The sequence below is a fragment of the Setaria viridis genome, chromosome 4 (genome assembly GCF_005286985.2).
Source record: "Setaria viridis chromosome 4, Setaria_viridis_v4.0, whole genome shotgun sequence".
Taxonomy (NCBI): domain Eukaryota; kingdom Viridiplantae; phylum Streptophyta; class Magnoliopsida; order Poales; family Poaceae; genus Setaria; species Setaria viridis.
In genome coordinates, this window is record NC_048266.2 from 35,572,723 (window position 1) to 35,643,346 (window position 70,624).

General features: G+C 43.2%; 6 protein-coding genes across 6 annotated transcripts in view; all 6 read left to right on the top strand.

The window, feature by feature from the left end:
• The first annotated feature begins 3,137 nt into the window (after positions 1–3,137).
• Positions 3,138–8,333, top strand: LOC117853039 (ent-kaurene oxidase 2). The gene is made up of 8 exons (XM_034735390.2): positions 3,138–3,420; positions 5,650–5,810; positions 6,347–6,508; positions 6,617–6,757; positions 6,911–7,165; positions 7,255–7,413; positions 7,512–7,706; positions 7,808–8,333. The coding sequence occupies exons 1-8, from the start codon at positions 3,279–3,281 to the stop codon at positions 8,123–8,125; spliced, it is 1,533 nt and encodes a 510-aa protein (XP_034591281.1). The 5' UTR covers positions 3,138–3,278; the 3' UTR covers positions 8,126–8,333.
• A 9,880-nt stretch (positions 8,334–18,213) lies between these two features.
• Positions 18,214–21,125, top strand: LOC117853040 (ent-kaurene oxidase 2). Its single transcript, XM_034735391.2, has 8 exons — positions 18,214–18,407; positions 18,740–18,900; positions 19,001–19,162; positions 19,281–19,421; positions 19,627–19,881; positions 19,970–20,128; positions 20,207–20,401; positions 20,544–21,125. Exons 1-8 carry the CDS (start codon positions 18,293–18,295, stop codon positions 20,859–20,861), a joined length of 1,506 nt encoding a protein of 501 aa, XP_034591282.1. The 5' UTR covers positions 18,214–18,292; the 3' UTR covers positions 20,862–21,125.
• A 2,798-nt stretch (positions 21,126–23,923) lies between these two features.
• Positions 23,924–28,401, top strand: LOC117851887 (ent-kaurene oxidase 2). Its single transcript, XM_034733797.2, has 8 exons — positions 23,924–24,133; positions 26,090–26,250; positions 26,333–26,494; positions 26,606–26,746; positions 26,934–27,188; positions 27,266–27,424; positions 27,503–27,697; positions 27,795–28,401. Exons 1-8 carry the CDS (start codon positions 23,983–23,985, stop codon positions 28,110–28,112), a joined length of 1,542 nt encoding a protein of 513 aa, XP_034589688.1. The 5' UTR covers positions 23,924–23,982; the 3' UTR covers positions 28,113–28,401.
• A 24,372-nt stretch (positions 28,402–52,773) lies between these two features.
• Positions 52,774–58,611, top strand: LOC117852933 (V-type proton ATPase subunit B 1). Its single transcript, XM_034735241.2, has 15 exons — positions 52,774–52,932; positions 53,320–53,387; positions 54,127–54,182; positions 54,292–54,390; positions 54,540–54,599; positions 54,917–55,028; positions 55,210–55,415; positions 55,776–55,904; positions 56,103–56,240; positions 56,717–56,867; positions 57,387–57,469; positions 57,668–57,715; positions 57,800–57,853; positions 57,934–58,017; positions 58,102–58,611. Exons 2-15 carry the CDS (start codon positions 53,330–53,332, stop codon positions 58,285–58,287), a joined length of 1,464 nt encoding a protein of 487 aa, XP_034591132.1. The 5' UTR covers positions 52,774–52,932; positions 53,320–53,329; the 3' UTR covers positions 58,288–58,611.
• Positions 58,612–62,484: 3,873 nt separating this feature from the next.
• LOC117853678 (uncharacterized) lies at positions 62,485–64,221 on the top strand. The gene is given in 4 exon segments (XM_034735975.2): positions 62,485–62,493; positions 62,608–62,901; positions 62,904–62,948; positions 63,639–64,221. Coding segments are annotated over 4 exon segments (798 nt in total). The 3' UTR covers positions 64,089–64,221.
• A 3,304-nt stretch (positions 64,222–67,525) lies between these two features.
• LOC117852811 (transmembrane 9 superfamily member 7) overlaps positions 67,526–70,624 on the top strand; it is a 4,065-nt gene continuing 966 nt past the window's right edge. The window contains exons 1-7 of the mRNA XM_034735088.2: positions 67,526–67,705; positions 68,770–68,934; positions 69,062–69,171; positions 69,446–69,539; positions 69,632–69,744; positions 69,928–70,075; positions 70,156–70,624. The exon at positions 70,156–70,624 is cut by the window's right edge and continues 966 nt beyond it. Coding sequence (XP_034590979.1) covers positions 67,574–67,705; positions 68,770–68,934; positions 69,062–69,171; positions 69,446–69,539; positions 69,632–69,744; positions 69,928–70,075; positions 70,156–70,624 — 1,231 coding nt within the window. The 5' untranslated portion in view covers positions 67,526–67,573. The remainder of the gene's footprint in view (positions 67,706–68,769; positions 68,935–69,061; positions 69,172–69,445; positions 69,540–69,631; positions 69,745–69,927; positions 70,076–70,155) is intronic.

Genomic DNA, 70,624 nt, shown 5'->3' on the forward strand with positions numbered 1-70,624 from the left:
TTTCTTTTTTGCTATAGAATCTTCATGACAGGGCTGAATGGTCTGAGGAAAACACACATTCTTATTGTGAACTTGCTGTTGAGGAAATTCGGGCAGGGAATTGTTTTAAAGGGGCAATGACACGTAGAGGTTATTGTAACATGAAAAAAGGAATGCTATTAAAGACTGGACTTAACCTTACTATCAAGCAACTCAAAAACAGGTGGCCACAGTGTAGGACTTTGTACACATTTTGGAACATGATGCAAACTGATACAGGTCTAGGGAGAAGATCTGATGGCAGTATAGTAGCATCAGCTGATTGGTGGGATAAGGCATTAAAGGTAACCTGTTTGTAATGTTGTCTAGCATGTACTGTCTTTGCATATGTAGCACTAGGTCTGTTTTTATTGTACTAATAAGATGCTTAACTGTTATACAGGGAAAAAGTGAATGTAGAAAGTTCATGTTTGGTGTGCCAACATATATTGGATATCTTGAGGAGATGTTTAAAGGACATTTAGTGGATGGAGCAGCTTCTGTCATAGCAGGTTCATCAACTCAAGAGAAGGGAGATGAGGAGGTAGACTTGGGTGATGATGAAGGTGAAGAACAAGAGGAAGAGGACTTCCTGGCAAGTCCTTTGAGCAGTGGCAGCCGCAAGAGAACAAATAGCTTATCTAGCACAGCCACAAGCCCAAACAAGAAGAGTAAGAGCCCAATGGTCAAGATGTTCCAGGGGCTTCTTGTTGAGTTACAAGTTTCTAGGAGCAAGGAAGAAGCAACAATACAAGAAATGGTTAAACAGAGACAAGATGAGTTGGAAAAAAAGCACCAGTACAGGCAGCTTGAGTTGGAAAAGAGGCACTATCTGAGGGAGATGGAGAAACAGAAGGAGTTGGAAAACAAGCAGAAGGAAAAGGATGACATAAAGAGGTGTCTTTTGTTGGTAAAGCAGGCTGGAGCTGGTCCCACATCAACTGAATTTGGCATAGCAACAAGATTGTTTCAGCAGGAGTACTACAGAGATGTGTTTGACATGATCGACGACGATGAGGAGAAATTGATTTGGTTGAGGAAGACATGGAATGACATGGAATGACTGCTATGTCTATCTGAATTGTGTTGTTTCTTTTGTTAGGAACTAGAATTATCTTTTAATGGCAGAACCTTTTGTTATGTCTCAACTGTGTTGTTTAATTTCTAATGGACATGTATTGAGGTGTTGAATGAATGTGTGCATTCAATGCTGTGAATTGTGTTATTTCATTGGTGTTTATTGCTTTGTATATTGCTGTTTATATGCTTTGTATATTGCTGTGTATATATCTTAATTATATCATTGGTGGCTGCATAATATGGTTGTTTATATGCCTGATATTCTAACAAATAGTATTGATTTGCTTATTTTTGTTGTTGCAGTAAGAAGAAGAATGGGATGACCAATGGGATGAAGAGGATGATGACAGAGAGGACTTTGATCAAAGAATACAGTCCTATATCTTGCATTGTAGGAAGAAGAGGAGAAAAATCTTGACTATTGCTGCTGCCATGTTGGGTATGTATCACTTCAACACTTATATGAACAAAGCAGCTCACAGAATAGTAACCGAAAGTGGATTTGAATGGGTCATGAGGACACTAGGAAATAGCACATCTTGTTATAATATGTTTAGAATGAGTCAAGATTTATTTCTGAGGCTGCATAGTTTGCTAGTTGAATCTTATGGATTGAAATCAACTAAGAGGATGTCATCAATTGAAGCTTTAGGGCTATTTCTATGGATATGTGGTGCACCTCAATCTCTTAGACAAGCTGAAGACCGTTTCACAAGGTCACTAGAAACAATTTGTAGAAAGTTTGATAAAGTGCTAGAGAGTGTGAACAAGCTAGCAGTTGACATCATTAAGCCAAAGGACCCTGAGTTTAATTTTGTGCATCCTAGGTTGCAAAGCCCTAGGTTCACACCATTCTTTGACAATTGCATTGGAGCAATAGACGGTACTCATATTCCTGTAACAGTGCCAAGTACCCAAGTAGTACAACATATGGGAAGACATGGGTATACGAGTCAGAATGTCATGGCCACATGTGATTTCGACATGAGGTTTACCTTTGTGGTGGCTGGTTGGCCTGGGTCAGTTCATGACATGCGGGTTTTCAAAGATGCAATTGACAAGTTTGGAGAAAAGTTTCCGCACCCACCTGAAGGTAATGACCTAGATTGCATGCATTTTATTATTATTACAACACTAGGTCTGTGACTTACATAATTCATGTATTATGAATGCGCAGGCAAGTTCTACCTTGTTGACTCAGGTTACCCAAATCGACCGGGATATTTTGCACCCTACAAAGGAACCAAGTACCATTTGCCGGAGTTTAGACAAGGGCCAATGCCAAGAGGTAAAAAAGAACTCTTTAACTACTCACATTCTTCACTTCGTAATGTCATTGAACGGTCGTTTGGAGTTCTAAAGATGAAGTGGAGGATATTGCTTGACCTTCCTAGCTATCCAATGCAAAAGCAAAGCCGTATAATTATTGCGTGCATGGCACTACACAATTTTATTAGAGAGAGTTTTTCGAGAGATGTGGACTTTGATTTGGTTGATCGTGATGAGAGCTATGTTCCATTCGAAGGATCCTCTTCTCAGGGTAATGTGTCAAATGTACGTCATAGAGACGAAGATCGAAACATGAACGAGTTCCGTGATTGGATAGCCGATTGTTTGTTTAGTAGAGCATAGATGTCAACATGTAATGATGATTTTATTGATGTGTCGAATTTTTGTATGGACGAGTGTATACATTTGTATGCATTTTTTTTACATAATGGAATAAATATGTGGCTTAAAAAAATCCCGTATGCAGCTACCTCACTGTCTTGTGACATGAACAAGAAATGGCGCCAGCTGAAGAAGAAAAATGACGCCAGCAGCAACCAATGTTCGCGTCAGAAAAGTCACAGGGGCATAGTTGGTTTGGCGCCAGAAAAATCACAGGGGCATGGTGGGAGGTAGTGGGAGGGTACTTTATTAATTGACTTTCGTCACTTTAGGAGGTGGAACAAATAGACTTTTAGGAGAAGTGTGGAAACAAACAGATCCTTATAACAAAACCTGAAGAACCAAACGGCGCCTTGCTTGCTTTATTAATAGGCGTCTATAAAGCGCGCCCGTCCGTCGCACCGCGCTGTCGTCTCATCTTCAGTCTTCTTCCCCGCTCCGCCGCGCTCCCATACCACCCCCAACGCCAACAATCCCACAGCAGCAGGGTAGTCGGGTCCGGGTCCCGCATGGAGTCCCTGGTGGCGGCGCTCCCCTTGGGCGGCGCAGCGGCGGCGGCGGCGGCCGTCGGGGGCCTGCTGGCGGCCGCCGCGCTCGCCGGGAGGGCCGGCCTCGTCGGCCCCAAGAACAACGGCTCCAACGCGCCCCCAGGTCAGTCGGCCGACGGTGATCCCCCGCTCCCTAGTCTGATTAATGCCGGGCCCCCGATCATCGCATCCTGCCTCCCTGATCCGCCCGGTCGGTGCCGTCTCCTTCTGTTCATCGCTCCTTGGGGTGACGGAGGATTGGGGAAGAAATTCCTTCAGCATAATCACGTCCACTTTCTTTGTGCGTATGAATAAATTCCTGCCTGCATTTATTATCGTGGACTTTAAGCTAGAAAAAAAAGATGTCGTGCAACAGTGTACTGGGCCACGACCGAATCACATTTTGAGCGTGCCTACTAAACTATGCCTAATTCTTGTCCATTAGTGCACATGTATATCTGGACCAAGTACTTGCCGTCCGTCCCGACCTCGTGTTCCAGCAGATTCTTTGTCCGGCAATTAGAGATAATCTAAGCCATGTGCAGACGGTGTCGAATTTAAAAGGAAAACTTCACGACTCATGGCTCACTTGAGCATGAAGACGAGAGTTGGTAACAAAACAGAAGCCACCAGACGTTTGTGACAAGAGATGTTATATACTCCCTCCGTCCCAAATTACTATTCGTTTTAGCTTTTCTATGTACATAGCTTTTGATTTGCAGCTAGATATATATACATAGCAAAAGTTATATATAAAATGAATAGTAATTTGGGACGGAGAGAGTATATGTACGTGGGATATGGAATACGGATAGCTCCAACTCCACGGCCCACCAAGTGGTCCCGATGCATGGGCACTGAACAGTCGGGTGTGTACTTTCACAAGGAAAGTGCTTTTTGAGCTCTCGCAAAGAAAGCTGCACGAATGAAACTTATGGCAGAACAGATAAACACAATTTGTGACCTTTTTTGGCTGTTCATTTCAACAACACAAAAAGAAACTTGTTTGGCTATTGCTACTTTATGTCAGAACAGATCATCAGTTATGATCTTGTTTGGCTGTTCATAGCTCTGACTTCCACCAACTGACAGCAACAAGTCAAGTGATATAATTTTCTTCCAGACAGTTATGCAAGCAGTTGGCAGCCTTGAGATTTCCATATGAATCTTTCAAGAACAAAAAAGATTTCCATTTGTGGTGTCACATGGACTCTTTTTATATTTGCTCCTTCAAATATGTTGCTTAAACAAATGATTTTTAAATAATCTGCAAAAAAAGTAAAAAAAAATTGAATGGTTCCTGACCATTACTTTTGATCGAAAGGGTGGTTGTTCTGTTTCAGCAACTGCTGAAAATGACCAGACCCATCGTCCTTCTTACACTGACTTACAGGACCTTCTTAACCCTTGTTTCTTTGTGTTTCAATTGATGCACTGTCGCTCTCACAAAGCAAGTTGCATGTACAATAAAGAGCAAACATTATTGTTATTAGCAGAGAGAACATATTCACTGAATGTGCTACATTATCACAGAACAGATAAAGAACAATTATGATCTTGTTGAGCTGTTCATAGCTCAGACCATCCACCAACTGAAGCAGCAAGTCCAGTGATATAGTTCTCTCGCTGACAGTTACGCAAGCAATCAGCAGTCTTGAGGTTTCCATGTGCAGTGTCACAGGGACTTCATTCCTATATATTTATATTGCTTGAACAAATATTTTTTATCTCACAAGAAAATATAAAATGGGATCATGCACTTACTGTATCCTTGTTTTTGCTTTTGCTTTTGGTTAAAAGGGTGATTGTTCTGAACTTCTGATTGAGCAACTGCTGAAAAGGAGCACCCTGAAACTTCAGTACCATTTTGAAAGGCTTGCTCATGAAACAACTTTAGACAAGTTTATTTGATAAGTTATAATCCCTTGTTTTGCAGGTTTTTATTTTCAATTTATCAACTGTCCAGGAACTGAAATTAAGCATTTTGAAAATGGGAAAAATCTTAATGTGGAGTTTTTTAATAGAACTAAGTAAATATTTTTACGCCTTACCATAGTATTTCCTTGCAGTATAAGATAACTGCACAGCATTACCAAGGTCCAGGAACCTTCATGAACACTTTGTTCTTGTGATTTGATATTTATAGGAAAATTAGTTTTGGGCAAGCATGTGCTTATTGCCATGTAGCAACTCAATAATGACCAGCTCTTAGTTTACCAGGTTTAGCATTTACTGAACGTATGCTCTTATCAGCTACTGCAGCTTCATAACCAAACAGGGGTATTTCAATTATTCAGTCTATGTCAGAGTAAAAGGACTAAACCCTCAAGTTATTTTATTTATTTTCATGCAGCTGTTCCTGGTTTACCACTTATTGGTAATCTTCTTCAGTTGAAAGAAAAGAAACCCCACCAAACCTTTACAAAATGGGCTGAAACTTATGGGCCAATTTACACTATAAAGACCGGTGCTTCTTCTGTAGTTGTGCTCAATTCAACTCAAGTAGCCAAAGAGGTTAGTTGGAAGTTGTGTGTTTTTACCTTTTAAGTTCTGTTACACATATGGTTATGAGTTGTTGCTGTACATTAGTTTCCAGAAATCCAGGGCAATTGTGGCAGTTGGACCTTTTTTAGTGTTACCATGATTGTTGCACCAGAAACTCTACATTTTCGATGCTTTCTCTTTAGTGTTTTTCTTTACAATTTGACTTTCGAATGGCGATCTCAAAGTCAAATACTGATATAGGAGTTCTGCTCACATCCTAAAATTATATTTTAAAAGCTAATATGATGTTATTGTTGCTACAATATCCCTCTTGATGGATATAAATCAGTCTTTAATGGCCCCTTTTGCTTACAAGAACTATCAGGATAAAAGTTAAAGCATTATTTAATTTTAAACTGTGGATTAACAATATTAAACAGAAACACATCTTAGTTTTTTAGGTATTCTATTAACATTGTTTCTTCTCAATGATTAGGGGTTGTAGAGATCTCTCGCATTTCGTCAAAACTAATAAGAACAATTATTATTGATTCTGTATTTTATAGGCAATGATTGCAAAATTCTCATCCATATCTACTCGAAAGCTGTCTAAAGCATTGTCAGTGCTCACATGTGACAAAACTATGGTTGCTACAAGTGACTATGGTGACTTCCACAAAATGGTCAAGCGTTATATCATGACAAGCATGCTAGGTACTTCTGGCCAGGTATAGGTAACAATTTAACATCATACAATTGTAATAAGTGTTCTTGAGCGCCAACCACAAATTTTAATCGACTGGGGTCTAATAATGCCATGATTGCACAAACTTCAGAAACAATTTCGGGACACAAGAAACATGATGGTTGATAACATGCTGAGCACTTTCCACACATTGTTGAATGATGATCCAAATGCTCCTCTGAATTTCCGGGAAGTTTTCAAGAATGAGTTATTCCGTTTATCCCTGATTCAGGTAAGCCTACATTTAGTGTGATTAGTCATGCTGCTTCATAATTTTTACTGTCGTTCAACATACCTTGGTTAGAACTTCACATTGGCCTTCTGTGTACATAATAGTTTGTTTATTATTATATTTCTAAAATTGAGATTGCCTCTACAATTTTAGGCTTTAGGTGAGGATGTGAGTTCAGTCTATGTGGAAGAGTTTGGAAAGGTCATATCAAAGGAGGAAATCTACCAGGCCACGGTGGTTGACATGATGATGTGCGCAATTGAGGTCGACTGGAGGGATTTCTTCCCATACCTCAGCTGGGTTCCAAATAGGAGCTTTGAAACAAGAGTACTAACTACAGAAGGTAGGCGAACAGCAGTGATGCGAGCCTTGATTGATCAGCAAAGGAAAAGAATTGCTCGTGGAGAGGTAACAGAACAGCATACGTCAACAGTTTTGCTCAGAGAGAAAATAGAAAGGTTATTCTTCAATTCTTAAATCCATAAACTTCAATGCAGGCTAGGATATCCTATCTGGACTTCCTGCTAGCAGAGAATACACTGACTGATGAACAATTGCTAATGCTGGTGTGGGAGGCAGTCATAGAAGCTGCTGATACTACTCTGGTCACCACCGAGTGGGCTATGTTTGAGATTGCAAAGCACCCAGAAAAACAGGCAAGTACCGAAACTTGTTTTTTCACCTTCCAGAAAGACATGCAAGTTCTCATACTCCTTTGGTCACAATTGTTAACCACACATCTTTTGCACATCAGGATCGCCTTTACCAGGAAATCCAAGAGGTCTGCAGTAATGAGATAGTTACTGAGGATCACCTCCCACGGTTGCCTTACTTGAATGCAGTATTCCATGAAACCCTGAGGAGACATTCTCCAGTTCCACTAGTGCCTCCAAGATTTGTCCATGAGAACACAAACTTAGCCAGCTATGACATTCCAGCCGGCACAGAGGTGAGCACGAGGACAGCAATCTAGGTGTTGCATATTGTCTCGTAGCGTTTGTAATGTTGGCTGCTGACAGTTGAGTTCTAACATATTCACAAATATGCTAGATGATCATCAACCTGTTCGGATGCAACATGAATAAGAGAGACTGGGATGAACCTGAGGAATGGAAGCCAGAGAGATTTCTGGATGGGAGGTTTGAGTCTGCAGACATGTACAAGACCATGGCCTTTGGCGCAGGAAGGAGGGCCTGTGCTGGCAGCATGCAGGCGATGAACATCTCGTGCACAGCCATCGCGAGGTTTGTGCAAGAGTTCACCTGGAGGCTCAAGGAAGGTGACGAGGAGAAGGCTGACACCATCCAGCTTACAACCAACAGGCTTTACCCGTTGTATGTGTACCTTACACCTAGAGGAAGGAAATGAGCATCATTTCTGGGCAGGTTTTCGCACTTCTTCAGTAATCTGCTGTTGCAGTGTTGCCTGTGTATGAAACTTTGGGATGAGAACTCTGTATGCTGTTGTAATTTTTCGTCTGTGGTAGTTAATAATAAGAAGTGTACATCACGCAAGTTAGATACAAACTTGCAGCATATACTAATGAATCTTGATTACTATGTAGGTCATGTTACTACCCTGATGTTTGCTTGGTTCCATGAAAGATTATGCTACGTAGTTACGAACTTACAGTTTTTTTTCCTATGAACCTTCAATGCAGAGTGATACTTGCTCTAGTTTAAGGTCTATCTGTTTTTGGCGGCTAATATGAATATGGTTAGTGGAACTAACTATGTTTGCTGGTATCCAAGGTTCCAATTGGACCGCCTTTCATGGGTGATTCGTTAAATAAATCATCTCTGGAAATCGTTCTATTTCCTCATGCAGCCATAGTCTATGACGCCGCCACCATATCCAATGGATGTCCATAATTTGAACTGCCTGTGGAAAGGAAGGAGACATGTCTGAAAAAATCATTTCGTAGTAGTGTTAGTAGCTTGGCATAGTGTCGTTAGGCGCCTTGTTTGATGATACGCACTAGGCCTAGCTAGTTGTTAATATTACAAGAGATAAAGGACCCAAGCAAGACAGCAAAGAACGAATTAAAGCGGAGAAGGAATTAAATTGGATGAAGTACCGTCTGAAAATGGCCCACCGGGATAACAATGAGCACCAACAGTTATCACTTGTAGCAGCAGGGAGGCACCGACAGTAGACGGTACTCAAGCCTCTAGAGTCACCACCGGTCACTGCTGCAGAATGTGTTGATACACACCGCCAAAAAATGAAGATAACGGACGGATGCTCGTGCGTCTGCAAATATGAGTTAGCGAAGTACGGCGTCATCATCTGTAAATAGACAAAACGATGTCAACTGAAAGGCCTAAAACCATTTGCCTTGCTTAAGTGAGACAAACCGAAGAAAAATGGAATCATCTGGAGCACTTGCCGTACGAACGACGGTTCTTATGAGCAAAAAGCGCTTGTTTCTTGGCCACTATTGTAGTCAGCTCTTGAAATGGCCGTCTCCATCTGCAACAATGGTCATGACAACGCACACGGTTTCTACAATTCTAGCTTTGCTGTCTGCACTCTGCAATAACAATTGACATGACGTTAACGGTTTCTTTCTTCTGCCGTAATATGCGCAATGTTAGCCCTCTATTACTGAAAATATGTAGAAAATCCAAATCCAAGTCCTGTTCATCTTCTTCATCAACACTGCGAACTCTCCCGAACTCAATCTGTTGGAGTCCAAAATTAGTAGCAAACCGATTAGGCTGGGACCAATCGGTCAGACCGGTTCCTCCAGGAGGTCTGACCGGTCATGGATCCTATAGCTGGTCTGGTAAGACCAACCGGTGGGCACGACTGGTCTCACCGGTCCAACCCTAATCCGAGTAGAATTGAGGAGTCCTAGTAGGTTAAGATTTGTAATAGGATTTCCTTGCGGGGCAAGACCTCCCCACCTTATAAATATAAAGGGCCGCGGCCGATTGAAGCTAACACCCAATCGAACAAAATATTTATCTTTATTTTATCTCCAAACCCTGATCTTTTCCAACCCCTTTGCTTTCCTCCTTCATCTCGACAGCGGTTGAGGATGTTCTGAGTGGTCTGCCAATCTCAGAGCAACCCTAGACGCATCATCCCTGACGGGTTCCCTCCAGGGGTGGTAAACGTAAGTTTGCGTGTTGCCCCTGTGCAAACCGGTCTAACCGGCCAGAGCCAGGAGCCTTGCGAGGTGAAGTTCCACCGCGCGCGATCTAGCGCAGTTCGGTGTGTTGGCCAGAAAAAGCGTCAACACATTTTTGGCGACCTCGCTGGGGACGAAAGATCTGGTATTTACAACCGTTCTATCAAACCCTAGCTAGATGGGACCTACTACAGAAATCGACAAGGACAACATCATCATGGCCTCCATTGAAGATCTCAGCGAGGAAGAGCGCCAGAAGTATTTGGCGGCGGAGGAGTACTTCAAAACGCAGTTCTTAATCGGCTTTAAGAAGGACCACTAGGGCACGGTGACAAGAGTGCAAGGTTTTGTGATGCCCTCGTTCAAGATAAACGACAACAAGGTTGAGTTAATCAGCATTGTAAGCAAATCACCCCCTAACCCATCTACACTTAATAAAAAGGTTAATCAACATGTTTTGGATAGTGATGAGCTTCTTGCTTCTTACATTGCACGTTTAGAACGACTAGAAGATATAGAGAAGGGGAAATCTGTTACGTCCACTAATATATTACAAGTAGCGGTACTCCTCAAATTGATTCACGTGGGGTAGTGCATCCTAGCTCGTCGGCTACGCCAGGGGTTATTCTTGAAAATCCATTGTATGGCATGCCGTCCAACTTCTTCCCTGGTCAGACGCCTCCGGTCCAACCGCAAAAGCCGAACACGGCTGGAGCGGTCAGACCGGTCTAACCAGTGCGCTGGAGGTTGTGTCGGACTAGTCTGTGCCACTTGTTGTTGTGCCGAGTTCGGCTACTCCTAGCCGTACCAATGTGCTTGAAAATTCTATGCCTTTATATAGTACAACATTGCATACATCATCAATCACCTAACATCATACTCGATGATGTTTTTGAGGCTTATAGGCTCTCTCTAGCTAATAGCATGCCCCATTTGAATAATATGAATACGGTAAATACAATGCCACAACAGCCAAATAATTCTAATTAGAGCGAAATTGCTAAATTTAAAGAAGATTTGGCTAATGTGATGAGAAATAAGCTTGGTGTTGATATTGCAACTCTAAGTTGTACCAAAAGCCATATAAAGTTTGATAATGTTCCCTTTCCTGTTGGTTGGCGTATGTCTGATTTTATTAAATTTAATGGTGATGATAACTAGACCACTTGGGAACATATTAGTCAGTTTACTGCTCAACTAGGTGAAGCAGGTTCCTACAATGCTTTGAAAATGCGATTGTTTTCTTTGTCTTTAACTTGAACTGCTTTTGCTTGGTTTTCAACCTTAGCTCCTGGTTCTATTGATTCTTGGGATCAATTATTACAGAAATTTCATGATCACTTTTATAGTGGGAGCTTCCAATTAAAATTGACAGATTTAACATTAGTTAGGCAAAGTAGAGATGAATCCATTTCTGAGTATATAAAACGATTCAAAGAAACCAAAAATCGTTGTTTTAATTTGTTGATTTCTGATATGGATCTTACTAATATTGCTTTCAAAGGCTTAAGATCATCTATTAGGGATAGAATAGATGGTTATGATTTTCTTTCGGTTGCACAAGTACAAGTGAGAGCTTTAATCCAAGAAAACCGAATGAATAAAGAGAAAGAAAGCTTTAAATCTCGTCGGTCCAATATGCACGCTAATGAATATGATTCTGATAGTTCGAATGACGATGATAATGATGTGTATGTTGCTGAGTTCGTGTGGCCTTCCAAGGCTAAGACTTATTCTTGTTCATCTCTTAAACCGGCTCATAAGGGTCGGCAAGAAGAAGTAAAATTTACTTTTGAAGTTTCCAAATGTGACCACATATTTGATGAATTGTTTAAGCTTGGAAACATTAAGATATCTCATGCCATACATCCACTTGAAGAGTTGAAAAAGCATGCATGTTGCAAGTTTCATAATTCTTTTTCGCATACTACTAATGTTTGCAATGTGTTTCGACAACAGGTTCAATCGGCCATAAATGAAGGTCGTTTGACTTTTCACGAGATGCAAGTGGACAAGACACCTTTTCCTGTCAACACCATGGATTTGCAACAGCCCAAGGTACTAGTTCGGCCACATCAAGCTGAAGCAACCAAAGGCAAGAATGTGGTAGTTGGGGAAGAGAGCCCGATTTGAGGGGCAAGGAGTTAACACGGGAAGTGGCATGTGAGAAGACTCCTGATGGCAGAGAGTCATTCAAGATCACCGTGAGAGCTCCTGGACACGGGGGGCAAGGGTGGACCGCGCCGATTGGTCAAAGACTATTTGAGCTTGTTGAGCGGGAAAAACTGATTAGACCGGTTCAGGTGGCTGGTTAGACCGGTCTGGCCAAGGGTCACCCCCGGATGTTGAAACCGAAGCGTTCGGAGATTCGAACATGGAAGCTTAACTTGGCCAAAGATCAAGCGAGTGATGCAAAAGGGAAAAATCACATTTAACAAGCTTTTGGCCAAGTATTCCAACCAAAAGGCTGTTACAAGTGATCGGTCATTAAAAAAAAGAATGAGGTCACCCATGCACCAAGAGGGGCCATCTTCACCTCCAAGAGCAGCTAAAAGGTAGAGGGGTGAATGTTCTCAACAAAAGTAGTACCCTACCACATCATGGGCTCCTCCAACATCAAATTCACCATGCCCGGTGTGGGATGATAATGGAGTGATGTGGGTACCTTATCAGTCAGTGCAGCAGTAGCCTTTCCATCCTAGATGGGGAGAATAAGAAGACCAGCTCTGGATAGGATTTCAGGCCCCGTGCATGACCGTTTGGGTACCTTATCAAAGTGTTTTAAAAGTTATTAGCAACTTCATCCTCCCTTCTTTCATATTAGTATTTTTTGTTTTATGCTTTAGAGATAGAGAAATTTGTGATGTTTAGAATGAGGGAGAATAGAGAGATTTTATTTATACATGCATTCGAACTACAATTTTTGCATGTTATGCTTCATATTAGTTAAAGTACTTGATCAATATAAGGGTAGAGGAAAAGTAGAGTAAATTTGTTTATAATTCGGTCCTTGCAAATATGAGCTAAATAAATTATGGAAAAATGGAGTAAATTTGTTCATAATTTGGTCCTTGCAAATATAAGCTATGTAAATGTGAAAAAATAGAGTAAATTCATTCAATCTTTGCCAAGAGCCATGTATATGCAACTAGAGGTCAAAAAATATATAATTTGGTCATTCATAATACTAATGTATTATTGCCGGATTTAAAAAAAACAAAGTGTTATCTGATCAACATGCAAAGTGTTATCTGATCAACTGTTGTTGGAGGGAGTGGTGATAGTGGTGGGATCGTTGTTCCTCTCGCGTCAAGAGGAAAACCCCAGTTGGCCCTCATGACAAGCTTAAGAAACTTGGAGCATGGGAGAGAGTAATGCTTCGCCATTTGGAAAGATTTCATGAAGATGCTGCTGTTGCAGCGGGCTAGGAATCTCCTTTTGATGGTCGTTATGCTACATCGCCAGTCCCAGGGGTTTCAAGTCAAACAGATCCAACTCCTCCCTCATATGTGGTACTTGGTAGGAGGCACAAATACTCCCGAGGGTGAGGCCGGGTTAGCTAAACATTCGTCTTCGCCACCCAAGGATGCTTAAAGACCTCCTTTGTAGTACTCAGTGGATGCTTGTCGTAGTGTATCATGTAATTTCGGTCTAATTTTTAAACTTGTGTATTTCAATCTAAACTTTCAGCAACAATTAAGTTTTAAGTTTGTGTTTTATGAAATTTGTATCAAGAAAGAGAATGAGAAATTTGTTATGCTTCATAATTGTGTGCATGATCGGAATATCTTTCTTTGGGTAATACTCTACAGATGGAACGGCAATGGATGTACAACGCTAACAAATGCTCCATGGAGTACATTAATGGCATGAGTGATTTTCTTCATTTGGCATAGGCCAATAAGCTGCCGTTTGGTTTCATTTGTTGTCCATGCAAAAATAAGAAGGATTAGTCATCCAAAAGGACTATTCACGCCCACATATACCGTTCGAGTTTCGTGCCTAACTATTTTGTTTGGACCAAGCACGGGGAAAGAGAAATTATGATAGAAGATGACGACGAAGAAGATGATGATAACAACATTCCAGACTGAACTCAAGGAGGTATCTTTGCAAATGCTGCAATTGATGAGGCTGAAGAAGAGGTGGCTGCAGAAGAAGGTCTTGCTGATGATCTAGGTCATGTGTTGTGAGATGCAAAGGAAGACTACGAAAGTGTGAAGGAGTTAAAGAAATTCGAGCGTATGTAAGAGGACCATAAAAAATTATTTTACCAGATTGCAAAAAGGGGTACAAAATATTGGATACCACACTGGAAATGCTGCAATGGGAAGCAACAAATGGAGTGTCCAATAAGGGTTTTGATGAGTTATTAAAAATCATAAAGAACATGCTTATTGAGGAAAACAAATAGTCATCCTCAACTTATGAAGCTAAAAAGGTTGTTTTCCCTCTAAGATTGGAGGTACAGAAGATACACGCATGTCCTAATGACTGTATCCTCTATCGCGGTGAGGATTACGAGAAATTGGATGCTTGTCCTGTGTGCAGCGCGCTGCGGTATAAGATCAGGCAAGATGACCTTGGTGATTTTAGGGGGTAGCCTATACCAAGAAGAGAGTTCTTGTGAAAGTTATGTGGTATTTCCCTCTAATACCACGCCTGAAACATTTGTTCATAAACAAGGCACATGCAAAATTGATGCGATGGCACAAAGAAAAACGTAAGCAACATGAAATGATAAGACACCCCGCTTGGGCAATGTTTCTATTAATTTTTATCATGTTTTAATATTTGTTATGATGTTAAATATTTGTTATCTTAATTTTTTAGTTTTTTTTAAAAAAATGGATAAACACACCAGCCCAATTCTGGACCGATTAGAATACCGAAACTTCTAATCAGTCCAATATTGACCCTTGTAGAATGTTTAGTTATTCCAACAGGTCCAAAACTTAACTAGTTTGAATTTTTTCGGTTATATGTAAGGTGGGGGGTGTGGTGGCAGCGCCCTAACCCTGACCCTCATATAGACATCCTTCTTCGCAGATGCTGCACCACCACCACCGGTGCTCCTCCACAGCCGTCGCACCTCCACCGCCGTCCAGATCCTACTCTGCCTCGCTCCTCCGTAGTTGCCTCGTGCTTTTGTCAATGCCACCCTCTATCGTGGTGAGGTAGGTAGCCATTAGCTTCTTGGCCACCGCCTTGACCAGATCCATGGCAAGGCGTGGAAGGTGCTACTGTCTTGCACTCGGGCAGCAGCAAATGCGGCCACGCTCGAGGCCTGAGCGGCAGCGTCCTTGGCTGCAGCGAAGGCCCAGCTCCCATTCTTCGACGAGGACCTCGGTGACTGTGGTGGGGACAGTGGAGCTTTAGCCTGCTTCGTGGCAGTGATGTAAGCGCCACCGCCAAGTTCTACTCAAGTGATGTAAGCGCTGGAGTCGTTATGATCGAATTGCTCTTTTACCTAGTTAGACTTTTTCCTTTTCGCATTATTATGTTCTGTTAGTTATCAGGATGAACTGCTAAGTTAGATTGCGCTAGTTTAATTCAATAGTTTCAATTGATGCTTATGTTGACAATGAAACTGCTAATATGTTGATCTTTGTGTTGTTTTATATATGTGTGTTATGTTCTATAACGTTGATGTTGATGTGTTATGAACTGCTAAGTTGTATGTTGACATGTCCAAATAATGATGAAAGAGTAATATATTGTTGCTACGAACATCTAGCACGTACACGTGCATATTCCTTTGAATGTGCATCTGTTGTACATGCAATTAGTTCATAATAATGTGCTACTACTCATGGATCTGATGGGCCGCTAGGGGCCGGGCGGCTTGGAAGCCTCGTGACCCTGGAGTCTCATGAATCACGATATCTATATCTAATATTAAAAAGTCATGTGTTTTTTTCAACCGTCGTTAACCAAATCATAGACGAGAGCTTAAAGGGGCGTGGAACCGGTGCGTGGCATACAGAGCGGGCATAAATCGGCCTCCACCGTGACATATATAGAAAACCATATAAAAACTGTCCACCACAAACCAGCCGCAAAACAAGAAAAAATATCAAAAGATAAGATTTTGAACCCACGACCTGCACCATTTAGAGAGATAATATCCCACCACCAGGCTATGGCTATGCTTGCGACTTGGATTTCGAATTGTTGTTATTCGACCATCCGAACCAACGGTCCAATAGGTCCAACCATTATATTCGATTAACCAGTAGTCCATCAATGGTTCAATAATTAACGACCTGCCCTGTTAACTTTTATGCTTCCCACATCACCGAGTTCAGTATTTATCTTGTATGAAAATATTATTGTTAATTCTTAAATTAATTTATTTATACCAATTATATAAATTTATTTTGAAGGTTTATCTTTAATGGTACGTCTTATATTATTGTCATTACTTTCCTCACAATGTCAATTCATTGGGCAAAATATCCATAGTTACCTGATGATCAGTATATGACTCTAAATTAATGATGACACCTGTTCATCGTAGCAACACGCGGGTATCGTACTAGTAATTATCAATTGCCTGGAGTCAACATGTATGCCTAGACCACGCACAATACTTTCTGCAGGAGATGCCAAATACTTGCAGGGGGCCTTGTGGTCAAGCAGATTATTCTTGACCACGTTTTTTGACTCTTGGAGTGTTAGTCTGTCACGGAAGAGATATAATCTTAGCCAGTTGCGTAGGTGGTTTGAAACTGAGTAGGTAAGGTTGACTCGTCACTCATTCATGGAGCATGACAACAGGTTGAAGAGAAGCCTCAAAATATCTCTGCTCGGAGTTAACAAGAGATAAAGATAGCAACTCCTCCACACACATCACCGAACATTAGTAGAGAATAGACCTTCCATCTAGTGTTTTTAGTCCCGCTCGTTTTTTACCTGGGATTGAAGGAGCTTTAGTCCCGCGTCTAAAAACCAGCTCCGACGGGGGCTCTTTAGTCCTCTCTCTCCCCCATCACTACCTTATCCTTTCCCAACCCATCACTGGTCTCTCTCTCCCTCCACTGCTTCCTCTCCTCCCTCTCCTCCTCTCTCCTCCCTCCACTGTCCTCCGCCGGTGTGGGGCCTCCCCGGCCGGGCCGCCTGGCCGTCGGCCGCTACCACGCAAGGCCTCCCCGGCCGGGGCCCTGACCCACTGGTGTCGGCGGCCCTCCCACACAGGCGTGCGAGCGCTGCCGGCGCGCGGGCCCTCCCTGGCTGGCCCCCCTAGCCGCTGGTGGTGTGGGGCCGGTGGCTCCCAGTAGCTACGGCGGCGAGCGTGAGGATCAGGATGAGGAGCAGCGTGGCTTCCTGATTCATGCTTGTTCATGGGTTTCTTATTACTTCCTATTTTTCGATTGTGCTTGTTGCTACGGTTATGCTTGTTGCAAACTATTTATTTTCCTTCCTTCCATCTTCTTACTTTTTTGGTGAAGGTGAATGCCAATGGTATACAATAGGTTCTAGCATATTTGTACAAAGCCCTTGAGAAGTTGTTTTATGAAATATGTTCGTAATTATTGGCTTGGTGGACACATAAGTTTATCGGATCAAAATCAGAAAAAGAAAAGTTCATGGTAATATCAACTAGAACATAAATTATTAGCTATTTTTTTAACGTTTTAGTCCCGTTTGGTAATAAGGGGTCACGTGCATGCGCATGCATAGCGGTCCCTTTAGTTCCGATTGGTATTGCCAACCGGGATTAAATGACGTCTTTAGTCCCGGGTGATGACCCGGAACTAAAGAGGAGGACCTTTAGTCCCGAATGATAAGTCCCGGTTAGTTTTTTCGAGAGATATTAGACTTATCAACCGGGACTAATGCGCGGTTTTCCACCTGTGGAATTCCCCCCTGCATGTTGTTAGTGGAGGGAACAATTAACTGACAGCAACAACACAATTAAGTGTTCATTAGCGCCAGTGGCGGAGCTGGCGTCGTCATTTCTATGCCTTGGGCCACTCATGCGAGCGCTTAAACCACATAAACTAACCCATGTAGCGATAGACACAATAGCGAAGATGGGAACCAAATCGAAACTACACTTTTACTCCTTTTTCTTTTATGGCTGAAGGAAAAAACAGAGGCTCGATGTGAGTCAATGGTTCTGCACAAAGAGGAAAAGTTTTGCTAGCCCAATCATATCATGCGTAGTAAAGTCTTCCACGTGCTTCTACCAAACCGGGGTTGAACTACACATATCTTTTCCACATCCCACGCCTAGCGACTAGCGATCGATCGACTCGCGTCCCTCCGGTCATTTCGTATGCTCTATATATACTAGTATAAGAAGAAGTGAAAGAACAGAAGCGCGCAGCGCCCCTCCCGTTCCGTCTCCACTCTCCACGCTTTACTTCCACTCCCCCGCGCCCTGCCGTTTCCCGATGGAGACTGTGTTGGCATCTGTCGCCGCCGCCGGCGGGATGGTCGCAGCGGCCGCGCTCGCCGCGGGGGCCAGCCGGGTCGCGGGGCAAAAGGACCGCCTCAACGCACCCCCAGGTGACAATGCTGCCCAATCACCCTTCCCTATAGGCTACAGCTACTTGATCCGTCCGCTCCATCAGGATAGAAACCAAGCCGGTGGAAGAACTAAACTCTCTCTATTCCTTTTACTACTAGAATAGAACCATACATACCCAGCACATGCATGACGCATGCACGCACCGTACTCATGAATGACCCCGATCCTAATTTTCTTGTTTCCTGGCTATCTATATGAATTGGCATTTTCTCCAGTTTACATCATTCAAACAGAAATATTCCAAATTCAGTATTCTTCAAGGAAGGAAACTAAAGCTTTGGTTAATTGTTATTATGGTGTTATCATACAGCTATTCCTGGTTTACCTATCATTGGGAACCTTCATCAGCTGAAAGAAAAAAAGCCTCATCAAACCTTTGCAAGATGGGCCCAAGTCTACGGGCCAATATACACTATAAGAAGTGGTGCATCTTCTATGGCTATCGTCAATTCAACTGAAGTTGCCAAAGAGGTAAAGTTCAAAGCTGAGCCTTTGCAATTATAGGAGTACAATATTTTTATGCTCTTCAGGGCAAAGTGTGACGGCTGATATTATGTTCTATCTCTTGCAGGCTATGGTTGCAAAGTTCCAATCCATATCTACTCGGAAACTACCCGCTGCAATTTCAGTGCTCAGTCGTGACAAAAAGATGGTTGCTACAAGCGACCATGGCGACTTCCATAAAATAGCGAAGCGCTATATTATGCTGAGCGTGCTGGGCGCTTCTGGCCAGGTATGGGTTATAACAAATTCAGTACCTAGCTACAGTTTTGCTGCAAGATTTTGAGTGTGTATAAGTCAAAATTTCTATCAAGTGAGGTTTAAAATTGGTGTGCTTGAACAAATTTCAGAAACAATTTCGGGGCATAAGGGACATGGTGATTGGTAACATGTTGAGCACCTTCCACGCATTGGTGGCTAATGACCCCAAAGCTCCTGTGAACTTCCGGGAAGTTTTCAAGGATGAGCTATTCCGCCTATCCTTGATTCAGGTAAGTTCATTTACTGGTTTACTTTTCGTGTCAATAACACTTTATAACTGTTATTAGCGCTTTATGAATTTTTACTGTCAGTCTGTCCCAGATAACCTGTTGAACAACTTCACATAGGTCTCTTGCATTCCTTAATACAAAATAGAATGTAAGAAGGATTCGTTTAGTTACTTCTATATTGAGGATATGTGTGCTGTAAATTCAGGCTTTAGGTGAGGATGTGAGCTCGATCTACGTAGAAGAGTTTGGGAAAATTATATCGAAGGAGGAAATCTACCAGATCGCTGTGGTTGACCCGCTGATGTGTGCTCTTGAGGTCGACTGGAGGGAGTTCTTCCCCTACCTCGGTTGGATTCCAAATCAGAGCTTTGACACAACAGTGAGTACAACAGAAGCTAGACGAACTGCAGTCGTACGAGCCTTGATCAATCAGCAGAAGAAAAGAATCGCACGCGGAGAGGTAATACATTGTCTACTTTGACAGTAACATTTGTAGGAAAACGAAAAGATTGTTTTTGAGTTATTGAATTATCAAACTCTGATTGCAGGCTCGGGTATCCTATCTGGACTTCCTGCTAGCACAGAATACACTGACTGATGAGCAAGTGACATCACTGATCTGGGAGGCAATCATAGAAGCTGCAGATACTACTCTGTCCACAACCGAATGGGCCATGTATGAGCTCTCCAAGAACCAAGAAAAACAGGTACATTTGGAAGTTTATTTTTTCACTGGTTTATGGAGCTACATACATATTCCTAATCACATCGATTGTGCACATCAGGAACGTCTTTACGAGGAAATTCAAGAGGTATGCGGCAATGAGACAGTCACTGAGGATGACCTCCCACGGTTACCTTACTTGAACGCGGTGTTCCATGAGACCCTTAGGCGTCATCCTTCAGTTTCAGTAGTGCCTCCACGATTTGTCCATGAGGATACCAACTTGGCTGGCTATGACATTCCAGCCGGCACAGAGGTAATAAACACAACACAATTGAGTTCTAATGCGTTTGTACGTAAATGTTGCCGGCTGACAATTGAGTTCTAATGCATCCGTCTAAAAATGTTGACTGCTGACAATATGATGTATTTCACTAATGCACCTCTAATCATTCCAGGTGATCGTCAACCTCTATGGATGCAACATGAACAAGAACGACTGGGACGAGCCGGAGGAATGGAAGCCCGAGAGGTTTCTGGATGGGAGGTTCGAGCGTGCGGACAAGTTTAAGACCATGGCCTTCGGCGCCGGAAGGAGGGTCTGTGCTGGCGCCACGCAGGCTACGAACATCTCGTGCACGGCCATGGCGAGGTTCGTGCAGGACTTTGCCTGGAGGCTCAAGGAAGGCGACGAGGGCAAGGATGGAACCATCCAGTTTACGACCAACAGGCTTTACCCTTTGCACGTGTACCTCACACCGAGAGGAAGGAAATGAGCGGCAGTCCTGGTCAAACGGTTTTGGTAACTTTGCTGTCGTTGCCTGTGTGTGGCGAAATGAACTTTTGGGATGAAAACTCTATGCTGTGTGGTAGGTTTTCTTCTGTGGGAAAAGGTCCAGCCATGACTAAGTATCGTACAGAGCGTGGACAGCACAAAACTTGCATCATATATAGTGAATAGATTGATATACAGGCCATGTTACACATATGTTTACTTGGTTACATGAATCTATACTATAATGTTCGAGTTGTTTCGAAAATATTTTTCACCCAAGGATCGTGCATACAAATCCCTCCGTTGCGCGATCGAGCATCGCACATTGCTACCCACGACAGCAATATATGATGAAACTATACATGGCCAAACGGGCTGCCCGGCCCGGCCTAGCACGGGCCTGTCCTGGCCTGGCCCGACCTGCATTGGCTCGGTCACAGTGGCAGGCTGGGCCGAGCCACCTGCCGTGCCATCTCATAGGCCTAGGCCCAACCCTTGTAGGGCTTATACGGTCGTGCCGGCCCAACGACCCGACATGCTAGGTGAGTCGGGCCACCCATTGCCCCGCTAAAAAAAACCTCCAAACCGATGACAATTGATGCATAAATACATATAACAAGTCCACATAGTTAGAATTTTGATGGTTTTCACATACATATAGTGATACACATATACAAGTTGTCATATATTGATATACATATAAGTATAATATGTTCACACAATCACAAATATAACTATTTTAAATGGGTGAGGGAAGATATAGCGGGCCAAACCGGGCCATCCAATTAAACAGGTTGTGCCAGTGCCGGCCCGCGGGTCGTGGCAGCGGCCCAAGATTGGCCCGACATACCGAGCCGTTCTGGCCCGGGCCCATCCTTAATTGGGCCAGGCCATGCTGGTGCTGGGCCAAATCATGTTGGGCCTCATGCCGCCCGTTAGGCCCAGCCCGTTTAGCCATGTATAGATGAATACTCCGCGCAGGTGTTTTCAAACCTGATTTTTATTGTTTTCTCACCCACCCTCAACATACCCACCTTGTGTACACACTTTTGGGTGGTCTCGGCGTCCCCTCCCACGCATCTACCCATGCGCACATGCCCTGGCAAGTTCCCACGTTGCCCGTACTCCCGCACAATCCCACCTTTCCACCAACTCTCGAATGTTCTTGCACCTATCCACACACCATCCTACATGGCCACCAACTCATTTGAATTTTGGATCTCACCACCTCCGTTTCCAGTTTAAATTGTATGTCTCTGGTAGACTTTCAAATCCTTTAAATATTTATACATGATATTATTACTCATAATGTCACTATATATGCATGAAACTAGATGCTAGCATACATATATGTAGATAACATTCAGTTTTCTTTATAAAACCGGGTGTGGCATAAAAGATAACTACAGCGCATCTAGTTGAGAGAACAATGATATTGAGATAAATTGCTAAGTACTTCTATGTTCTTCAATCACCTCTAGAGCACAGGAATGCACACTTCATGGGATGAGAAGGGAGCTGTCACATACATACACCTCTCTTATGGGCGCCTACCAGCCCTAGCCACTCTCATGTGGTGGATCCGAGGCGGTGCTAGTTTGGGAGGAGTGGCACCATGCTGGTCGAGGAGGGAGTTGTGGTGCCTGTTGGAGAGAGCAGTGGCGCCGTGCGGATCCGAGCTAGTGTCGGTTAGGAAGGGACAGCGTTATGTGGATCTGGCAGGCAAGCAGCGGTGGCAGCAATGTCGGGGCCTAGGTTTAGGGCCAATAGAGGAAATGAGGACATGTCAACTTCAAAATAAAGGTGCGGCTTACAACTTGAAGCACAAAGGTAACATGCGTTGGTAACCTGTTACCAATGTATTATCATTTGCAATGTGCTTCAATGAAGCCCGTTACAAACTTGCAAAGCGAAGAAACGCTTTTTTAGTAACGGGCTTTGGTAATGCCTGTTACCAATGCCATTGGTAACGAGCGTTGTTAATATCCGTTACATTTTACGTGTCAAACGTAATGGGTGTCATGGTGGCTGGGGTTCGAGTCCCGACTTCAATGTCTTATTAGTAACATGGATTATTGAGCCCGTTACTTATTCCACATTACTTAAAACACGTTTTCACGTAGTGAAATACACAATTTTTTATGTTAGTGATGATAACCAAAAAACTCACATGACCTCCTTCAGTATGCAAGCAAGAATAATTTTTAAATTCACACCACCAACTCTTTTTTTCTACCCCTCTGTTCCAAATTGTTTCTATATTATTATATATATCTAGATGCATAATAATATTTATAAACTAAAAAAGTCAAAATAACTTATTTATGAATCTAGAAAAAAAAAACGACCTGCAATTTGGAACGAAGGGGGTATTATTTATCATTGCCCCTTTTCAAATTTGCTCTTGCTTGATGAGTGCGTTAACTCCGTTATGATACGTCCGCTTACAGTTGATTGCCATGTTTGGATTAGTGCTATTATTACGTGGTCTTGATGTTGACTGCAGAGACTTCTTCCCGTACCTCCATTAAGATCCGAAACAGGAGCTTTTCAAACAGAGTGCCTGCTAGGCTGCTCCAGTAACGAAGCATAGTAGTAGACGTACGTGTTAAAATAACATTATGCACCTATATACCCGTCGCGCCAGTAAAGTAGGCGTAACGACTGGAACCAGATCGGCGATTAACTACACTTTTACCCCCTTTTTTTTCTCGCTGAGCCTTTAGCAAAAACAGAGGCTCGATCTGATTGAACACCGTTAGACTGTTACTAAGATCGGACGCAAATAGAATAGTATTGCAGGAAAGAAAAGTTTACTAGCCCCACCATATCACGCACGGTCTCCCGTCACGTGTTTCGACTTTCGACCAAGCCGTGGTTGACGGTGAACACGACCTCTAACTATCGGGCTTGCTCCTCGCTCACTCATCAGTCCTCGCCTCAGCGGCATGTGTCGCGGAGCGCGCTCTTTTCCACCTCACGCTTGGCGACCGGTGACTCCGGTCCTCTGTTTCTCTTCGTATAAGAAGAAGAACAGAACGTCCCCTCGCTCCCGTATCCACGTCCACGGGGCTCCAGTCTACACGAACGACAGCGCAGCGCACTCGATCGAGCCGTCCCCGATGGAGACCATGTTGGCATCCCTCGTCCCCGCAAGCGGCACGGCGGCGGCGGCGGCGGCTGCCGGAGGGCTGGTCGCGGCGGCGGCGGCCGCGCTCGTCGCGGGGGGCGGCCGACTGGTGGGGCAAAAGGACCGCCTCAACGCGCCCCCAGGTGACCATCCCCACTTACCCTGGCCCCCGTTCCTTCCGGATAGAAATAGAAACCACACTGGTGGAAGCACCGAGCTCTCTCTATTCATGATACATACAAGTACGGTGCGCATACATTATATACTACCACATTCATGATGCATGCACGCACGCACTCGTACTCGTGAATGCATGATATATCCTATTGTTCTTGTTTCCTAGGTACTCCATCCATTTCAAATTGTAGTTTATTTTGGCTTTTCTAAGTTCGTAGATATTATTATACATCTAGATATATACACTAAATCTAGGTGCATAACAAAAAGCTAAAAACTATGCACCTAAAAAGCCAAAATGACCTACAATTTGGGATGGATGGAGTATAAATTATAGTCCTTTTAGTTTCTCTAGTTACATAATTTTTAGCTATGCACTTATATATACGCTATATCTATATACATAATGAATATTATGTACATAGAAAACGCAAAACAACCTATAATTTGGAATAGTATATAAATGAATGGGATGAATTGGTCTAATTCTTATTAAAATTTCATAGGACGATTCATATAATCAACCCATTTCAATTTAAAAGTGAATTGATTACACAACAAAATTAACATCCCTCAAATCTCGAATAAGGGGTTGGCCAGGGAAGGTATAGCACTCCTCCTGTTTTTATATAGATGACGTTTAGAATAAAGCTAATTAGTTCATTAGAACTGAAGGAGCATAATAAATCAATTACATTACATTGGCAAACTTTTTCCCATATAAACTCCTTTTTATAATAACAAAAGATAATTATCAATTGGCTATAGGATCAATCATATTTTTTTAGAAAAAGGAAATTGTTTATAGCCTCTACAACCTCACACAATAAAATTTTTTACAACATTCTCAGCTGATAATAAATTGGGAAATGAGTATACACATAGAAGTTACATGTTCGGTCACTCCGCTTGCATATGCGGATGGATGGCCTTGACATTCTTTCTCACATTTATCAGCATGGTTTCTAATGCTACAAAAGGAATTAATAGCTTTCTTTTGGGGTGGGGGGGGGGTTTAATGGATTTTCATTAGTCTAAAGTGTTTACTTTATCATATTTATTTTGTGACTGTACTTGAGCATGTTTTTCATTAAGAGAAAGGAAGCAATACAACCTACATGCTGGACTCACCCAAAAATGGCGAGAGCGGGCTGGAAAGAAGTGTATACTTTATCATTCATTTTGAGTGTTTCAACTTCCCATCTAGAAATGTACTACTCCCTCCGTCCCAAATTATAGGTCGTTTTAGCTTTGTTAGATTCATAGACTTTATTATGCACTTAGATATACCCCATGTCTAGATGCATAATAATATCTATGCATCTAGAAAAGCCAAAATGATCTATAATTTGGAACCGGTGGAGTAGTATACTATTTCCACGCTCTGCTTCTGTCAACTATACTAGTCAACAGTAGACCACGCACAATACTTTCCGCAGGACATGCCAAATACTTGCAGTGCCCTTGTGGTCAAGCAGATTGACTTTTGGAGTGTTAGTCTGGCAGGAAGAGATAATCTTAGCCAGCTGCGCTAGTGGTTTGAAATTGAGTAGGAAAGGTTGACTTGTGACTCACTCCTTGAGCCAAGTTGGAGAGAAGCCTTCAAACGTCTCTGGTCGCAGTTAACAAGAGATAAAGATAGCAACTCCTTCACACACCACCGAATTCCGCCATGCATGTTATTTGTGGAGGGAACAATGAACTGACAGCAATAACACTATTAAGTGTTCATTATCGCCACTTAATTTCGTCCGCATATTTTGCTCTTACATGAGTGCAGTAGCTCCATTATCTCCCTTAACAGTTAGATCGGCATAGTTCTGATTACGTCATTCAAACAGACATATTTCAAATTCAGTCTTCTTCGAGGTGGAAAATAAACTAAATGTTTGGTTACTTGTTATTGTGGTGTTATCATACAGCTGTTCCTGGTTTACCGATCATTGGGAACCTTCATCAGCTGAAAGAAAAAAAGCCTCATCAGACCTTTGCAAGATGGGCCCAAGTCTACGGGCCAATATACACTATAAGAACAGGTGCTTCTTCTGTGGCTGTCCTCAATTCAACAGAAGTTGCTAAAGAGGTAAGTTCGTTCGAAGCTGTGCCTTTTTTCACAATTTTACGTTACTGACTGATATGCCCTTCGGGGCAAGTGTGGCTTGCAGGCTATGGTTGCAAAGTTCTCATCAATATCTACTCGGAAGCTATCTAATGCATTGTCAGTGCTCACTTGTGACAAAAAGATAGTTGCTACAAGCGACTATGGCGACTTCCATAAAATGGTGAAGCGCTATGTAATGGTGAGCATGCTGGGCGCTTCTAGCCAGGTATGGGTTATAACAATTCCAGCACCTGCAGTTTTAATACAAGATTATGAGTGTATAAGTCAAAATCTCTATCAAGTGAGGTGTAAACTGGTGTGATTGCACAAACTTCAGAAACAATTTCGGGGCATAAGGGACATGGTGATTGATAACATGCTAAGCACTTTCCACACATTGGTGACTGATGATCCCAAAGCTGCTCTGAACTTCCGGGAAGTTTTCAAGAATGAGCTGTTCCGCCTATCCTTAATTCAGGTAAGTCTACATTTACTGATTTACTGTTCTTGCCAGTAATTCTCTATAACTGTTAGTAGCCCTTTCTGGATGTTAACTGTCAGCCTATCCCAGATAACCTGTCTCCTGCAATTACTACAAAATATATAGAATGTATGAAGGATTCGTTTAGTTACTTGTATATTGAGAACGTGTGCTGTAAATTCAGGCTTTAGGTGAGGATATGAGCTCGGTCTACGTAGAAGAGTTTGGGAAAACTATATCAAAGGAGGAAATCTACCAGACCACTGTGGTTGACCTGATGATGTGTGCTCTTGCGGTCGATTGGAGGGATTTCTTCCCATACCTCCGTTGGATTTCAAACAGGAACTTTGAAACAAAAGTGAGTACAACAGAAGCTAGGCGAACTGCAGTGATACGAGCCTTGATCAATCAGCAGAAGAAAAGAATCGCACGCGGAGAGGTATGTAATACTTAGTCTACTTTGACAGTAAAGTTTGTTCTCGAGTTATTGAATTAATTATCAGTCTCTGATTACAGGCTCGGGTATCCTATCTGGACTTCCTGGTAGCACAGAATACACTGACTGATGAGCAAGTGACAACACTGGTCTGGGAGGCAGTCATAGAAGCTGCAGATACTACTCTTGTCACAACCGAATGGGCCATGTATGAGCTCTGCAAGAACCAAGAAAAACAGGTACATTTGGAAGTTTATTTTTTCACTGGTTTCTGGAGCTACATACATATTGCTAATCACATCGATTGTGCACATCAGGAACGTCTTTTCGAGGAAATTCAAGAGGTATGCGGCGATGAGACAGTCACTGAGGATGACCTCCCACGGTTGCCTTACTTGAATGCGGTGTTCCATGAGACCCTTAGGCGTCATCCTCCAGTTTCACTAGTGCCTCCACGATTTGTCCATGAGAACACCACCTTGGCTGGCTATGACATTCCAGCCGGCACAGAGGTAATCATCACAACAATTGGGTGCTGACATCAGAGTTCTAATGCATTTGCGTAAAAATGTGTGATTGCTGACATGACAATATCTCTAATCATTCCAGCTGATCATCAACCTTTACGGATGCAACATGAACAAGAATGATTGGGACGAGCCCGAGGAATGGAAGCCAGAGCGGTTTCTGGATGGGAGGTTTGAGCAGGCGGACATGTTTAAGACCATGGCCTTCGGCGCCGGGAGGAGGGCCTGCGCTGGCGCCACGCAGGCGACGAACATCGCGTGCACGGCCATCGCGAGGTTCGTGCAGGACTTCGCCTGGAGGCTCAAGGAAGGCGACGAGGACAAGGACGACACCATCCAGCTTACGACCAACAGGCTTTACCCGTTGCACGTGTACCTCACACCGAGAGGAAGGAAATAAGCGGCTGTCACTCCTGGGCAGGTTGCTTGACGGTTCTGGTAATTTTGCTGTTGCGTGTGTGTGGTGAAATGAAGTTCTGGGATGAAAATCTATAGGGTTTTCGTCCGTGGAAAAAATGTCCACCAATACAGTATCATATAGAGCCTGGACATAAAACTTGCAGCATATATAGTGAATAGGTTAATATAGAGCATACAGGTTCATGTTATTGTTACCCTGATGTTTACTTGCTTGGTTCCATGAATGATAATATGATATATGCCGCTATAGTCTTGGTTGCTCCGTTGAACCTTTGTTGCAGAGTGATTATATAGTCCTCCTTTTGAGGAGAAGGGGGGGAGAGCATCCCACCTTTTCATTTATTATGAAGCTTCTTGCAAGGTCATTAAACATATATAGGAAAAAGTCCATTTTACTCTTCTCACCTATTCACTTTATCCATCCCACCCCTAACGTAAAAGTTAGCTTAATTTAGTCCCTCCTTCTATTGATACCGGATCAATTTAACCCCTAAGCAGGATTCACAATTGATTTTGTCTACATGGCATGGTTTTGACCGGTCCCTAATCATTTTGACTGCCATGTAATCTGGAGGTCAATAGTGTGACGTGGAAATGTTGCACGTTGCGTCCTGAGCCAAGCCGATCGGAGCCGAAGCGTTGTCGCACGTCGAACTAGCCAGCGCCCATTCGTCACTCGTGCACCATCCGAGCCGAGCCTGGCATCACAGGCTCACAGCCGTGGATGCATCTCGTTAGTTGTAACTTGTAAACTGGAGGCCCAACCAAGCATGCTCATGCTGACGTGCAACTGCAACAAAAAGACAAATAAGGACAAATTGAGTAACTGACTGGCCAGTCTTAGCTGTTCTGCATTATTTGCATTTACAAAGAGCCACACAAAACCATGAAGAAGCACCATTATTCCTTTTGCATTTAGAATTGCCAAACCGATACATAACTTCTTAATTTCTGATACACTTCTGAAACATCATTGTAGTGCCGTAAGTGGAAACAGGAAAATATGCAGTATTTTAGTGCTATCAGGTTAACACTTTTAGACGGCACACCAAAGCTATCAAATACATAGGAGGGATGTATAGAAGTTCAAAATATCACAAAACAAATTATAGCTTATAAAAGCAGTCACTGTCAGTTCACGGCTTCATATTTTGGCTTCCAAAATGCTATCACTTTCACTTGATAGCCTGCAGTGGGCATTCTCACCAATAGCTTTCATAGTAATATGAGGCCTAACACCTACATAATTGGAAAAATGGTAAAATGATCGCAACTTTAAAACTTTTGGTTGATGGTTTCAGTTGACTTCTTCTTGTGTATGTGCTCCAATCTACAGACAGAAATACAATTAAGTTTAACTGTTTAAGTAATGTTGCCACTGGAAGATAACGAAGAGAACCATGTCCACAATGAAAACCTTAATGCCAACATACCTGGAATATTATAGTTACTCTCAAACGCTTTTCACTTGCAGCATTTAGTAGTTGCATTCTTTCTTCTCTTACTAACCTGACACAGCAAACCCATCATAGTTAGTAGAGTAACAAGGCAACGACAAAAAACAGAACAAAAGTGAACAAGAAACAAGGCAACAGAACAAAAAACAGAATATTGTAGTTACTCTCAAACCCAGTTCGCTCTCAAACCCAGTTCGCTATTGATCAAGAACTTAGTCTAGTCTAATATTAGTTTGGTTATGTTTATCAGCTTTGGCTGCCAAAAAAGGACGAAGAAGATACAGTAGTACCAATGACACTAGTATCATAGTATGATGTAGCATACAAGATTCAGGAAAGATCACTAATCGTCCAAATAAACTTACAGGTTGTACCAAACAATGTACTCTAAAGAAATAATGCATGTGCACATACATGTAATTTAAGTCGATCGAGTAATTGGCATCTACATACATGAAAATTCACTTACCATCGTAACTCCACTATTGATGTCAGCATTCAGCAATTCAAGAAATTGGAATAAGTGATTGCATTAAGGAAGCTAACAAGTTTAGGAGCTAACTAAAAGCAAGGCTTGCAGTTAGTCATTGGATGACCATATGAAGACTGACAAAACTAAAGAAGTTGTTACTAACGAAACTGAATCTGAATCTCTACAGACTACATTCGTGATACCTGAGATGGCAAATTTGCAAAAGAATCTCAATCAATCCATCCCTCCAACAAATTAGCCTACCCACCATGCATTTGGAACCCTACAACATCTCAATTAATAATCCATCTCATGGAGAACTTGCCCTACCCACCATGCAGCAACAATCCTAGCTGACTGTCATCCAATATTGCAGAAAAATCAGTACCCTAAATTTCAAATCACTCACCTCAGTCCCGTCATGGTCCACGATCCACCGGCGTCGTTCCAATGGTCCAGTTCCTTTAGCGGCGGAGATGATGAGCAACCATGAGCGGAGAACAGAACTGAGCAGGGAGAGATGGGTGCGATGGGATGTGGTACTTGGGCGGTTCACGTCTCGCAGGAGTTGAGGCGATGCGGCTCGTCTTGGCGATGGCTTGCTCAAGCCATTTCTAAATGTTAAGCGGTGACGAAGCAAAATGGCTCGGCTTAGGCACAAACCTACCACGTCACACACCCAAACAAGTTTGACACTGGTCAAAATCATGCCACGTAGGCAAAAATCGAGCGTGACTCCTGCTTAGGGGTTAAATTGATCCGGTATCAATAGAAGGAGGGACTAAATTAAGCCAACTTTAATGTTAGGGGGTGGGATGGACAAAATTAATAGGTGAGGAGAGTAAAATAGACTTTTTCCTTAAACATAAGGTTCAACAATTTTACAAAACCCAACCCAACACAACACAATACCTAGAGAACCGATAGGACAACATGATAGCGCAAAACACCCCCACAATGCAAATCTAGAACCAAAGATTAAGATAAAAAACCAACACACTCAACCATATGGGGGCAAGACACCTTTTCACTGGTCTATGTTACCACCCAACAAAACTATACTCTGTCGATCCCCATTCCGCAACTGTAGAGCATTGAGTTGAAGAGCCAACAAACGACAGTCTTGATTGCGATACCTTGGAAGGCCATCCGGGATCCAATTGACACCCTTCTACGTCCTTTCTGGGAAGGAAACCACAAAGGAGGAAGAGCCATCGAGAGGAGAACGAGAAGATCCAATAGAGGGGATCATGATCCCGCTAACCCAGCATATGATGAGGCAGTGCAATCAAGGAAGGAGGATGTTGACAAAGCAGAGGCGTTGGCAATAAACACTTCCCTACTCAAGGTGGAAGCGAACAATAGGGTGAGGGAGGGTGAGATCTTAACAACAGTACGAACACCTTGGCAGCAGGAGGGAGCAACTCCGGCTTCATTGGGAGCATGCAGCAGTAGCACGTGGGCAGCCTTCATGGAAGAGAACGGCACCCTAAGACGTCACCATTGTTGTTACCGACGCGATGCGGGGCTTGGATTTCTCCTTGCAGTTTCTAGCCCACCTACCGTGGCCGCACCAGCACTAGGATGGGGGAATTTTGACAATGCCTCCACTGAGGAGAGTGGCACCCGCCGTTGTCAAACTCGGCACAAAGCTAGGAGAGGATTTCTCCTTGTAGATTCCGCCTGAGCTGGCTCCCAGAACCATCACCGTGGCACCGTGCGCCACTAGCCGCGTAGTCCAGCGCACAAAGATCGTCGTAGTTGCTAGGGCACGCGCCCGCACGGCCGGGCAGCTCACGAGCTCAAGCCTCCGCAATTACTCGCGGCGGCCTCTCGAGGCTGCAACTGAGGTGGAGGTGTGGAGCGTCACAGCTGCTGACCATGGTGATCCAGATCTAGCTGACACAGGGGGGAGCTTGGGGTGGACGAGCTGCTGCTGTTGGCCTGATCCAGCCGGCTTTGTGGCAGATCCGTGGGCTGAGCCTCCCGTTGAGCCAAATCCGGCCATCCCCAGCCAGTCCACGCTGAAGCTTCGACCATGCCTAGCTGCGGCAATGACTAGCGAGCACGCGGCGCGACGAAGGTCCCGCCGCCATCGTCAGTGCGGCCCCGCGTGTGGTGGCGAGACCTCGCGCGCCTGGCAGAACCTCGGCCATGGGACCCCGCACACCAGCAAGAGCGGCGTGCCCAGCGAGATCCGGCCGTGGGGATGCCGAGTCTGGCCGCCGTTAGTCCGCTGCCCAGAGCTACTTCTGAACTCCAAAATGTCTCGGGGAACTCGGGGAAGAGGGAAAGAGACCTTGCCGCCGCTGTCCCTGTAGCCGAGTAGGCTTCCACTAGCCTACTCGAGCGGCAGCGAGGGAGAGGGACACGAGAGTATAGATGGCCAAACGGGCGGCCCAGCTCGGCTTGGCACGAGCCCGATTAGGCTTGGCCTAGTTAGGCATGCACAGTAATCGTGCCGGCCCACGTGCCGAAGGAAAAGCCCAAGACCGGCCTGGTGCCTTCTTAGGCGGGCCGTGCCGGCACACTAACCCGGCGAGCCTTAACGGCCTCGCCGTGCCCATGCCCAGCTCGTGGCACGGCTCCGGCTCCTCCTTCTCGGCTGGGAAGGCAGCGGCGAAGGGTCGTGGGAGTAGGCGGCGAAGGGGCGCGGGGAGGCAGCGGAGGGCCGCGGGAGGAGGCGGCGCCAGAGGGGCGCAGCCGCATGGAGGAAGCGGCCGGCTGGGCCGCCGGGGGCAGGGGGAGGCGGCGGAGGTCGCGACGAGCGAGGGGCCGGCCGGTCGGGCCGCCGAGGGTAGGCGGAGGCGTTGGAGGACGTCACGAGAGAGGAGCCGGCCGGCGGGGGCAAGGGAAGGTGGCAGAGGGTGCTGCAAGCCCGCGAGTGAGGAGCCGGCCGGCCGGGGGCAGGGGGAGGCGGCGGAGGGCGAGGGAGCGAGGGAGGCGGCCATCGGCGGGATGAACGGGGGAGCGGGATGAGGCGGAGGTGGCCGGGAAGAGGAAGGGTTTCGGCCGGGGGAGGCATAAATGGCTAGGTTATATATGGGCTGGCCTTTTAGCCGGGCCAAAATAGGCCTGTTAGGTCTAAACAGGCCGTGTCGCCTGTTGCTGTCCCACGGGCTAGATGGGCCAGGCCATGTCAGGCCAGCCCACGGGCTGAGGCAGCAGCCCAGGCCCAACCTGGCCTGCAAGGCCACCGTGCCAGGCCGGGCTTGGACCGGCCTAAAATGTCGTGCCGTGGGCCGACCCACGAGCCACGGGCCAAATGGCCAACTATACGCGGGAGGAGGGGGCTTGCAGCGTGGCGGCTCGGGTGGCGCCCGAGTCACCCGCTACGTGGGGGCCTGGCTCTTGCCCGGCTCAGCCCTCAGGTGCGTGCTTTGCGTTCCCAATTGCGCGTCAGAGAGAATCTCAAACTGTTTGGCAAATTCATCTGAAAATGAGAGTCCGTTTAACAACTCGTCGGAAGTATAACATAGCTTTTGTAAACCTAAGAAAACAATTTGGAACCCAGCCTATATATGTAAACTGAAAATAGAAGAGTACATAAACATCCTCACTTCTCTAAGTACCACACTAAATCAATGATCGCCCAAAGTATCAGCACAGTTGCGAGTCGTCTGACATCTCATTTGCTACAAACTCTCATGCAGAAGCAGAACGCGGAGTGAAATGCAATTTGGGCTTTGCATAAGTATTTCTTATTGTCATTATACATTCTGGCCTTAGACTAACCGCACCGCGCGCCTGGAAGCCAGTCTGTAAACGCGCCGCGCGCCTGGAAGCCAGTCTGTAAACGCACCGCGCGCCTGGAAGCCAGTCTGTAAACGCGCCGCGCGCCTGGAAGCCGCGCACCTGGAAGCCAGTCTGTAAACGCGCCGCAACGCACGCGGTACGCTACCGTGCGACCGGTAGACCAGAGCAGCAGGCGAACGATAAAGACTGTAGCAGAAAGAGAGAGAGAAAGGGGAGGGAGGGGAATAAAATATGGAATAGTACGTATAGAGTATGGGATAGAGATAACACGAGCGCGGGAGAAATGGTTATTGAGTAGAGAATATCGATGACTAGGATAGAATATTTCTTTTAAGAAATAGTAATAGAGGTTCACGAGTGCGCGGATAACCTTACTCCCAGGCCGTACATCCTACACCGTCTGTTTTCTAATCAAAGAAACCATGCGAATTAGGCCCAGGCCAGGAACTATCCCAACCTCACGCATTTCTACTACCCTACTCTTCAGTTATGCTGTGAAGGCTCGGCTGCCAAGAATAGGACGCCGAGTTCCCCGGCGAGGCGCCTGCGACTCGCCGCCGCCGCCGCCGTCCCGGCGACCCTCCTGCTAGCGCCTTCCCGTTCTCCTTATTAATGGTCTCCTTCACGTCTAGCTTCCTGGCCATCTCGGCCTTGCCGCTGTGGCCGACGCCTTCACGGGGCCTCTGCGACTGCGCCCGCTGCCCACCGCCGCCGCCCGCCAGGCACCGGAACCACCTCCTGCCGCCGCCGACCTTGTACCCCCTCTCGCTGGCGAGGTGCCACTTCAGCGTCACGGCCCCGCTGCCGCCGCGCCTGCCAGTTCCGCCGGCGGCGACCGCGCCGCGGGAGGAGGAGGCGGCGGCGGCGGAGTACTTCTGCAGCCTCCGCACGGTGCTGCACGGCACGACGTAGTACTTGTGCCCGGGCTGCAGAACGGCGTCCGGCGCGGCGACTGCGCCGGCGGGCTCCCGGAACACGTCCGGCCGCGCCACGCAGAACCGCGGGTGCCGCGCCATCACGTCCCCGGCCGGCGTGGGGCGGTCCAGCAGCTCGACGTGGCCGCCCGGGAACACCAGCTTCACGTGCTGGCCGCGCGCCGCGTTCCGGGAGCAGCCGAACCAGCTCGCCATGGCCGCCGTGTGGTTTGGCTCATTAGCTCCCTCGTGCGTGCGGACAAGAAGCCCTTTTATAGCTGGGCAGGTCTCCATACGACATACGTCGTGTGTGACGAGATGAATAGTGACGGGTGGGTTTTGCCTGTCATTCTATCGTAAGAGTGCGTGTTGGAGCAAGATGCCAAAAATGCCATCGTAGTTGCCATTCGGTTTGTGCTTTTGTTGTTTGCTGGCGTTGTATCTTGGACTCTGATGAGCGCTTGTGTTCATAGTTTGACGATGGTAACAAGGAGGTCTTGAGGTACCGAAGTCTGAATGATTGGGTCAAAATCACATTGATGTTGAGTATTTGGCTCTATTTTCTACGGAGGAGACTAGTTGACTTCCGTGCTCCCTCCCTTCCAAATTGTAGATCGTTTTGACTTTTCTAGGTTCATAGATATTATTATGCATCTAGATATAGTAGTTTTCTAGATTCATAGATATTATTATGCATCTAGATATATGAACCTAGAAAAGCCAAAACGACCTATAATTTGGAACGGAGGGAGAACGGAAATAGTGATGTGTCAATAATAAGGTCTCGCTATTTGCCAATTGCTTGAAATTTGCAAAAGAACATCTAAAATTTTACTAATGCTAAATGCAGTGAGGAAGTAAGGATTATTTAAGATAGCCGGAAAGGTCTTCCTCTCTTTGACTGTCACCGCTAGACAAACGATTATTGGTCTCGGTTAGGAAACCTCATTGATCGGTTCCCCAACCAAAACTAATGCTCCTTTTTTCACGCGAAATATACGCATGCGTGGTACGTGGGATTCAAACCCACGATCTCAAGCCTCGCGCGTAGCTTCCTTACCATCGCACCTACACAGCACATCTAACTGAGTAGGGAATGCAATCCTTTTGTAGTAACTCATGGGGATCCTTTAGTCTCGGTTGGTGTCTCCACATATGAGCTTTTTATTGAGGATCACCTTTAGTTCCGGTTGGTATTACCAACTGGCCTCTTTAGTCCCGGGTCCAAAAACAACAGATATGAGCTTTTTTATGGAGAATGGAAGGTTATTTTTCTACTAGTACGTCTCCTCACACGCACGCGTCACCTTTCTTTTCTACAACATTGTACTACGTTCGCCACCATAGTGCCACCCCACAGAGTATTTTAGGCATATGCAGATATAATTAGTTTAGGATTGATTGAAATCCTGTGGGAGGCATAAACCCAATCCATTCAAGAAAAGAGTAGTGCGTGGAGGATGGTCGATGGACGGATGTTTTGAAGCTCGAAGGAACGATGCACCCATCACATAAAACCAGTTACTTGATGGGTACAATGCAAAACCAACTGGCCTATGAAGATTATTCTATGCTGCATAGATAGAAGAGGATACGAAACAGGACCGCGTAAACTTGAAACTTCTGCAGGCACCGAAGCATATTCTTGTTTGTCTTTTATAAGGCTGGACAACTTCATGCTGGTGTTTTCTGTGCAAGGTGCAACAAAATAAATACTATAGGGAGTTAACTAGGTTATGCTCAGAGTATATTATTGTATAGTGCACCCATCACATAAACCAGTTACTATTGGTGCAATGCAAAGGTTCGTGATCTAAATGCACTAGACACTTATAATAATCATACAAGAATTCAGAACATAGGGAAGTTTGGATGCAAGACATGAGAAACATGCTACCCAATGCAGGAACGAAGACAACTATGAGGTTGGACCTCATGTTAATTTGCTTTCGTTTTCACTGCCAAGGCCCTCCGAGAAAAATTTCCTATGCCTTTCCTACATCCCAAAGCAGGGCTCACGAGCCAAGACCAAAACAGAGGCCTTGTTTTATTAGAAAAGGGCAGGCAGTGGGAGGGAAGTTCCGTTCTAGCTAGCACCTTGTTGGCTCTGCGAAGAGCAGCTATGCAGCTATCTTGTCTGGGCTAATTCCTCAGGAACAAATGAGTGGCCAAATTGCTAGAGTGGCCTGATGATATGGACCGTTACAAGGTCCTGTGGATGGCCCGATTTTCACGGCAGTAGGTTTTGTAACAAGGATAACTTGACAAAGGTTGGATGCGGTCAAGTGACGGGAAGAGAGGCACCGAAGTAAGCTTTGACTCGATCTCCGAATGACCATAGAACCACGATCCGGGGTAGCTTTATACCAGCCAAGGTTGGATGCGACCAAGCGACAGGGTGAGAGTCACCGAAACCTTGAAGACTTTGACTCGATCACCGAACGACCGCAGAACTACAATCCGGGACTAATCCACACAACACGGTGCAGCCTAACTGGAATTGTAGAGCATGAACTAGGGGACCTCAGAGAGATCTTCTTCACAAGTCCTCGAATAACAGGGAAGAACAGGGGTGTGCAAGGCACTCAGCAGCTCGGCTGCAAAACCATAAAGATTAACAATTCATAATGATCAAAGATTGAGTTTTCAGTAATACATAGGGGGTATTTATAACCCTCCTAGATGAGTGTAGGATAAGTCTGAACTGAAGTGACATGTTGGGAGGTGAAAGGCCAACCGGTGGAAGCATTCATGGAGTCTTCTTCGGTTCACGCACGTCTTCTCAGATTCTGCGCAGTCTTCAGTAAAATGGTCATAACACCTAGCTCGGAAGTCTAAACGATGCTCCGTTTATTGCATTGGAAACTAGACTTGAAGGAGCTTCCAACCATGTGTAACTTGATCCCTGTCTCTTTCCGAGATGGTACAGACTTGGACATCAAGTTGAGGCATCTGTCATGTAACCCCGAGTCTTGTGTGTGTAAGCCTTCTCAGTTTGGATAGCAGTCTTGGTATCCTCCATGTAACCTTCTGCGTCCTCCATGTAACCCAGTGGCGAAGCCTCTTGTGTAAACCTGAGTAGGAGTAGAGTACAAGACTTAGATAGTACATGATTCTCATCAATATTGCAATGTAACTTAGAGAGGAAAGCATGCACCTCGTTTCTTAGCATGGCTGCACGTAACTGATCCTTCATACACATGAGCTTGTGTATTTGATGCTTGATCTTGCATATGCTGTCTTGCACTTGATTCTTGATGCGTAACCGGAGGTGAACTTAGCGCAACTGGCGATGCATCTAGTGTAACCAAGGCATCTGGGTTATGTATGGCTGGGATGTCCTCATCATCCTCTCCCTCTTGAAAAGGAGTTGACTCTTCCAATCCAAAGAATGGAGACAGATCGGCGACATTGAAACTTGTACTAACACCATATGTACTTGTAAGATCAATTTCATAAGCATTGTCATTGATCTTGCGAAGCATTTTGAATGGTCCATCGGTGCGCGGCTGCAACTTGCTCTTGCGTTGGTCAGGGAAGCGATCCTTACGTAGGTGCACCTAGATCAAGTCTCCTTGTTCAGATAACATCTTCTTGAGACCCTTGTTGGCGCGTTGCTCGTACATCTTGGTCATCTTTTCAATGTTGCCTTTTGCTCAATCATGAAGCTTCTTGACAAATTCAGCACGCTTGCTTGCGTCAAAGTTCACACGTTCCTGCATAGGCAAAGGCAAAAGATCGATAGGAGTAGTAGGTGTGGCAGAACCACCCAAATTAAACCGGTTTAAGTGTGCTAACCATCATCTTAATGGTTAATCCAGTCACATGCACTTAAAATGGTGTAATCCGATAGTCTGTCAGGTCAAGCCTGATTCAACCACTGAATACCTCAATCGAAACAACATGCAACAAGCACATGAAGGTGAGCGCAGATGATACAACATGATATTTAAGTTTACAAACATAGAGTTCCTATCTTAATTTACAAATCGAGTTCAAAATTCATAACAAATTACCAGCCAGAGTTCTTAAATAAAATACAACGGAAGTCTAAATGATAGAGTGCGAATAAAGATACATGACGACATGAGTAGCCCGCCAACATGTCATCCAACACGAGACCACCTCAAGGCGAGGTCGGAGACCACTCAACCGGCCACCCTTCAGGTAAAGGACGGCCATCCCAAGGTTGACCGGCAACCAACTCTATCGTTTCTTCACTAAGACCTGAAAGTAAAGAACAAAGCAAGACCTAGTATACTAATACTCAGCAAGACTTACACGACAATGGTATATACTTAGCCGACTCCTAGTATGCAAGGCTTTTGGCTAAGGGATTTGTTTAGCTAGAAAGCAACTAAGAACGGATCCTTACTTTCAAGTTTTAGCATCCAAATTAAAGTTGAGCTAACCATTCTAAGTGAGAAACATTTTCAAAACTTTTAAGCGTGGAAAAATAATTGATTAGGTAACAACATCAACATCATTCTCATTTCTTTTGGTTCCACTTCTTACTACAATGTGACACGGTGATCAAGGTTCCCTTAACCGAGAGTGGTAGCGAATCGTTTTGATTTATTAACCTTGCAAGGTGGACCTATACACACGGCATATCCATGCCCCGTCGAGTCGCATATGGCAAATGGTTCCCTTAAAGAGCGATGGCATTTGAGAACTCCTGCGACCCTCGAGTGCTAATCCCCATCAGTACCTCCCCGGGCTAGCCATGAGTAACTAACTAGCACACGAATAGAAAATAGGACCAACTCAATCTACATCATGCAATAAGGTCCTAGGTTTTACCAGTTTCAACTACCTCTTACTTCTAGCATATGTATAGTATAGTTCAAACTCGATCAGCAGGGCCACAACGAACGGACCTTAATCGACACAAGTGGAGCGCAACCAACATCACTAACTTCAACTTCATTCCCATCTTCGCTTGGTCTCCAACTTTTCCTCCTTCAGTGATTCATTCTCGAATAACTTGCCATCAATATCGAAAGGTCCTATGTCTCACGAGCGACAGGCAATCACTCGACTTCTACCATTCTTAATTAAGCATGGCACTTCTATCGACCTACACATACTAGTATTTGAACTTTGGAGTCCTAGGGATCATGCAACTAAGGTTCCATTCAACTCCTAGGAACTTAATGCATAAAGTAAACACTTATTTAAGGTAATTGCATAGTTTTAAAATTAGGGGTCATGTTCCAGGGCTTACCTGCCAAACTAGCCTTGGGCTCTTCTGAACTTTGGTTTAGGTCTTGTGGAACTTCAACTTGAGAGGCTTAGAGATTCTCACTCTCGGACGCGGCGATCAATTCATAAAAACCGTCGACTAGCGGGTTATCTACATGACAATGCATATGTATGAGTTGATTGAAAGACGATGACACATGCATAACATCCATTTTAAAGAGTGCAGCAACTCAATCATACAGGATTAAAAGTTCAAAGGAGAGCATCAAGACATAGTGTTACCTACACAAGAAACATGCTCATGGCTAAACCATAGCAATACACACTAGAGGCTAAACAAAAGGCTTTTGCAGTAACCATAATGATTTTGCTAGTGAACTTCTTAGAGATGAATATACTACTGATAGAGAGCATAAAGACTAATTTGTGGGCCTACAAATCCTAGCAGCAAGTATCTTCAATAAAGAAAAACTGACTTTCAACATGAATAAGTGTTCAGGAAGCATCTGTTGGTAAACGATCATGAATGATTTATAGGAGCTTTCTCCCTATACAAGCAATTTACTGCAAAAAGTTTAGCTTTCTTGGACTACTACAGAATTTGCTAAAAATAAAACATGATAAAGATGCAGATATGAAGAAGGGATTATAACTAGAGTTCTATCATCAGTTTAGTGCCACTACTAGAAAAATCACCTTTAGTACCAGCCCGTAACCCCTCTCTAGGACCGGTTGTGCAACCGGTACTAGCAATCAGGTACTAGAGGGGGGTCCTCTAGTACCGATTGAGATAACCGGTACTAGAGGATGTTAAAAAATTAAAAAAAAAGGAAATCCCCTCGCCGGCCTCGGCTCCTGCCGCCACCGGCCCCCTCCGCCTCCTCCTCTCCCTCCACATCCACCATTGGCTCCCCTCCACATACGCCGCCGCCTCCACCCCTCCCATCCGCCTCCACCGCCGCGGCTCCGTCCCGCCGCGCCTGCCATCACTTCGTCGCCCCGCCGCCATGCCCCGATGACCGTCGCCGCCGCGCCTCACCCCGCCGCTGCTCCTTGCCTCAGGCACGAGGTGAGGGGCGAGCGGAGGGGGAGGAGAGGGGAGGCCGGGGAGGGAGGGAGGGGGTCGATGGAGAGGGAGAGGAATCGGATGGAGAGGAGAGGAGGGAGCGGATGAAGAGGATGGAGGTGGAGGGGAGGGAGCTGAGGAGATAAGAAACTGAGGGGTCGGGACGGGCGGCGCGTGAATGGGGAAAAAATCTAAGTGTTGGTGGGGGAACTCTCTAGTACCGCATGGGGGTTCCAACTGGTACTAGAGGGCCGCCGGGGGATCCCAAACTTAGATCCGGTACTAATGTTAGCATTGGTACTAAGTCTCAGGACGAGACGTCATTTTTCTAGTAGTGTGCTACAAACTTTCCAGAATAGTTTTCAACACTAGTATATATTACTATAAATTTATACGGATTTTATGAGCACGAGAACTATTTATTCCAAATTAAGGAGATTAAACAACATTCATTTTAATAAGCAACAAAAACACATATTTCATAAGAACAGGTATTTTTACTAGGTAGGCATGAGCATCAGGAAGCCAACAAAATTTATTTTGCATTTTTATCATTTTTTATGATTTTATACAGATTTCCAAAGTTTCAGCCATTCAACTAAAACTAAAATAGAAAAAGAAAAAGTTACTTTCGCAGATAGGTCCTCAGAACAAAACTATCATAGCGGATCTATCCTTTCTTTTGCACTAAAGCCTCTAGATCTAGCACTTAGGCCCCTTGAACTTTTCCAACTAAGCACTTAAACCCAACACTTAACGGAAAATCCCCTAGAACTTATTTTGCTCTAACACATAACACCCCCACCGTATTCCTCCTCGGGCCAGCTCACGGCCGCCGCCGCCGGCGCACCGGCGCCGGTGCGGTGGCGCATTCCTCCACCCTGATGACTACCCCTTCGCCTTCCCCATGACCTGGTGCACCTTCTCCTCCACATTTCTCCTCAAAACTCTAACCCTAGCCTATCCCTTGGCTAGCGGCAGCACACGGCCGACAGTGAGCTCGAAATCGAGCATGGCAACTAGTCTAAATCCAAGAAAACATGGGAGCATCACAACCAGGAGCTCACCACGGGTTGATTTTAGCTTCTAGTTGGAGAAGAGGAGGCTGGGAAGGTGGGTGTCGATGGTGAGGTGGGTGGTGGCGGGTGGCGGCACTAGCAAAGGTGGGAACTTCAACCTCCAGCGATGGGACCATGGCGGCGGGCAAGGTGAGGTGGAGATGGTAGCTGGGAGGGTTGGCTAGGTGGAGGTAGCAATGATTTGGAAATGGCAGGGCAGAGCTCACGGATTTGGCCAGCGGGTGGAATGGCTCGCTCGGCTTGCTCTATTCATGAGAGAAGGAGAAGGAAGAAAGGCAAGGAAAGAAAAGAGAACAGGGAGGGAGACATGAGGTGAACGCCGGGTAAGGATAAGGGCAAAGTTCTTGGACGTGCTCTGGCCAGCAGTGGCGGGGATCGGCACAAGCAGTGGTGCAGCCAAGCGCGATAGTGGAGATGATGGTCGAGGAGGCGCTGTCATGCCATCAGCAGCATAGGCGGAGTCAGCGGCGACAGAACGTCGGCGGTATGGCGCGTGCATGTTTGACGGCACACGTGCAGTTGATTGCAAAAACGTGGGGTAGAGGGTCCGGCGGCGTGGGCATGATGCAGGTGGTGGCATGCGCTCCGCCCTGCAACCCGCGACCGAGGGCAGAGGAAAGGAAGGAGGGAGAAGAGAGAGTGACAAGCGGGTCCGTGCAATTTTTTCTGAAAATCACTTGGCATGTAATATTCAAATAAAATAACAGGAGCTACAGTTACATAGCAAAATTTTGAGTTACTTCATAATGTTGCATTTGAACAATAAATGACAATTTAAAGGAGTTTAAACTAATGCAATGACATGATTGTTCATGTTTTATGCAGATGATTAAGTCTAATTACAATTTAAACAACCGGGGTGTTACAGTAGGTTTGAAACCATATACAATCTCAAATGGACAGAATTTTGTGGTTGAGTGTACCACCCTGTTGTATGCAAATTCCACATGAGGCAAACTTTCTTCCCAAAGCTTCAAGTTCTTCTTGAGAACAAGTTGCAAGAATGTTGACAAGGTGCGGTTCACAACTTTAGTTTGTCCATCAGTTTGCGGATGACATGTTGTGGAGAACAGCAATCTTGTCCCAAGTTTTTCCCACAAGGTCTTCCAAAGTAGCTCAAAATCTTGGTGTCCCGATCAGACACAATGGTTTGGTGCACACCATGTAAACGCATAATTTCCCTAAAAAACAATTCATCAATGTGTGAAGCATTGTCATTCTTAAGATACGGAATAAAATGAACCATTTTGCTAAATCGATCAACCACAACAAATATTGAATCCCTCCCCCTCTTTGTTCGAGGTAAACCAAGAACAAAGTCCATAGAAATATCTTCCCATGGCACACTAGGAATAGGCAAAGGGGTGTATAAACCATGAGGGTTCAAGCATGACTTAGCTTTGTGGCAGGTTACCCAGCGTAGAACGTATCTTTCCACATCTCTTCTCATCCTAGGCCAAAAGAAGTGATCAGCCAGCACTTTCTCTATTTTCATTGCACCAAAGTGGCACATCAGTCCTCCGGCATGAGCTTCATGCAAAAGCAAAGGATGAACAGAACAATCTGGAATACAAAGTTTGTTAGCTCGAAACAAAAATCCTTCATGCAAATGGAATTTTTCCCAGCCCTTGCCATCACAATATTTAGAAAATGGTTCAGCAAAGTATGAATCAGTAGCATACCGATCTTTAACACTTTCCAAACCAAGAATTTTAGCATCAAGTTGAGAAAGCAAAACATGGCAATGAGACAAAGCGTCAGCAACAATATTTTCCTTCCCTTTCTTGTACTTAAGGAAAAAAATCATTGAATTCACTCCATTTAGCATGTATTTTTGTTCAGTTTTAATTGACCCTTTAGGTGTTTCAAAAATTCATGGTCAGAATGGATCACAAATTTTTTAGGTAAAAGATAATGTTGCCAAGTTTCCAAACTTCTCATAACAGCGTAAAGGTTTTTGTCATAAACTGAGTAATTGAGAGTTGGACCACTTAGCTTTTCACTGAAGTATGCAATAGGCCTCCCTTCTTGCATGAACACGCCTCCAATCCCTACACCACTTGCATCACATTCAATTTCAAATGTCTTATCAAAAACCAGAAGTGCAAGGAGTGGGGCTGTTATCAACTTCATTTTGAGCTCTTCAAATGCCTTCTCTTGTGCTGCACTCCAATGGAATGGTACTTCCTTCTTCGTCAACTCATTGATTGGGGCAGCAATGGTACTGAAATCTTTAACAAACTGATGGTAGAAGCCGGCAAGTCCAAGGAAGCTTCGCACTTGGCTCGCATTTTATGTAGGCAACCATTCATGTATAACTTTGATCTTTTCTTCATCAACCTCCACGCCTTGAGCTGAAACAACAAAGCCAAGAAAAACTAACTGGTTAGTGCAAAAAGTGCACTTGGAAAGGTTAGCATAGCATTCCTTTCGCAAAACAGCAAGCACACATTTATATGTTCAACATGTTCATCAAGAGACTTGTTGTAAATCAAGATATCATCAAAATAAACCACAACAAATTTGCCAATGAAAGCCCTAAGTACATGATTCATCAATTTCATGAAAATACCAGGTGCATTGGCTAATCCAAAAGGCATCACCAACCATTCATACAGCCCAAACTTGGTTTTGAAGGTTGTTTTCCATTCATCTCCATCTCTCATTCGAATTTGGTGATAGCCACTTCTCAAATCAATTTTTGTGAAAATTATAGCACCACTAAGCTGATCAAGTATGTCATCAAGCCTAGGTATGGGATGTCTATACCTTATGGTGATGTTATTAATGGCTCGGCAATCAACACACATTCTCCAAGAGCCATCTTTCTTTAGAACTAAGAGACTTTCCTTTACATACCCTTTGTGGATGAGCTCTTGCACTTGGTGCTAAATTTCTTTGATTTCCTCTGGGTTGGTGTGGTATGGTGCATGGTTTGGAAGTGAAGCACCACGAACAAGGTCAATTTGATGTTCAATCCCTCTCTTTCGTGGCAGTCCTAGTGGTACTTCCTTTGGAAACACATCTTCATATTTATTTAGCACATCAAAAATAACACTAGGTAAAGTAGAGGGTAAGTCGTTAGTAGAAAGAAAAATATTCTTGTACAGGAGTACAAAGAACATGACATTGGGTTCACTCAATTCTTTTAAATCCCCTTTCCTAGCCATCATCACTAAACCCTATTTTCCCTTAGGCTCGGTTCTTTGTAGCTGTGGAGTTTTATTTGGCTTTGGAGACACACCCTCACTATGTTTGTGGGTCACTCGCAAGTGTTTCTTGCTTTCTCGCTGTTTTCTTTTGATGCCATCTTTCATTATTTCATCCGGTGTCAATGGAAGCAAAGAGACTCTCGTTTGTACATGAGAAGAAGTTTGTTGGCTCGACCACAAATCTGAACATAATGGTCATACAACCATGGTCTCCCTAACAACAGCTGGCATGCTTGCATAGGCACCACATCACACTCCACTAGATCATTGTACCTTCCAATAGAGAAAGAAACGGTCATAATGTTAGTTACACGCAGCGCACCACAATCATTAAGCTATTGCATCTTGTATGGATCAAGATGACACCGCGATTTGAAGCCCATTCTATCAATCAATTTCTAACTTGTAATATTATTGTAGCTGCCATTATCAACAATGATTCGACACAGCTTGTCCTTGATCATGCCTCGAGTGTGAAAAAGATTGTGCCGCTATTCATTCTCTTTTTTCACAGCAGTGACACTAAGAACACGACGAGAAATGAAGCAATTATTATCATCTTCATCGGGTTGGATCTCACTCTCATCATTCACAATTTCTTCATTATATATTGGAGCATATTCTTCTTCATTTTCAGATTCCCATTCACCTTGCTTATTCACAATCATAGTCCTTCTAATAGGACATTCAGCAGCAATATGTCAACAACCTTGGCACTTGTGACACACAATAGTTCAGCTATGTGAAGATGATGTAGCGGCTGATGTAACTGAAGGGGTTGCTACACTTGTAGCAGGACGCCGAGTTTCTTGCTGAATTGCAGGTGATGAAGCACTAGAAAAAGTTATCTTTGCATCACCAATGGATGGAGAAGGCCTAGCTGTCGCACCTTATTGTCGACCACCACCAATAGAGGTACCGGGCTGTTGCCGGTGCCATGGAGTTGAGATAGATTGACTCCCATAGGACCGATCATGTCCTTCTTGCTGAATCTTTCTCTCGGTGCGCATAGCTTGATCAACAAGATCTTGCAAATTATGGTATGGAAACATCTCAACAAAACTTGAAATTTCATCATTGAGACCATGCAAAAATCTTGCCATTTTTGATTCATCATCTTCTCTAATTCCAAATCTGATCAAGAGCAATTCCATCTCCTTGTAATAATCATCAACCGACTTGGAACCTTGTCTCAAAGTTTGTAACCTATTGCGAAGGTCATGTTAATAGCTTGATGAAACAAAACGCCTCCGCATCACACGCTTCATTTCAGCCCGTGTGTTGATATGATCACGTCCCAACACAAGCTAATTTTCTTATATTTGATTCCACCAAGTCAGAACATAACCAAAGAATTCAACAAAAGCAAGACTAATACGCATCTAGTCAGAGAGATTATGCACTCTAAAAATCTGTTCACATTGCTCTTCCCAATCAAGATATGCATCTGCATCTTGTTTTCCTAAAAATTTTGGAACACTTAGCTTGACACGAGCAATGTTGTCCGGATCATTCCTATTGCGACCACGATGATGTTCACCATCACTACAGCACCACGATGACGATTTCGATGACGTTCAAACCGCCCATGGTTTGCAAAAGGATTCTCATCATCATCATCATATCCCTCCTCATGGCTGCCCAGAGATTCATCTTCATCATCAAAGTGAACACGGTGACCATGTCCATGATCACCTCCTGCACACCAGTTCTCATGACCAGCACCCCTACCACCACCACGACCATCACGACCACCTCCAAAGCAGTCATGAAAATAATTCCCGAAACCAGAATTTTCATCACCGGATTCTTCATGTTGATGTTATGGAGCTCTTCCACCCACAGCAGGAAGACGTTCATTGAACATCCTCTCCATGGCCTCCAAGAGTGAGTTTTGCAGATGATGTAACTCAGCTCGCTGAACAGGAGCTTCTTGTTCTTCATGATGGCCACCCCGAATACTCGAATCAGATCCTGCCATGTTAGGATATTGCAAGAGAAAGTGGAATAGAAAAAAATTAGGGAATCACACAATCTCACCTCTTGCTTACCCAAGTTCTTACCTGTTCTCAAGGACCGTGAGTGTGCTAGTGTGGCATAACCCAGTTGTGATTAAGCGATCGAAAGGTTACGAAATGAGAGGCCTGGTTTATGGCTTTTGTGGAGCTATATAAGTGGCTGTTCAAGGAGGGCTATGGTACTATAACCAAGTGCGTAACCCATTCAACCAAAATGTAAATGTTGCTTTTTAGAATCACCACCAACTTGAGTTACAGATATGGAACTTTTGGTAACACAATCTGCAACACAACCCCTTTCAACTTCTCTTTGCTTTATTTTTTCTTCTCTTTTTTCTGATTTTTTTCAGTAACACCAAACACAAGATAACATATGAGGGGTGCAGAAAAAAAACTAAAGTACGGCAGAAGAACAACGATGGTGACTACCAACAAGATGAACGCAACAACAGTACCAAAAAAGGCAATGGGATTTTTTGTGGCTTTTTAGTGGATTGTAGGATTTGAAAAAAAATAACAGATGGTAAAGGGAGAGTGATAAGAAAATCTACTATGACAACGATACCTCTAGTTACCACATGATATGGACCATTACAAGAAAGGTCCTTGGATGGTCCGATCTTCACAACAGTAGGTTTCGTAACAAGGATAACTTGCTACAAGCAGCGGGTAAGTAGCTTTATACCTGACAAAGGTTGGATGTGACCAAGTGACAAGGAGAGAGGCACTGAAGTAAGCTTCGACTGGATCTCTGAATGACCACAGAGCCACGATCTAGGGTAGCTTTATACCAGCCAAGGTTGGATGCGACCAAGCGACGGGATGAGGGGCACCGAAACCTTGAAGACTTCGACTCGACCACCGAACGACCATAGAACCACAATCCAGGACTAATCCACACAATATGGTGCATCCTAACTGGAAGCTGTAGAGCACGAACTAGGGGACCTCAGAGAGATCTTCTTCACAAGTCCTCTAAGAACAGGGTTGTGCAAGGCACTCAGCAGCTCGGCTGTGAAACCATAGAGGTTAACAATTCATAATGATCGAAGATTGAGTTTTCAGTAGTTTAGGGAGTATTTATACTAGGAACAACCCTTCTAGATGGGTGAGTGTAGGACAAATCTGAATTGAAGTGACCATGTTGGAGGTGAAAGGATAACTGGTGGAAGCATTCATGGAGTCTTCTTCGGTTCACACACGTCTTCTCAGTTTCAATCTTCAATAAAATGGCCATAACTCCTAGCTCGGAAGTCCAAATGATGCTCCATTTATTGCATTGGAAACTAGATTTTAAGGATCTTCCAATCATGTGTAACTTGGTCCCCCCGTCTCTTCCTGAGATGGTACAGGCTTGACATGAAATTGAGGCACATGTCATGTAACCATGAGTCTTATGTGCGTAAGCCTTCTCAGTTTGGACAGCAGTCTTGGTAACCAATGTGTAACCTTCTGCGTCCTCCATGTAAGTGATGTAACCCAGTGGTGAAGCCTCTTGTGTAAACCTGAGTAGGAGTAGAGTACAAGACTTAGGTAGTATATGATTATCATCAATATTGCAATGTAACTTAGAGAGGAAAGCATGCACCTCTTGTTGGAGTTTCTTAGCACGGCTGCGCGTAACCGGTCCTTCGTACACATGAGCTTGTGTTTGATGCTTGTTCTTGCGTAACCGATCTTGCACTTGATTCTTGGTGCGTAACCGGCGATGAACCCGGTGTAACCAAGACATCTAGATTACGTATGGCTGAGATGTCCTCGTCACCTGAGCTAATGAGCCAAGCAGTATTTTGCAAGCCAAACTCCAGAGACTGGGTCTACATATTATTGCCTGAATCGATCAAACAGTTATAATGCTATGTTCAGGTCATAAGTCTTTTGTTTTCTTACACATTGACCTTGTAAGATAGGCACTTTTCATTTCTCTGCTGGACTGGAAGACCAGAGAACATGTTCGATGTCACTTTTGTAGTGGAGGAAAGCTATAAGCTGGAATAAAGGTACTCCTAGTATGTTCCCTTTTGTCAGGCCAAGTGACTTGTGCTGACAACCATGTCATCTGTTATTTTTGAAAGCTTGAAATCTAATTTCACGGTGCGGTTTAGCGAAAAGCATCTAGCCGAATGCTAAGAATTCTAGGGTGCTTCCATCAAACAATACTTTTGATATTCTATCGTAGCGCCAGAATGTTTAGAGAGTAGATGCATGAGCTAAACAGAATGTACAACAGATGGCAATTTTGCTCAACCTGTGTTTAGGCCTCTCAAACCATGTAAACAAACACTCGGCCTGCAAATTTTGGGGCTGCGCGTTTAGTGAGATGTTGGGCTTGCAAGCGACCCAAAAGTGTTAATGGGCCACAATCAGCTGTGCCCAGCGGCCCTATACCAACCAATTGGGAAAATTTCAGGATTTTGCTCTAAAAATATCTGGCTGATTTTGGGCCATCATTAGGGTTTTTAAGTAAAAGGTAACTTTCGGATTTATTAAGTCCAGTATTTAATGGTATGGATGTTCGTATTTAGGACTGCTGTTCTTTCACTAGTTCGTGACATGTTTGTTGACGGCGAATCATTATTGAGACGTTAATCTCCTAACATTTGTTGTCTGTATAACAAAGATAGGTGTGTTGTAAATGTTATGAGAAACGTTTTCTCGGATGCTCGTGTAAATGCTATGAGCTTTTGCTGTCTGTATAAAAAACACGGTGCTGTGCCAATGAAGCGATCATTGCAGTTTTGTATGTTCTAGTTGTGTCACTCCTTTTTTTCACGGGTTGTTTGGATCCTTGACTAAAGTAGCCGTGTCATATTGGATATTTGGATGTTAATTAGAAGTATTAAACATGAACTAATGATAAAAAATAATTACATAAATGAGAGTTAATTCGCGAGACGAATCTATTAAACCAATTAGTCCATGATTAGTACTGTTTACTGTAGTACCACATGTGCTAATCATGCACTAATTAGACTTATGAATTTATCTTTCGAATTAGCTTTTATTTGTGTAATTATTTTTATCATTAATTTATATTTAATACTTTTAATCAGCATCAAACATCCGACGTGAGTCGAGGTTAGAGACAATCGTTCTCTCTCGATCGGCCGATGCATGCCTGATGGCCCACAACAGCTGTCCACGTGTCCACTACCAGCAAGCGGTCTGAGACCATACACGTGGCAGGAGTAGACCCGTCAGCCACTGATCACGTTAGACGAGCAACCTTTAGCAAATTTCACCTCCAGCTGGAAAATGAAGTCAATAATCTTTGCTGTCTGTTTCAAAGGGTCATGTTGAAGCCTTAAATTAGGGGCATTTCTCTGAATAAAACTGCCTTCAAGGGTTAAAGACAGAAGGTATGCGTATGTGCATTAGCGTTTCACGTATACATCAGATGACCTTTTGTTATATTTTTCAGTAAATGTCGCACTACAGCTTCGTCATCCCTCCAGATATTCTTACTTACATCTAGCATCAACTTTTTGTTATATTTGTCCGCTCGAGATTCTACAGGCCACGTGACAAAGCACCACCCACATGTTTAACCCATAGATTATGCTCTACTTTTGTTTAGTAAAAAAATGCTCTTCTCAAAGGCCATAGCTAGCACAAGGCAGATAATATAGTACTCCCTCTTTTTCAAAATGTAGATCACTTTAATTTTTCTAAATACATAGGTTTTGCTATATATCTGTACATAATGCTATATTTAGATGCATAACAAAATTTATGTACGTAGAAAAGCTAAAACGACCTACATTTTGGAACGGGGAGTAAAACACATTTGCAATAAGAAAAAGTTAAACTTCATTTTTTTTCCATTTAAATACATGGAGGCAAAGGTAATGTATATATTTTTGTATTTTCGTTTCTTGCACATTTTATGGAACGCATGAATTTTGGTTGTGCAACTAAGGGAGTGGAGATGGCTCTTTTTCCACGGGGGCTATGATACAGAAAGCAATTTCAAATTGGGAGGTGAACCTGGCTCTAAGACATCTTAACTTAGGTGGAGGAGAGGATAGATTGTTGCCTAACTATATTTCACGGGCCAATGGAAGTGATGTATAATACATGAGAAATAAAGAGACTCCAGAGCACGTGAAACAAAACCCACTCCTAAATATGATAAGCTAATAGCTAAAATAGATGTTAAGTTTCTTTGCTTGTCTTAGGGGAAAAAGTTTATTGTTGATAATTGATTCTAAGAGCATGATCAGGTAGCTCAATTTGAATCTATGCATTTTTACATGGATTTCTTAGTAATATGATCATGTTTAGTCATATGCATGAAACGGTATGATATATTGTAATGTTTTACATTTCCCATTTGGCTTGCAGATTTGGCTACACTTTATGAGGCTCATTTTGCTAGGGGAGAATCTATCTCAGAAGGTTGCTGGTCAGCTCCTAGTCAGAAACAGTAGGTGATTTCCATTGAATTTGGAAGATTCCATCGGGGTCAGCTGACCCCGATAAATGCCTCTAGATCCGCCCCTACATTTTGCATTGTGTCGCGAGACTGGGTGGTTGTTGAGGTATGAGGTGAATGGACATCCAGCTAAACACTTCATAACATCATGAAAAGAGCACAATCAGAGGTGATTAGTCAATAATATAACATTGTACCGCTATTTTGCAAAGATGTGCCTTTTTTCTTTGTTTTCTCTAGACATTTCAATCTTTATGTTCGGTTATGTTACTTATGTTTTGTTTATACTTTATATTTTTTATTCTCGAATAGGTTTTTCATAGCTCTTTACATCTTTTTTTTTAAAAATATAATGTACATAAAAGAATAACCATATAGCTGAAAGCCACCTGCTGCATTCGTTCCAAAATATTGGCCATTCTAATTTATGACTAAGTCTATAGAAAAAACACTAACAACTACAACACCAAATTAATTTTGTTTAAATTCACCATGAAATATGTTTTGTTAGTGTATTTTATTCGATGGAGATGTAGAAAAGTTCACTGCATCGGACACCATGTGACCCAAGTTTCATCTCCGTAAAACTCTTTTCTTCTCTTCCTTTTGAATAGTTGTAACATCACATCATCATATTTGCTAAAAATGGCATATTATTTATGGAGACTGAAATTTACACTGAGAACGGTAAGAATAAAACTAAAATGATTTTGCCAAAAAAAAAGGAGTACATCACTTAACATAACGTGACTCTATAGTAAAACACCTTATGCCCATGACTTTGGATTTACAGGACATTTTGATACTTCCAACAGAATTCGAAGTGGCCTTGTTTCTCTTGTAGTGGAATTTGAACTTGGGGCGCATAACGGAAATACGGAATTGAAGTCCAAAGTGGGAAACGGGTACTAGCCTAATAGGAATCAGCGGGATCACTCTCAAACTCAGTTTGGGATCTCTCCCGAAATTCCGTATTCGGCCAGGACAAACACGCAAAACGGGCCTTCTGCCCACTGGACCCCTCCGATTATAATTTCCGGCATTAATTGCTCGTCTCCTCCCCTCCTCTCCTTCCCTCCCATCTCCGTCGCCTATCCGATCTGCCACCTCCACGCCGTCTCGCACGTTCCTTCCCCAACTCCGCAGCGCAGCGCAGGAGGCTCTGCGCGCCGCGATCCAGATCCAGGTACCTGGTCTTCCTCCCTCGTTTTCTGATCCCTTCCCGTCCCCTGCCCTGCTCTCCTTGGGCGCCACTGATTTGGAGTTGATCCGTGCGGGGTTGAAGCGGATCCCTTCTGTCGCTCGAGCAACCCCTCTCATCCTTCGACGCCACTGGTCTGGTGTTGATCCGTGCGGGATTGAGCGGTGCCGTGAGCCCTGAAATCCGTGCCTCTTTTTTGGGGGCTTGGATTTATTCTGTTTGCTGCGGATTTGATCGCTTCGTGGTGGAGTGTTAATCTCTGTTTGTTTCTCGACATTTTCCCAAGTGATCTGCGTGGATTAGGGGTCTGGGTAGACACGGATCAGTTTCTCTTCTCGATTCTGATGGCATGGTTGCTGTTGCTCGCTGCAGGTTCTTCATCATGGGTCTGGTGAAAGATGGTGTCGACATGGAGGAGGGAACCCTGGAGATCGGCATGGGTGAGTCACGAGCGACGAGATCCGTGCTCGCGCAGTGTCTTAGGCAATTTAGTCTTGTGATTTCAGCTGTTGACGTGTTGCCGAGTCATGATGACTGAGCTGAACCGTTGCAGAACACCAGTGCTCACACTGGTAATATCATCGCAGTGTAGATATGTAGGGAGGATTTATGCTTTGAGAAGTTAAACACCTCCTATGTAGTTGAGCTAAAGCTACAAGATAATAGGTTATTGGCTATGATGGTAGCTTGGTATGCATCACCAATGCGTTGAATTTTGTAAATGTGCTGTGTTGGTAGGTAACGTTGTAGGTTATCCTAAAAATACTCAATTTGCAGTCCCAGGGCTTTTGTTGAAGCATACAACCATACTGCAACAGTGAGGATGCATCTCGTTCATTTACATTAAGCTTCTGTAGCTTCGCAGTTTCACCCATGCAGCTAGTAACCAAGTTTGGCACTCTCTAGACCATGTTTTTAGTATAAACTTGTTTGTTTATTTGCCAATCTTTTCGAGAATACCAGGTATTGAATGTATGATATATTGGTCTGTATGCCTACATGGCCACATGTAACAGCCATTATTCTTTTAGATTTTAAACATTATATGTGTGGAAGTCAAACTTTTTTTGCTTGATTAGAACCATTGCTGTCTGCCAAGTATTGATTCTGTGTTACATCATTTTTGTCTTCCTAATAAAGTTGATGTGTACTAGTTAGTAATTTGCTCTATGTGTGCAGAGTACAGGACTGTCTCTGGTGTGGCCGGACCTCTGGTTATATTGGAGAAAGTAAAGGTGTGTATAGTTTTCTTCAATATGTTGCTAACTACCGTGCATAGTTTTAACAGCTCAATCCACTTGCCTCTTATACTCGCAATTTGTTTGCCTGCATATCCATCTTTAGGGCCCAAAGTACCAGGAAATTGTAAACATCCGACTCGGAGATGGCACAACTCGCCGTGGTCAAGTTTTGGAAGTTGACGGTGAAAAAGCTGTTGTGCAGGTCACTTCTTTTTCCTGTTGTTGTTATCTTTTTTTTGGGTAACATTTCCAATTTGATTCTGATTTTGCAGTATGGTCAAGTTAGGTCCATATTGCAGAAAACGTAGTTTTGATATTTATGTCTGTGAATTAACTGCTTTTATTCATCAGGTCTTTGAAGGAACTTCTGGAATAGACAACAAATACACAACTGTGCAGTTCACAGGCGAGGTACCTCATCTTGTCATATTTGCTGTTTACATACTGATAAAGTGTTTAGCAGGCAAAACTCTTTGAACTAGATAGTTTGAATTTGGCGATCTAGCTCATAAGCAAAATGTACAAGATTATGATAACTATACCTAGTTTAACCTTGAAGATATTTATAGTCATATTAATTGAGGAAGGACAATTGGGTAACATTAGAATAATAAAGTGTACAGGATCTACTGAAACTTAACAGTGACATTGCTTTCTTTCTCCTTGCTTGTATATTGAGAAGTCGCCACCTTGTTTGCTTAATGACTATATATTGCTTTTCTGTACAGGTTTTGAAAACTCCTGTCTCACTTGATATGCTTGGGCGCATTTTTAATGGTTCTGGAAAGCCTATTGACAATGGCCCCCCGATATTGCCCGAGGCCTACTTGGATATCTCTGGTAAGTAATTTCTGTGTGCTTCAGTGCTAGCATGCTATTAATGTCTATGATTCTCATAGTGAAGTGCATGGTCATTGTGGATAGGTTTTAGAATTATTGATGGTGTTAAATCAATTGGTGTTAAATCAATGAATCCTCGTCTTTCATTTTTTGTAATCATGTACACTGATGTTCATTCCAGGAAGCTCTATCAACCCCAGTGAGAGAACCTATCCAGAGGAGATGATCCAAACTGGGATATCCACCATTGATGTCATGAACTCTATTGCTCGCGGGCAAAAGATTCCTCTCTTTTCTGCTGCTGGTCTCCCTCACAATGAAATTGCTGCTCAGATTTGTCGTCAGGCTGGCCTTGTGAAGAGATTGGAGAAAGGCAAGCATGCAGAGGTAGCTAATGTCCTAATTACAACCCCATGACCCCATCCTCCACCCAAAAAATCTCTATTTTCCAAAATATTATCAAAAATGCAAGAAGTTAAAAAAAAGAAATCTAACATAAAGATGAACTGGCTTAACATTTTATAACCTGATATGAATTCTGCTCTTATGTTGGCTTAAGTTAGTTATGGTATTCCTGACAGTTTTCCATATCTCCCATTCCTTAAACTAAGCTAATAGTTTTTATTGGTCCTATTGCACTTATTTTCTATTTTCTGAGGGCAACATTATATGCAGCACAGCATATTAATTTATGCTTTACATGTTCAAGTATGGCTCAATTGCTGATTCTGTTTTTACAACCTGCAGGGTGGTGAAGATGACAACTTTGCTATTGTGTTTGCTGCTATGGGAGTGAATATGGAAACAGCCCAATTCTTCAAACGTGATTTTGAAGAGAATGGCTCCATGGAGCGGGTCACCCTTTTTCTGAATCTGGTACTTACAATGATTTGTGGTCTGGATTCATTTATCATTTTATTTCTGCTACAAGAGTGCTAGTATCGATTCTCTAACCATTTAGATGCATTTTTACAAAAGCTTGAACCTACTTAATGACAACCAAACATACTTTTAGAATTGACCTAATTAATGCCTAGCAAAGCATATTTTTAACGCCCTTCTCCTGTCTTACAGGCCAATGACCCTACCATCGAACGTATTATCACCCCTCGGATTGCACTAACAACAGCAGAATATTTGGCATATGAATGTGGGAAGCACGTGCTTGTCATCTTGACAGATATGAGCTCTTACGCAGATGCACTTCGTGAGGTATTGAGATTTATTTTGTATCATGTCTTGTGTTGTGAATTCATATGGAGTACTGTGAATCATAAGTTCTTCATTGCAAATACTTCTGCTTTTGTTGCAGACTCGATTCACTGATTTTTTAATTCATTGATTCACGAATTATGTAGTGACTGCATGTGGGAATTTATCATCCATGTAATTGCAGCATTTGTGCTGGAATGAACTAAAAGAAAGCTACATGTTCTCTTGGTCCCACAAATCTTTTAGAATTTTTTGAGTGTGCATTATTTAACACTGTAAATGGCTAAATGGATGCTTGAAATATGCCTTGTTGTCTTCTGATCGTATTTTGTAGTTCCTCATTAAGAACCAAGAATGCTATTGTTTTAGTCTTGCATGTCCCTTTTTATATGTTTAATGTTTGTGCCTAGCTAATAAATTGGTTAGTTGATGTAATGTGTTTATAATGTTTATAATGGTGTTGTGCTTATTTGTAGGTATCTGCTGCCCGAGAAGAGGTGCCAGGTAGGCGTGGTTATCCTGGGTATATGTATACTGATTTGGCAACAATATATGAGCGTGCTGGACGGATTGAAGGACGATCAGGGTCCATTACCCAAATTCCCATTCTAACGATGCCTAATGATGGTAAGTGCTGAAATCAATTGCTTTGTTAATCTTTGTTGTTATACTATGCCTTATCCTTAATTCCTCCTATTGTCAATATAGGTTTACTTAGGTTTGTCTTTAGTTAAACCTTTTAATTTTGACCATCAATATCTAAAAGTTTATATAGATTTACTGCACAAGATTGACATTACTAGATACATTATGAAAAACACTTTGATAATTTATAACTCTTTTCATTTAAGATGATATATATTGCTAGTCAAAGTGAAAAAAGGTGATTTGGCAAAAACTTACATGGACTTATATTTGTGATCAGAGGAAGTATTGTTTTTGTACAATTGTCATCTAGTTCAGCATGAATTAGTTTTTGCTTGTATTGGCCTATGAGCTGATTGCACAGCCTGATATGGTGCAGTGATTTTCGTCTGATCCAATAGATCAAATCTTAAACTACTTCTGGTTGCATTTATATTTATCATTATCATGCGTTTCACTTTGTTGGCTATTTAACTCAAATATACCATGTCTTCTAAACAGATATCACACATCCGACTCCTGATCTTACGGGATACATTACCGAGGGACAGATATACATTGATAGGCAGCTCCATAACAGACAGGTGCTTTTACATGTTCTTATTTTGAGTTCTCAAATGTTACAGCTTCACAAGGGGCAACTCTAGAATTAGTTGTAACTCATCTAGCATTTGTTAAATATTGTCTCTCATATTGATATCTCAAGAAAAAAGATGTAAAATATTTCCTTTTTACTTTAATATTTTATATATCTTGATCTGATGGCATTATATTACTTTCAGATTTACCCACCGATCAATGTCCTGCCATCTCTCTCTCGATTGATGAAGGTAAGAAAAGTTTCCTGTATGCTGTCACTCTGTCAGCATTTATACCGAAGGTTAGTTCTAAGAACCACTGAATAACTCTTGCAGAGTGCTATTGGTGAGGGTATGACGCGTCGGGACCATTCAGATGTATCTAATCAGGTGCCTATTTTGAGTCCATATTGGTATCTTCCTTCAATCTATGATGTACACGACAAATTGACATGTACCCTTCTGTTCAGCTTTATGCCAACTATGCAATTGGAAAGGATGTTCAGGCTATGAAGGCAGTCGTTGGAGAGGAGGCACTCTCATCTGAGGATCTGGTCTGTTGCGAGTGTAATAAATTTCATAAGCTGGTGTTTTTTGAAGTCCAAAACCTAATGCTCTATCCTTTATATCTTGCACAGCTTTACTTGGAGTTTCTCGACAAGTTTGAGAGGAAGTTTGTGGCACAAGGAGCATACGACACGAGGAACATCTTCCAGTCCCTTGATCTTGCATGGACATTGCTTCGTATCTTCCCTCGCGAGCTTCTCCACCGTATTCCTGCAAAGACCTTGGACCAGTACTACAGCAGAGATGCCACCCACTGATTGTTGATCAGGGTCCCAATGTTTTGGCAAGTGCAGCTTTGAATAAATTGAACAGATTGGCCTTGTGGCCATTTTGCTGTATTTATCTATAGTCAGGTCCAATTCTTTTCCGTTGGTGAGCGCAAGTTATTCGTAGATGACTCTCGGTCACGGCGACATTTGTAATATTATGTCATGTATCATCGTTAAATCACACACTTGAGTTATTTGTTTCACCTGCCAGAACTGTTAGCAAGAGCATTCTGGGCCAGGATGTTCGAACGCACTGGTTGTATCTACAATTTGTGAATGAATAAAGGAAGGGGAATAAACTGCTGCGGAACACATGCTGCCGAACATTGTTGATTTTCTTGTTCTTTTGCTATTTTTACTACAGGTTCTGCTGATGCTCGTATAATGTGTATTAAGGCAATCCGAGGGCTCGTTTCAACTGCTGCTCCATCTCAAGTAACAACTCACAAGTTGGTATTTGTGGTGGAATTTCAAACTCTTGCGTGTACGGCACACGGTGACTTATTTAGCGTGTAGAGGAGAAAAATGCATTTTCTTGGGTTAGCAACCAAATTTAATCATAGAGGATGTTGGGTCGGTCGTTGCAGTCATTTGGATTTTGGCTGTGCTCTCATTTTGGGTTGTTGGTATGCCTTTAGGCGCCATACCTTTTACCTAAATGTCTTTACAAATTCTTGTGTCATGGTAAAAGTAGCATCAAAACTTTGTCATAGTTTTCGTGCCCCAAAAATATGTCTATTAAGGCATTGAAATAGTAATTTTAGACCAAAGACCATTGGCCCTGCTTATATTGAAAGCAAACGAGTTTGCTGGGGTTGCCAGCTTACAAGATAGAGTCCAACTTATTCTACTGAAACGAGCCAGTAGAGCTCTCAACCATCCATCTACTCAGGAGACAAAAGTAAAAGCTAATTAACAACTCGTTTTCTCCCCCACAACCTAGAAGGGAACAGATTTTTTGCCCTGAAATCCGATCAGCTTCTTGCATCGACGTCTTCAGTAGATCACCTCGCCGTCCACATGGGTTAGATTTTCTCCGGTTCTTGCCTTAGTTTCTGCAACAAATCTTCCCGCTTTGCTTGCTCCTCCACGGACGCTATCTTGCTCCAATGCTGCAGGAAACCAATGGTTTTGTAAGCTAGAACCTTGGAGTTAGCTATCAGTATATTGGAAAACCCAATCGTTCCTAGTGCGCCAAATCGCACAGCTCACACCCGCAAAGGAGATACAACATCAGTTCCCCCCTCTCCCAAAACACCCCTCTAGCCTATGTTCTGCAAAATCACTAAGGACTCGTTCGTTTCCTTAGAATCGGATGGAATTGGAATTAATTTCCAGGGTTGGCCTGTTTGGTTCCACCAAGAATTAGAAAGGGTCTTTCCACAAGTTTCCAACATCTAAATCAGAAGCGTGCGAAACATTCCGAGTCTAAATCAGGAAATCGTTTCCCCCGACTCCCCTCTCCCCCGTGCCGCCACCCCCGACTCCCCCGAGCGCTGCGCCACCGCCTCTCGAGCCACGGCCCCCTCCTCCACTTCCTCCGCCGCCCCCTCCTCCTCCGCCCCCTCTTCCTCTTCCTGAGAAGGCGACGTCGAGGATCTTTAGAGCCGGCACAGAGTGCGCCACCCGTGCTGCTCCTCTGCACGAGCAGCTTCTCGCCGGCGACCACACGCCACGCAGTGAGCCCGTGCTCCTTCCCCCTCTCCCTCCCTCTCTTCCTCGTCCACATACACAACAATTTCTCTCCTAACCCTAACCCTTGACTCGATCTGTTCTTTTTTAGAGGTTGTAGATAGATCTGAGGGAAGGGAAGCACAGGGACGGGAGGAGGAGGAGCTCGGCCGCCATCCATTTTACTCACTGGAAGATCGACGTGCACCCCCAATACTCCTGCCTTGGTGAGTCCTACCTCTCTTCCTCCCCATGTGAGGCAGCAAGTTAGTAGCTGTAGGCAGCGAGTTAGGCAGCGATTTCTTGAATCAAAGTATTGTGGATGATGTGGTTCATAACTCAAGATGGATCCATGGATTGTATGCTCTTTACAGTTAATTCTGATTTTTTTTTGCTCTATTCCTGAATACAGTGTGCAGTTAATCTCAGGTCTTTGCCCTGAATCAGATTGTTCCTGAATAGAGGTCAAGTTTCCATATGAAAACATCTTGGAATAGCTAACATTATTATGGCTTGTCAAATAAATCTGTAGGTCTACTAGAATCAGAATACTAGGATGGGTTAATCCAAAGAGTATATGCTATAAGCTCTACTAGTATGTTATCCTATAAGCTCTGTTGACTGTTTTTCTATACATGCACATACTGAGTAGGTTGCATATATGCTATGGTATGACACTAAATCTGATATGGCAAGTCGTAAAATACTAATTCCTTTGATTTTGCTGTTATGAACTGTTATGCACATACTGAGTGAATTATATATGCACATACTGAGTGAACTGGCAAGTCTGATATATGCATTTACTGAGTGAGTTATATAAACTGTTATGAACTGCAAAAATGAAAAGCAAAGTGACAGGTAAAGTATAGGATACCCTTGCACTGTTTTTATGTTCAAGCTAGTAAGCTTTTTAACATTGCTTATACTGCCCTGTTCAGGTCTCAATTTGTGACATATGGCCTGTTTAGAATTCTTAGTTCACTAGTAGTATATTTATTTCTGTTTTGATCTGGATCAAACTGTTTGTGACATATTTATTTCTGCTTCCTGGTTGATGGCTGCTTCCTGTTACTACTAATTTCCTGGTTGATGGATGCTTCCTGGTTCCTATCTTCTTTTTTTGTGCGCTGGCCAGTAGAGTGCTATGTTATGTTTGGCTGTTTCAATTAATACAAGCATTCCTTTTTGCATATCTGCTTTAGATGCCTGACAACAATATAGACTTGGTTAATACAAGCATGGAACAAATGAGAGAGCGTAAGAAGAAGAGAAAAAGAGTGGCTGTTTTATTTGTTTCTACTGTCATGAGCATGATTGTGCACTGGTATCAGCGTAAGAGACGTAGATATATCGTTGCTCCGGATGAAATGGCTGAGAGAGATGTAGCTAAATGGAAACAAATGCTAAGAAATCTGTACCAAGGATCAAATGTCTATTGCTATGATAGTTTGTGCCTAACTAAGAGATCATTTCATGACCTATGCGCCATCTTACGTGAGATATGTGGTATGTGTGATAACTTGAATGTGTCGGTAGAAGAAAAGGTAGCAATCTTTTTGCTTATAGTGGGTCATGGCAGTAAGATGAGGATGATTCGTAGTTCATAGGGATGGTCACTCGAGCCAATCTGCCATCACTTCAATGAGGTGTTGAGAGGTATTCTATCATTATGCCATGAGTTTATCAAGCTTCCCGATCCATCAGCTGTACAACCTGAGGATTCCAAGTGGAAGTGGTTTGAAGATTGTCTTGGAGCATTAGATGGTACACACATTGACGTTTTTGTGCCTTTGGCTGACCAAGGGAGGTATAGGAATACGAAGCAACATATTACCACCAATGTTTTGGGGGTTTGTGATCGTCACATGAAATTTGTTTACGTCTTAGCGGGATGGGAAGGATCGGCTTCAGATTCTCGTGTGCTACGTGATGCAATGTCTCGGGATGATGCATTTGTTATTCCAAGTGGGAAATACTATCTAGTAGATGCTGGATACACTAATGGATTGGGTTTTCTTGCTCCATATCGGTCCACTCGCTACCACATGAATGAGTGGGCTACTCAAGGGAATAACCCATCCACTGCCAAAGAACTATTCAATTTGCGCCATTCAATAGCTAGAAATGTGATAGAGAGAACATTTGAGCTATTGAAGATGAGGTGGGCTATACTAAGAAGCAACTCATATTTTGACTTACAAAATCAGGTATTCCATAGTTAGTAACCTAGCTTGAAATTCAACTCTGAATAACCCTAGCATGTAACTCATTTCTACTAAATTCTTGCAGATTAGGATCATTAATGCTTGCTACATATTGCACAACTTTGTAAGTGATAGACAGAGAGATATGGATGACTTACTTATACGCCAAGTTGATCAAGTAATATCCGTTGAATCTCATGAAGTTCAAAGTGAAGTGGGTATGATTACCAATGTTCAATCATGAAATGAATGACCAATTTTAGGGATACCAAAGCTAACCAAATGTTTGCTGATTACCAAGCGAGACATGGTCAATGTATGATAAATTCTATCATCAATGCATGCTCAAATTTATGATAAAGAATATTTTTTTTGTAGATTTGGTTCCTAATATTTTTACTGATAACCTTTGTGAACTTTTTTCCTATAGGATATGGAGAAGGGCAAGAAGTCAGGCTCGGGCAGTGGTTACATTTCTTGGAATGATGACATGGACAAGGCTCTTCTTGACATATTTGTGGAGTACTATAACAAGGGTGACATGTGCCAAAATGGGTGGAAGTCTCATGTGTATACAACTGCTATCAAGAATGTCCGAGAAAAGTGTAATATGGATATCACAAAAGACAACATCATGTCGAGGAACAAGACCTTTGACAAGCACTACACTATCATCAATGGTATGCTGGAATCAAGTGGATTTGGTTGGGATTGGAACAAGAACACAAATGATCTGTTGATAGTGATTCTGTATAGGAAGCATATGTGACGGTATGTTTCAAAAATCATTGTTTTACTTGCTTAACTTGGTTTTACTTGCTTAACTTGCTTCCTGCACAGTTTTTTGTAGTTTGACTGCCTGTCTTGTAGTCAGATGCTTTGTCCTTGATGTTAAATAGGCATTGTCTTAGCTGCTGGATAAACGAAATTTGGACATGTATCTGCATTGTGTAATTTGGACCAGGGGTATCAAGTTCTAGTAGATGTCAGTTATAATAGTACAGTTTTTGTGTTGAAAGTCTGTAACATGTGAATAGCATATTATGTTCTGCATACCATCAATCTTTTCGTGTATGTGTGTGTTTGCTTCCATGTTCCAGAAGTAGAAAGATTGATGATATGCAGAACAGGATGCTGAGATTTCGTTTTGCAATTTAGCAGGAAAAATGGATGTTTCCTTTCTTCTGCAATCACATTTTACCGTGTTAAGTTTAGTCAATGACAAGAAAAACACTTGTTCAGTTCCATGAATGCAAACTTCATCATTGCTGCTGAATCTGGTTGCATCTGAATCTAGTTGGTGTCATGCTACATTGCTGCTGCAATGCTGTGTCTAATCAGATATCCTATTTGGTTGTTATTTCTGGAGATCTTTTGTCCGTACCATCTGATGTTTTAACTTAGCTACTAACTTGCTCTACACTTATTTTCTAACCAAGTATAACACTTGTTTTTTTGTAGAAAAACAAAGAAGCTACTGGGTACAGGCACAAGACTGTCTTGTACTGGGACTCAATTAGCTTGGTGTTGGGTAAAGACCGTGCTACAGGTGAAGCGGCAAAGACTGCAGCTGAGAGCTCAAAAGACATGAGTAAGGAAGATCTTAGTAACAAAGAGCCTACATCATCGACAACTTCAGGAAGTTTAAAGAGGCAACGGTCAGGTGACTCTTTTACCTCTGTGATGGCTGAAAAAATGGACAAGTTTGCTGAAGCACTCAAGGAGGAAGCACCTAAAGGCCCAACATCAAACGAAATTCTCAACACACTGAATGAGGTAGAAGGATTGGATGAAGACACTTTGTTGGACCTATTTGATATCCTGACTGGTGATGCACGCAAGTATGAGTTTTTGTTGGCGCTTCCGGTGGGGATGAGGAAAAGGTGGCTCTTAAAGCAACTCAAAAAGTGATGCATGCTTAGATGCTGATTACTATCACTATGCTCATTAGTCATGTCATTTTGAGTGTGTATCATCATAATGTATGACTTTGTTTAGACTTTAGACCAAGTTCTCTGTGTTCCTGACTTGGTTTTCTGTGTTCTCACTAGTCAGGTACCATGAGCTTTTTTTCCATTTTTGCACGTTCCTCATTCTTGTCTCTATGTTATATCTGTGTTTCTGTGTTACTGACTTGGTTCTCTGTGGTATATCTGTGTTCTCCGTGTTCTTGACTTGGTTCTCTGTGTTCATGACTTGATTCAGTGTGTTATATCTATGCATGACTTGTTCTCTGTGTTGTACTGGCTTTGAATACAGAGACAATTCAACAGGATGAGAGAGTTGTGCTAGTATCATGTTGTTCCATTTGAATTTCTAAACTTAAAATGATTCCATATTTAGCTTTCCAGATAGGATATGGAATTTGATTCATGGAAAAGAATTCCATCAACACACAAACAAAAAAAATTGAATTAATCAAATTCTGAGCAATTAATTTCTGGTGGAATCTAATTGCTAGAATATGATTCATAGAATGAGTTTCAATTCTAGGGAAACAAACGGGCCCTAAGGTTAGTTGGGATGGACTCCCACCCTAAGCTATCTCTAATCCAGCACCAAACAAAGGATGCCAGGGGGCATCTGAAAATAAGGTGGTCGACATCCTCCCTTTCCTTGCAGAGCTAAAACTCCTCTGGGCCATCCCAATTCCTCCTTTTCAATTGCATCACTGTTTGTAGCCTGTTGTGCCAAATCATCCATAATAAAATTTGGATTTTAAGGGGCAGTCTCATATTCTACAACTCCACCATTCTCTGGTCTACAGACCCAGGATTAACGATGAATCTGTACAATGATCTTGTGGAGAACTTCCCTTTTCCTTCTAACATCCACACCATCTGGCCATCTCTATCTTGCAGATTTACCTGTTCCAGATCCCCTCTCATACTAATCCACTCATCCCTCGTCTCCACATTTAAACTTCTTCAACATCTGAGACGCCACCCTTTCTGGTGCGCCTCCGTCACTATTATGTGTTGGTCACTACATATTTTGAATAATTGGGGAAATTTGATTTTCAGGGCACAGTCTCCTCTCCACACATCTAGCAAGAATCTGGTTTTCGCCCCATTGTCGATTTTGATAGTTCTACCATACTAGTACCACTCTCCAGCCTTTTGCAGGGCTTGCCAGAATTGTGATTCCTTTGTTTGTGACTTGGAGAAAACCTTCCTATCCTAAGTATTTCTTTTTCAATAGCTGGATGCATAGGCTATCATCTCCACTTTCTATCCGGTATATCCACTTGGCTAGTAGCGTTGTATTCATTGCTCTAGTATCAATGAAGCCCAGCTCCCCAAATTCCTTGGGTTTGCTCGGGGCTTCCCACTTCACCATATGGTACTTTTTCTTGTTCCCCACACCCTGCTAGAAGAATCTCCCCCTGGTCGATATATTGTAGTTCACCATATGGTATCATCTGTATATTGTAGATGTGCGAGACCCCCCTCCACTAGGTCCGGCACCAACCCTTCAATGAGGCATTTCTCTTTTGCACGATTAAGCATTTCTGAGAAGGCATCGCTCACCGGATTAAACAATAACGGTGATAGTGGGTCTCCCTACCGGACCCCTTTATAGCTTCTAAAGCATCCCCCTCTCTCCGTTTAAGTTGATTGCCACTCTACCCCCTGTCACTACCTTCATCATCCACTCCACCCATTTCTTAGGAAAGTTCTTCCCCTTCATCACCCCCATCAAGAAGCTCCAATCTACTTTGTCGTATGCTTTCTCAAAATCCAGTTTGAGGATTATCCCCTCCAACTTCCTAACTTTCAAGTGCTGTAGAACTTCATGTAGGACTACCGCACCATCCAGAATGTGTCTTCCAGGAATGAATGTTGTCTGACTTGCTCCTACCACTTTGCTTGCAACTTTGGTTAGTCTGAGTGTTAGTACTTTAGTAATGATTTTGTATATTACGTTGAGGAGACATACGGGTCTGAATTACTTCATATGTGGCACCCGGAATGAGGGTGATTACACCATAGTTTAGTCTCGATGTATCTAGCTCACCCTTGTGAAGTTTCTCGAGCATTTCCAAAATGTTACCGTTTACTTGCCCCCAAAATTCTTTGAAAAATATAACAGAGAACCCATCAGGGCTGGGCCGTGTTGTTTTTCATATCCTTAACTGCGTTTTCCAGCTCCACCATTGTAAATGGTTTAATTAAGTCAAAGCTTGTCTTCTTCTTGTAGTTTGCTATTCTCTCCCCAGAAGTTTTCTGCCAAGTGAACTATGATGGATCTTTGCTGCCAAAGAGGCTTTTTTAGAAATCTGTCACATATTGTTTCAACTGCTCGGTCTCTGTGAATATATTCCCCACCCCTCTTCTAAGCTTTTGATAGTGCATTTCCTCTTCGTCCTATTTGCTATTCCATGGAAGAAGCCAGTGTTAGCATCCCCCTCCAACAACCATTTCTCTCCTCTCTTTTGCCAAAAAAGTTCTTCCTTCTTGTATATTTCCACTAGATTGTCCTCAAGCTTGTATCTAGCCCTCCACTCTTCTGCAGACAATTTTTTTTTGTTTGACTCCACGTCCCATTTTTTAAGTTCCAGAATGATGTTCTGTTTTGCCTTCCTTTGATCACTACCCACATTTGCCCCCCACCCTTTCAACATCCTCTTCAACAATCCTGAGCATTGGTATTGGTGTCAGTGATCTAAAACATAATCTTTCATCCTGCTAGGCCACTTTGAGATATAGTAATTTAACTAGCATATAGTATAAATATCATTATTTCAAATGCAAAAAGCTATACATTATGAAACTATTCTTTAAGATGAAGCAAGTAGTATATCAATCTTATGTTGTCAACTTGATCTTTTGTGTCTTGATAAGTAAAGCTGGAAATGTTTGACCAATAGCACTAATGTTTCATCATTCATCTAATGGCCTACCCTAGCTTTTATCTGATCGTGAGCATGTGAGGTCTGAGCAAAAATATCATATGTTCACTCAAGAAATTTTTCAAAAGTATCACGATGAATAACATCTTAATTGAAAATCTAGAAAAATTTACTCATCGTAGCTCACTCCTGCTGGCTGGTTAATTCAACAAACTCCTATATTTGATAAGATAATCTAGAAAGTTTATGAATCGCAACACATTACAGGCATGTCGGAAACTGATTTTTACAGGAGTTTCACATGGAAACACTTGCAATTTCACCAAAATCAGAAAAAGTCTAAATGGTGCCAGCTTTGAAATATGCAGGCGTTTACCTAATTTAATCAGTTTTCTTTTACCAGGAATGGAATAACCACTGCCCCCTCCCGGGCCTCGGGCCGCGTGTCCCCTCTCCGTCTTAACTACTCGCACTTGCCCACCGGGCACCGCCTCCCTCGCCCATCCCACTCCTTTCCCCGCCCCACGCCACCGGCCCCGCACCCATGGCGACCCCCGGCCGCCGCCTGCGCCCCCGCCACCTCCTCATCTTCCTCGCCGCCGCCGTGCTCTACGCCGCCTCCTCCCCCGCCGGCGCCTTCTACCTCCCCGGCGTGGCCCCCCGCGACTTCCAGAAGGTGATCGACCGACTCATTCCATGGCTTCTCGCCCGCATGTTTCTCCGCTTCCTCTACCTGTCGGATCCAGCGCTAGGTGTTCCCCTCCGGCTTTCGGTGGCCGCGGATCTGGCAGTGCTGGGAGGAGCCGCCTCAGATCTGGCTTCCGGGACGCGCGGGACGGGCAGTGGGTGTGCACGTGGTTTAGGGTTTAGGGATGCGCAGTGTCATAGCATTGGTGTGCACGCCTGTTCTGGGCGTGGAGGAAAAGTGATGCGGCGCGCCATGCTCGCATCCTATCTTTGATCGCGCACGTTTTGATTTGGGGCCGGAGAGCGTTGGGGAGTTAAGCTCTTCCGTTCCTTGCGTGGCCCCTGATACTGATAACATGTTTTTCGTCATGCGGTGAGGACTGTAGTTTTGCATTTTGCATAGCACGATGTAGTGGTCTTGGGAATAACAGCAATTTCTGGTAAATATAGAGCTTCTGGTGTTTTCATGTTTGAGTTCATCTATTTCTGTGAATTGTGATACTGTATACAATGCTGTGGTTGTATAGGTTACTGCTTGATTTTGTTGTCATTTTGTCTTTGATGAGTTGTGTTTAAGTTGGCCTGTTAGCTAGGTTGGTGTATGGGATGGAATAGATCACTTGCCACTCACAAGTCGTCACCAATTGCAGTTTCCTTCATTCAGTTTCATGACTTGGCATTTGAGTGGCATGTACTTGAGGTTTCATGAAGCATTGCCTTTGTTTAATTTTCAAGGATTTAGCTAAAATCTGTATGATTATTGCTAACTAGCGAGTAGACAATTCATTGCTAGCAAACATGCGTAAATTCATGCCTTCTCGTTTTGTTGATACAACTTTCATTCTAGTCATTGGAGTACTTGTCTGATCCATTGCAAGCTGGTTGATTCCTGATCTCCACTGATTAAATGTTTCAAAAAAAAATATCCACTGATTATGCTGTAGGGATGATTGCCATTTGATCATAGAAGTGGGGACCCATACTGTCTAGAATATAAATAGAATGCCAAATAATTATTCTAATATTAATCCTTTCTGACCATTCACTGTGCAGGATGATGAGCTTCAGGTGAAAGTCAACAAGCTGTCATCCATAAAGACACAGCTCCCATATGACTACTATTTCCTGGACTACTGCAAACCTCAAGCGATTAAGAACAGTGCCGAGAACTTGGGTGAAGTCCTTCGTGGGGACCGCATTGAAAATTCTGTCTATAATGTAAGGACATGAAACCTTTTGTTTTGTACTAGTTCAAGTAAAAAGAAGGGGGATTACTTGATAAAAATACAAAATACTGTGCGAAGCTGTCTGATCAACAGACATCTCATTTTTTTAATTCATACAGTTCAAGATGAGGAGGGATGAGAGTTGCAAGGTTGTTTGTCGAAGGAAGCTTTCTCAAGAAGCTGCGAAGAATTTCAAAGAAAAAATCGATGATGAATACCGAGTGAACATGTACGGTTTTATGTTAAAGCTGATACTTTTTTTAATTGTCCGTAGAACAACGCGACCATCTAGTAAGTAGAATATAGAGTTTTTCTGCTTCAAATTTGTGCACATGAGATTTATCACTCTATTGTCTTGCTGTCATTTGCTCGTTCGACTGCCATGTCCATGAGATATTGACTGGAAGTTTCTGGAGTGTCCTTGAATTATCTCAGTATGTGTTTCTTATGTTCAGTACTGTGCCTAACTGAATTTGTTTTGTTTAAAAACTTGTGCATGTTAGGATTCTAGATAATCTCCCAGTTGTGGTACCTAGACAGACACGGGAAGGAAGCCAAACACCAAGCTTTGAGCATGGTTATCGAGTTGGTTATAAGGTGAGCATAACAAATTTATGCCTCATAAGTTAAACATGAATTGTTAAAATTTTTATTGGAGAACTTATTTGGTTTGAATGAAATATTACCAGCTCAAGGATGACAAGTATTATATCAACAACCACTTGAGTTTTAAAGTTTTGTACCATGAAGACCAAACTTCTCCAGACGCTCGCATTGTTGGCTTCCATGTGATTCCTAGCAGGTATGTCATATTTCATGATCTACAACTTGCATAGATGTTTGGCACTTACATTTTCTCCACATCTGTTTCCACTATTTTGTTCTCTTTTTGCTTACAGTTGGCTTCCCACTTTCATCTCCACATCTGCTTATGAACGATGAAGTCATCTATATTTGATTACTTCTTTATTCTCGTTTGCTACAGCATCAAGCATGAATACGGTACCTGGGATGACAATAATCCCACAGCGCAAACTTGCAATGCTAACATTAAGATTACACCTGGTAGTCACACTCCTCAAGAGGTGGCTCCTGATGCATATGTAGTATTCTCTTATGATGTTACCTTTGAGGTATAGCTCATTTCTCAAAGATTCTCTCACTGAGATTCTTGTTCCCCCAATTTTGATTAATTTTGAATTACCTACTGCAGGCAAGTGAGATCATATGGGCATCTCGCTGGGATGTCTACCTTCTTTCTAGCGATAGCCAAATCCATTGGTTCTCAATTGTTAACTCATTGATGATTGTCCTATTCCTTTCTGGTATGGTGGCCATGATCATGATGAGAACTCTTTACAAGGACATAGCAAACTATAATCAGCTTGACAATCAGGATGAGGCCCAGGAAGAAACTGGATGGAAGTTAGTGCATGGTGATGTATTCCGGCCTCCTGTCCACTCAGGCCTCCTTTGTGTTTACGTTGGTACTGGCGTGCAGTTCTTTGGGATGACACTAGTAACCATGATGTTTGCGCTACTTGGATTCTTATCACCAGCAAACCGCGGAGGACTCATGACTGCTATGGTCCTTTTGTGGGTGTTCATGGGTGTACTGGCAGGATACACCTCGTCTCGCCTGTACAAGATGTTCAAAGGCACTGAGTGGAAGAAGATCACCC

Excerpts from the sequence above, each read along its gene's own strand:
- LOC117853039 (XM_034735390.2), top strand. The coding sequence starts at position 3,279 with ATGGAGTCCCTGGTGGCGGCGCTCCCCTTGGGCGGCGCAGCGGCGGCG. Across the intron at positions 3,421-5,649 it reads CGGCTCCAACGCGCCCCCAG|CTGTTCCTGGTTTACCACTT; the intron begins GTCAGTCGGCCG and ends ATTTTCATGCAG. Across the intron at positions 7,414-7,511 it reads CAAAGCACCCAGAAAAACAG|GATCGCCTTTACCAGGAAAT; the intron begins GCAAGTACCGAA and ends TTTGCACATCAG.
- LOC117853040 (XM_034735391.2), top strand. The coding sequence starts at position 18,293 with ATGGAGACTGTGTTGGCATCTGTCGCCGCCGCCGGCGGGATGGTCGCA. Across the intron at positions 18,901-19,000 it reads CAACTGAAGTTGCCAAAGAG|GCTATGGTTGCAAAGTTCCA; the intron begins GTAAAGTTCAAA and ends TATCTCTTGCAG. Across the intron at positions 19,882-19,969 it reads AAAGAATCGCACGCGGAGAG|GCTCGGGTATCCTATCTGGA; the intron begins GTAATACATTGT and ends CTCTGATTGCAG.
- LOC117851887 (XM_034733797.2), top strand. The coding sequence starts at position 23,983 with ATGGAGACCATGTTGGCATCCCTCGTCCCCGCAAGCGGCACGGCGGCG. Across the intron at positions 26,747-26,933 it reads TCCGCCTATCCTTAATTCAG|GCTTTAGGTGAGGATATGAG; the intron begins GTAAGTCTACAT and ends CTGTAAATTCAG. Across the intron at positions 27,698-27,794 it reads ACATTCCAGCCGGCACAGAG|CTGATCATCAACCTTTACGG; the intron begins GTAATCATCACA and ends TAATCATTCCAG.
- LOC117852933 (XM_034735241.2), top strand. The coding sequence starts at position 53,330 with ATGGGTCTGGTGAAAGATGGTGTCGACATGGAGGAGGGAACCCTGGAG. Across the intron at positions 53,388-54,126 it reads AACCCTGGAGATCGGCATGG|AGTACAGGACTGTCTCTGGT; the intron begins GTGAGTCACGAG and ends CTATGTGTGCAG. Across the intron at positions 57,854-57,933 it reads ATTCAGATGTATCTAATCAG|CTTTATGCCAACTATGCAAT; the intron begins GTGCCTATTTTG and ends CCTTCTGTTCAG.